Genomic DNA, 53,137 nt, shown 5'->3' with positions numbered 1-53,137 from the left:
CACCACTACCACCATACTTCACCATGCCTTACCCCCCATCACCTAACCCTACCACTGCCAAATATGGCCAAAAAAAAAAAGAGGCATGGGGTTCGTGCTTACACCCCATGTCGAGCCCTATGCCCTTCCCCCCAAACAAGCATGGCTAGAGCTCTATAAATAGAGCTCCTAGCGAAGCCAAAAGACAGAGAGAGACGGAGGGAAGGAGATGATGCCAAAAGGCCAAAAAATAAAAAATAAAAAATAAATCAAACAGTCATCCCCGTAGGGAGGAACCCAACGTTGAGCTTCTTATACGAAGAAAAAAAAGGGTTAGTTTCATAAAAAAAAAGTATCACCAAAACTTTAAAAGCAGATCTAGGAAAATAGAGACTCTTTTTGGTGAAAATGACCTCGGATCTGAACTCAAGAGGTCGAGAGAAATATTTTAGTATTTTTTTTTTATTTTTTGACCACCGGTGAACGATAGTGACGACGGTTGACCGGCAAGGCGTTCGGCTGAAGAAGAAAGGACAGAAAAAAAATAGTTTTTTTTTTTTTTAGAAGAAAGGAAAAATGATCGAAAATTTTTTTTTGAACCTTTTATATAAACGCTAAAAACCAAAACGACGTCATTTCGATAAATGCCCAAAACGACGTCATTTAGGCCAAGGAGATTCCGTGCGTTGACCCAGACCAGTCCCGGGTCCGCGCACCCGACCCAATGACCCGTTTCTCCATCAACCTCTTACCGGTCTGACTGGATCAAAATCGAACCGTCCAGACCGAACCAAATTGGTACTGAACATTTGAGCCACCCAGACCGTGCCCAGACTGAGCCGACCGTAGGACCTAACCGTCAAACTGAACCGTGCGTTGATCGGACCATTGATCGGCCCGATTCAGGTAAAAAAATTTTTTTTTTGAATTTTTCTTATTTTTATATATTATTTTATTAATATTTATGCATATTAAAATATGTCTATTTGTTAGATTAAATGATGAAATATGTGGTTAAATTTTTTTTATAATTTTGTTAATTTTTAAAATAAACTTTAAAAAAACAAAATAATATAAAAATAAATTTAATAATAATACTAAACTAATAAAAAATGTAGGAAAAAGAAATTTTTATTCGACGATGAGATTCAAAGGTATTTCGAGTAGTGTGCCTACGAAATCTCTAGGTGAAAATTTTTTTTAAAAATACTACTAGTATATTGGAGTATTTATAAAAAATTTTCAATATAGTATTTGTTACAAATCTTTGGAATGGAACAACCCAAATATCTCTCCTTTATGGGGAAAACTTACGAAAAGTAACAAAAATATTTATTAATTGGTATTGTATTAAAAATAATTAATGCAAGAATTATAATACTAATAAATAAAAATTATTTTGTAATCGTAATGTTCAATGATCTTAATTCAAAATTATAATATATATGTACATTTAGTTAATATATATGTATAATTATATTATAAAATATGTACATAAAAAAATAAAATAAGTATATTTTTTTTATATTTTTTATTAATTTAACTATAACTATTTCTTTTCAATTAATTATTTTTATTATAATATCAAATAATTATTATTTTTATTATAATATCCCTTCCTCTTTCAAAATTTCATTATTTTGTCCATATTAGTTACATTGTATGATTTATGCTTTTTTATGCTCATCATCTTAGACTCAATTAACTTCACTAGTAAACTGTGAAAAAAAAAAAAACAGAATTTGATATTCAATAAACAACAAACAGTCAAAACAAATGATAGTCAAGAATAAAGTTATCGTATCTAACGGTCAATAAATTAATTTGAACAATATTAACCCAAAGATATCTATGACAAACTTTTAATCTGTGGATTATTTTCTATATTAATTACAAACTTATTTGTTGCATATGACTATACTATAGTAATGTAGCTACTCATAGATATCAATTTTTTATAGTTAATTATAGTATTTGAATTAAAACTTCATTGTAAATGTCGTAACGGTTTTGTGTCCGTCCGACGAACTTGGAAACGAAATAAAAAAATAATGAAGTCGCCACCAATCTTTTTTGGCTAGATGCGATTGACCACCTATTAAAACATATCATTTTAATAAAGTTTTAAAATTAATTAAAATTTATTAAAAAAATAATTTTATGATCTATGAAACAGTCCGAGTTCGAAAATCGGTTACGCGTGGGGAAGGATTAGCACCCCCACAGTGTCCGTTAAAAAATGGTACCAATTAACAACGTGTTATCCTTTGATTTTGATAAAAATAGTCTAATTTTTTATGTTTGAAAAATAATTTTCTTGATTTTTATTTATTAGAAAAAAATTTATTCTCGAGAAAAATAAATTAAAACCATTTTATTGAAATAATTCTTAAAATGTTCAAGTAGGTTGGTAACATTAGAAGAACTTTTTCTCACCTAGAGATTTCTTAGACCTCGTTTCTTGGAATACTTTAGAATCTCATCCTCGGAGGCTCAAATTTACTTTTCGTAAAAAAATGTCATGCATGCAATACAAAATGTTACCATGTTGATGCACACATTTTATTTTCCTTTGCTAGAAATTTTATTAATTATTTTATTAATATTCTTATTTAAAACTAAAATTTTGAAAAAAAATAAAATTTATTATATTAAAGATTTTCTATAAATATTTCAATACACTGGTAATATTTTACAAAAAATCTTCTCACCTAAGGATTTCTTAAAGCATCTCTACTCGGAATACTTTTAGAATCCCATCATCGGATAAAATTTTTTTTCTTTCCATTTTTATTACTTATATTTTTAATTCATTAACCAATTTTTATTTATTACTTTAAAAAAAGAAAATTTTTACTGTATTGAAAATTTTTTATAAATACTCCAATTCACTGGTAGTATTTTTAAAAAAATCTTCTTACCTAGAAATTTCGTAAGCATTACTACTCGAAATACCTTTGAATCTCATCGTCGGATAAAAATTTTCTTTTCTTACATTTTTTATTAGTTTAGTATTATTATTAAATTTATTTTTATATTATTTTGTTTTTTAAAGTTTATTTTAAAAATTAACAAAATTATAAAAAAAAATTTAACCACATATTTCATAATTTAATCTAACAAATATAAATATTTTAATATGCATAAATATTAATAAAATAATATATAAAAATTCAAAAAAAAAATTTTTAACCTAAACCGGACCGGTCAACATCTGGTCAACGTGCGGTTCGGATCGATGGTTTGGTCCAGCGATTCGGCTCGGTCTAGGTGACTTAGCAGTTCGAGCATGATCCAGTTCGGTCTGGTCTGGTTCAGATGGATCGGTCAGGGGTTGAAGGAGAAACGGGTTATCGGGTCGGGTGCGCGGACCCTGGGTCGGGTCACGGGTCGACCTCACGGATCCTCAAAGGCTAAAACGACGTCGTTTTGAGCCTTTAATGAAACGACGTCGTTTGAGTTCTAACAATTGATATAAAAGGTTCAAATTTTTTTTCAGTCATTTTTCTTTCTTCTCCAAAAAATATGCCTAATTTTTTTTTCTTTCTTCTTTTTCGACCGACCTGGGTCGATGGCTGTCCGTCACGATGATCGCCGCAGTCCTTGCAGGCGGCGAACTCTGGCCATTGTCGACAGTGCCAAAAAATTCAAAAAAACTCTCATAAACTCCTTTCGATCTCCTGAACACAGATCTGATATTTTTTTCACCAAAAAGGGTCCCCACTTCCCTAGATCTGCTTTCAAAGTTTCGATGAGATTTTTTTTTGTATTCTGACCCTTTTTTTAAAAAAACTGACCATTTTTTTTCTTCGTGCAGGAAGCTCGACGCTGAATTTCTCCCTACGGGGAGGACTATGTATATATATATATATTTTTTATGTTTTTTTCCTTTCATTTTTTCAATGTCTCTCTTCTTTTTTCTCTCTCCATTTTGGTTTGGCTAGGAGCGCTATTTATAGAGCTCCGACCGTGTGCGTGCTTGAGGGAAGAGCATAGGGCTCGGTATGGGGTGTAAGCACAAGCCCCATGCTTTTTTTATTCGTTTCTGTCTTATTTGACAATTTGTCAACGGGATGAGTAATTAGAGGGGTGGAGGGTAGGGTATAGTGATCAGAATAGTGGGGTGTAGGGTCTGGTGGCAGTGGTGCCAAGGAACGCACCACTGCCATTCTCGATTTTTCTATTCTGTTTTGTTTTTTTTTATTTTGTATTTTGTATTATTTTTGGTATATTTTTTTAATTGTATTTCGTATTTTGTATTTATACTTCATATTTTATATTTCTAGACAAATTGATGTCCACAGCTGCCTTTTTTTGCACATTACTAGTAATCAGTAATAGGGTAAAGATAAAGACAACAATTTTATCCGAAATCCAAATGATTTTTTTTTTGAAAATGCTCCTTTCACTTGAGGCTCGACAACTTTTGAAATTTTAAAATTTGAAAAAGACTCCTCTCAGTAGAGGCTCAACAACTTTAAAAATTTCATCTTAAAAAACTCCTCTCAAAAGAGGCTAACAACTTTAAAAATCTCATCTTGAAAAAAGCTCCTCTTAGCAGAGGCTAACGACTTTAAAAATCATCTTGAAAAGGGCTTCTTTCAGCAAAGGCTCAACGACTTTAAAATCCATCTTGAAAAGCTCCTCTCAGCAGAGGCTCAACAACTTTAAAATCTCATAGAAAAGCTCCTCTCAGCAGAGGCTCAACAACTTTAAAAATCTCATTTGAAAAAGGGCTCCTCTTAGAAGAGGCTCAACAACTTTAAAATCTCATGAAAAGGGTTCCTCTCAGCAAAGGCTCAACAACTTTAAAAATCTCATTTGGAAAAAGGCTCATCTCAGCAGATGCTTAACAACTTTAAAAATCTCTTAAAAATGGCTATTTTCAGCAGAGGCTCAACAACTTTAAAAATTTCATCTTTTCTCAAAATTGAGTTTTTTTCTTTTAACAAGTAAATTTTTTCTTTTGAAATCTTTTGTTTGATCAGGAAATCAAAAGTCTTTGTCCTTATTAAAACTGCTTATAGATGCATATACTGAGTACTATAAATGTAATGCATGTAATGCAATTAAAATTATTCATTGTAGTAAAAAGACTCTCGAAATCTCTCACTTTTAGCTTCTTTTATCAGAATTCTTATACGACCAATCTGTTTTTAACATATGACCACAATATTTTTCTTCTTCAAAAGTCTGCAACATCAATGTCTTGTCATGCTTTTCTTATCCTTTTTCATTTGCCTTTGTCAACTTTTAAAAAGTAATGCTAAGATCTTTCATGTTTGTTTTTCTTTTCATCATTTTAAGTCCAAGACTAATAAAATACAATCACACATTTCTTCTATTCATGTGAAGGATAAAAAATGAGAATAAAGGAATGGATAGGTGTTATTTCTGAAAGAAAGATAGCATATTGGTCACAAGTGCATGGCAAAGTATTTAAGTTGAAACAAAGGTGCTCAAATGATGATCATAAGATAATCATGAACAAAATATTCTCAGATTCTTTTTCTAAAACTAAATTAGATGACTTCCTTTATCCTTCAGAGTTCACCAAAATACACTTACCCTAATATTGTGGAATGATGCTTCTTTTTCGCATCCAAGCCATTTTTTTTTTAGGTTTTTAGCTTTAGATGAGTCATTATTTTTTATTTTTTATTTTTTTTCTTTTTTTCTTTCAAGCAAAATATTTTTTCATAGCATCTGAGTTTATCGGAGTAGGTAAATCACTTTCGTCCATCTCTATCAAAATCAATGCCCCACCAAAAAAAGCATTTTTTACCACATACGAGCTTTCCCAATTTTGTGTCCATTTTTCTCGATTATCATGTTAATTTGGAAAGATCTTTTTTAGCATTAAATCTCATTTCCTAAAGCAACGAAGATGAATTTTCTTGTCATGTACTCTCATCATTCTCTTTTGATATAATTGACCATGATAAAGTGTTATAAGTCTTTTCTCGTTAGGAGGTTCAATTGCTCGTAACGATTTCAAACCCATTCTGTTTCCTCTAATTCTACCTCTATCAGGACTCTCAGGGAGGAAATTTTTACTTCGATCGGTAGCACAGCTTCTATTCCATATACCAAAGAATACGGAGTGACCTCAGTAGATGTTTGGATTGATATTCTATAAGCATGCAAAGCAAAAGGTAACTTCTCATGCCAATCTTTATAAGTATCAGTCATTTTGTTTAGGATTCTTTTGATATTCTTATTTGCAGCTTCTACTGCCTTATTCATCTTTGGATGATATGGTGTCAAATTACGGTGATGAATTTTGAACTGAGTGCAAACTTCATTCATCATCTTGCTATTCAAATTTTTGGCATTATAAAAAGTAATTGTCTCTGAAAGTCTATATCTGTATATTATCTCTTTTTTTACGAATTTGCATACCACAGATCAGGTCACACTAGCGTATGATGCGATTTTTACCCATTTTGTAAAGTAATCAATCATCATAAAGATGAATCTATGTCTATTTGAAACTTTTGAAGTGATGGGACCGATGACATCCATACCCCACATAGAGAATGGCCATGAAAGAGCCAAAACATGCAACGCTATTGGAGGAGTATGGATCTTGTTAGCATAGATATGACATTTATGGTATTTTTTGGCATAATCAATACAATCACTCTCTATTGTCAACTAATAGTATCCAACCCTCATAATTTGTCTAGCCATCATATGACCATTTGCATGTGCCCCACAAACTCCATCATGTATTTCTTCAATAATCCTTTTTGCTTCAGTTACATTCACACACCTTAAGAGTACTTGATCTCAACTCCTTTCATAAAAGACGTCTCCATCAAGAAAGAAACTTATAGCCAACCTTCTAATAGTTCTCTTATCATTCTCTGTTACATGTTTTGGGTATTGCTAGTTTTTAATGTATTGTATGATGTCATGATACCATGGCTTCCCATCAACTTCTTCTTTAATACTTGAACAATGTGCTAGTTCATCTTTCACATCCAGCTTGATGGGTTAGATTTTAGTATTTGCATTTATTTTAATCATTACAGCTAGAGTAGCCAGTGCATCAGTAATTTGATTTTTCTCTCTAGGTAAATGCTCAAATTGAACTTTTTTGAATTGTTTAATCAACTGAGAAATATACTTATGGTACCGTATCAACTTGGAATCTCTAGTTTTCCATTCTCATCGTAACTGATAGATGACTAGAGTTGAATCTCCAAACACATCTAATACTTTAATTTTTTTTGCAATTGCTGCTTGCAGACCTATAACACAGGCCTCATACTCAGTCACATTATTTATGCAATTAAAATTTAACCTGATTGTAATGGGATAATAGTGCCCATCAGGAGATATTAAAATTGCCCCAATACCATAACCCAAAGCATTAACAGCTCCATCAAAATACATCTTCCAAGACTCTTCAATAGGTTCATTTTTTTCAATGGCCATCACATCTTTATTAGGGAATTTCAAGTTCATTGGTTCATAATTTTCGATAGCACGATCAGCAAGAAACTCAGCTACGACATTTCTTTTTATAGCTTTTTGAGTCACATAAATGATATCATATTCTAAAAGCATAACTTGCCACCGCGCTATTCTTCTTGTCAATGAAGGCTTTTCGAAGATATACTTAATAAGATCCAACTTTGCTATGAGCCAAGTGGTATGATAAAGCATGATTGTTGGAGCTTTCGAGCTGTCCAAGCTAATGCATAACATATCTTTTCTAATGGTGAATACTTGGACTCATAATCAGTGAATTTTTTACTCAAGTAGTATATTGCTCATTCTTTTCTGTCAGTTTCATCTATTTGCCCCAGCACATATTCCATTAAATTTTCATGCACTGTTAAGTACAAGATCAAAGATTTTTTTGGGATTGGCGGCACCAACACAAGTGGATTTGATAAGTATTCTTTGATCTTATCAAAAGCTTCTTGGCATTCATCATTCCATTTTCATGATCATGTTTTCTAAGAAGCTTGAAAATAGGATCGCAGTTATAGGTGAGTTGAAAGATGAAATGAGCAATATAGTTCAATCTCCTTAAAAAACCTCGCACTTCTTTTGGGGTACGAGGAGAAGATAAGTTTTGAATGGCTTGTGTCTCATCTGGGTCCACTTCGATTCTTCTTTCATTGATTGTAAAGCCCAATAGTTTTTTTAACTTGACACTAAATGTACATTTAACGGGATTCAACTTCAGTTGAAATCTTTTCAAACTGTCAAACAGCTTTTTGAGATTGATTATATGATCTTCTCCTTCACGAGATTTCATAATCATATCATCCACATATGCCTCTATTTCTTTATGCATCATGTCATGAAAGAAAGCCACCATTACTCTTTGATAAGTGGCACCAACATTTTTCAACCCAAAAGACATGACTTTGTAACAAAATGTCCCCCACATGGTCACAAATGTAGTTTTCTCCATATCATCTCGAGCCATCTTGATCTGATTATAGCTTGAGATACCATCCATAAAGGAAAATATGGAATACCTAGCAGTATTATCCACTAGAGTATCGATGTGAGGTAGAAGAAAATTATCCTTAGGGTTTGTCCTATTCAAATCTCGATAATCGACACACATTCTCACTTTGTCATCATTCTTAGGAATCGAAACTATATTGGCTACCCATTCAGGATATTTTGCCACTTTTAAGAATCCAGCATCGAATTGTTTCTTCACTTTCTCTTTAATTATCAGCAGCATCTTTGGTTTCATGCGTCTTAGCTTTTGCTGCATCGACTTACATCCTAGTTTTAAAGGTAACTTGTGCTCTACAATATCAGTGCTGAGTCCTGGCATATCTTGGTAAGTCCACGTGAACACATCTACATATTCTAGGAGCAGCTCTTCTAGCTTCTGTCTTTCAGCTGGTAAAAGAGATATACCAACTTTAACCTCTTTTTTATTTTCACCATCTCCTAAATTCACTAGTTCGATAATTTTATGATGGGGTTCAATTGGCTTATCTTCATATTCTATTAATTTTAACAATCAAGAAACAATGTGTAGTTATCTGAATCTTCTTCATTATCAAGTTCATCAACATGAATTAAGTTTTCAAAATCAAATCTAAGATTATTACCATGATTATCTTTGTATTCATTGTTTGAGACCTTATAAAGGGTAAGATGAAGAGAATATTGGCACACAAAAATGGAATCATAAGAAAATGATAGAAAGTAAAATGAAGATGAAAACAATAGAAGAAATACGAATGCATCTTCTAAGTCTTTTATTAAAACGACAAACATAAACACACCATAAAAGATTTTCTAATACTTGTTGAAAGTAATTAGGGATTTAAAGTTTCACAGTACATTACTTTTCTAAAATTTTAAAGACAACAGGTAGCTTTGTAACTTTTCAATTATCCAGCTCAAAATCTGGTGGATAAGGGTACACGAACAGTTATTCACTTCGAATCTTTTTTTCTCCATCATCCACCATTTGATGGCCAGCTCTGAAAATTCTTCCACGGATCCTGCACTCAGGGCTCTCAGTAAATTTGGATAAATATATCCTCCCAAGTGAAAAGAATCATAGAGGTATGAAATGATCATAAGCTCTAACTCTGGCTCATATCCCTTAAGATTAGCTATCCTCTTATCTCTTTTCTCATTCACCATTCTTATTCTGTCCCCTCTTGTTGGCTTATATCATAAGTCAAATCTATCTCTCTTTTTATATATGGTCGATAACTTCGTGATTCCTTACAGGTTCTTTCCAAGTTCCACTTCATGTCGTCATCCCATTTTGGTAAGCTGTTTGATTACCATTTTAGTTATCGTAGATAAATGTGACAAATACAATTTAAATCCTCCAGCTATATATGTTGCATTGACAATTTTGAAGGATCTATAAGAGCATTCAAAAGCTTCATCTGTTGATTCCATATAAGGAGTATTTATCGGTTGAGTTACCAATAAATTTTCTTCTTCTGCCATACATTTTAACTTTCTTTCAATAATGAATTTAACTTTTTGATGTAATGAGAATGGAACAGCACCTGTCATATGGATCCACGATCTACCCAATAAACAATTGTATGAATGAGAGATGTTCATAACTTGAAATTTTATATTGAAAGTGCATGAGCCTATCTACAATGACACTTCTATATCTTTCAATACCTCTCTTCTGGTTTTATCAAAGGCTCTCACTATTATATGATTAGGTTTCATATAAAATCCATCAACAGAGAGTTTTGCTAGAGTAGTCACAGGTATAACGTTGATGGATGAGCCATTATCAATCAAAACTTTAGCCATTATATGACCTTTATATTTCACAGTAATGTGAAAAACCTTGGTTTTTCTTCTACCTTCAGGAGGAATCTCTTCATCACTGAAAGAGATATCGTTTGAAATCGTCAGATTGCCAACAAGCTGTTTCACATATTTAACAGAAACATTATGAGACACATATGCTTGATTTAGCACCTTCAGCAAAGCATTACGGTGTGACTTTGAACTGAGCAGTAATGACAAAAGCAAAATTTTAGCTGGCTATTAAGCTGTTCTACTATGCTATACTCACTATATTTTATTAACTTTAGAAATTCACATGCTTCACTCTCAGATACTGGCTTTTGACATTTTTTTTTTGGGGTTACGTCAAGATCACTCTGACTTTCATTTTTTTCTCCTATCTTGGCAATAAAGCTTCTGGGGTATAACACCCGCCACTTCGAGTTATGCCTCTTACACTTATTATGTTGGCAGTATCTGGATTAACTACAACATCATAATCATACTTTCAAGGTATTGCTTTATCATTCTGATATGAAAAAAGGCCAAAAATTTTAATTGTCACCACAGGTCGGGAGATAAGCTTTTCTAGCTTTGATATAGGTTTCTTATCATAATAGATAGTTACCGATCTATGCATAAACTTATTCTTTGAATCAATAGTAGACACTTTAGTTTTCACCAACTCTTCTCTCTCTTAATAAAACTCTATTCGACCCATATCCATTAACTTTTATACTTCTTGACGAAATTGATGATAATTCTCGATAAAATACCCTAGAACATCTCTGTGATAATTACAGCTTTCAGTTGAGTTAATTACTTTAGAGTAATTTTGAGGTTTTATTGGCTTCAACATGTCAGTTTTGATCAATACTTCAAACACCTTAGCCATCGAAGTCTTAACTTTATTTATTTTTTCCTTCACGTGGCTTCTTTGCCCATCAATTAAGGCATTTATTGATGATCTGGTATGATTTGGTAGAGGGTTTCCATTAAATTTGGAGTCTTTTGTTGGTTGGTATCAAAGTTTAATACCCCTTCATTGATTAACCTTTGTACTTTACGTTTCAAAGTAGTACAGTTCTCAATGGAATGACCTGAATTCCTCTAGTGATAATGACAATGTGCATTTGGGTCATACCATTCGGGAAACGGAGGTTTCAAGGGTTCAACGATAACAGGAGCAAACAGATATTTCTCAATAAGTTAAAGATACAAATCTGTGTATGTCATGGGAATAGGATCGAAGTGATTTTTTCTTGGGTATTTCTCAGAGCACTCAAACTACTATTAGGACTGGGTCTCTATTCTGGTCTGATAGGTGCAACAGGACGATTGTAAGTGAGTGTCTGAAAGGATGGTTAAAAATGGGATGGATAAGTTGGTTCTAGTAATGACTGGTATGGTTGATATGAATGAGGGATGGATGTAACATGGTTTACAGAAAGGTAATGAGTTTGGTAGACTGCTATAAGATAAGGTGTAAAACCTTTGAATTATTGCCCCATATAGTTTATTGTTTGAGCTTCATTCTCTTTCTTTTTAAGAGCTCTACCTTTTTTTGCTCCACTTATCTCTCTTGCATCGAGCTTACCATTTTTATGGCATTTTCAATGATCTCACTTGATATCACCATATCTACAAAGTTTTTAGTTGCATTGCCTATCAATCTCTCATAGTACGATATTTTTAAGGTATTCACAAATAAAACAGTTATTTCTTTCTTAGTGAGAGGAGGTTGAACCTGTGCAGCCACGTTTCTCCATCTTTGTGCATACTCCTTAAAGTTTTCAGTTATTTTTTTTTCCATACTTTATAAAGATAGACGGTCTGAAACTAGATTTGTGACATGTCGATATTGTGTAAAGAATGCCTTTGTAAGCTCTTGCCAAGAATGAATACGAGTTCTATCTAATTGAACATACCATCTAGCTGCGGAACCCATAAAATTATCTCGAAATATGTGCATTAACAACTTCTCATCACGAGTATGTGCTACCCTCTTTCGACAATACATGGTGATATGAGTCATCGGACATTTTGTGTCATCATATTTTTTAAATTCAGGGACCTTTAATTTAGGCGAAATGACTACATCTGAAACTAAACAAAGGTCAGTCGCATCTGTGGAGCCATAAAAATTCATTCCCTCTACAGCCCTAAGCCTTTCTTCCAATAACTTTATCTTTTCCCAAGCACTGGTATCTTTTATTTTTTTAGGTATTTACATCTCTAGCTTTTCTTTTTCCTTGGGATCATCCAAATCAGGAACTAAGATTGACTCAGGTGGTTTTTCCATCATAACAGGATTAACAAAATTTTTAAATTATCCTGGAGCAAGTGTGGATGTCATTCCTGGATAAAGATTGGGATATCCACTGGGAGTAAGAATTAATACTCTAGTTTCTTGTGAAGATTGTGTCAGTTGTGGCTCAAACCCCGGAGGGTAAACAAGATCTACCATATCTAGCGATTACTCTTGAAAGCTAAGATTTTCTTCCACTGTTTTTCTCTTGTCAAGTTTCTTAAGCATATTCATTATTGTACTGAGATCTCCTCTTAGTTCTTATTGAGCTTTTTCAATTCTCTCAAATCGACTGGCCTATTCTTGCTCCATGATTCTCGTCTGAGTCTTGATATTGTACGAATGACGAGTAAGTTGGGTCAAAATTTTTGAAGGGCGAGCTATTCTTAAACCTTTATTACCACAAAGTTTTTATTTTGAAAAAGAAGAAAGAAAAAAAATTAGAATGCTATGTGTTGAAAATTTTATTTTTTACTTATTTAATGAAAAATAATATACATGATGCATGAATGCAAGTGAGAGATATTTACTTTTGGATGAATTTCAACATTAGAAATTTTTATTGATCCCATACAACTTTTATTACATAAGATTTATCATCATAGAGTTATATCCATAGAAGCATTTGACTTGCTCATAATGATCTTTCGCCTCATCTAGAAAGTTCACTAGACGCTATCCATATTTCTCTATGAAATTTACTTCTCTTCTTAATGTTTTTATCTTTTCAATCATCTCTCATGCTTTCTTTATTGCCTTGCAAACTTGATTAGTCAAGTGCTCTATGTACTGTTACCTTCCTAAACTTTCTTCCTTCCATCTCATGTGAGCATCCCTTTCTGAATCACATGTGAAGATCCAATCTTTTTTCCTTCTATGCCACTCATCTATCATTCCTGAAATATGGCTCTTGTGGTCTTGTAGTTCTATCTCTAACCCTTGGATCACTTGGTGAAGTGATTCTTTTTCATTCAGTACTTCGAAGTGCTTTCTTCTCTCTTTTGTGATCATGACTTTCAACCTTTCCTTTTTGTTTTGGCATTCCACCAATCTTGCTAAGGTTGTAGAGTATAATCCCTTCCAATTTTGATATTCTTGAAAAATTCTGGTGGTCTCCTCTTACTTTTCTTAAACTTTGCTCTTTCATTGGTTCATTCTTTCTCGGAGCTCATCCATTTCACATTGTCGACTAAGGTAAGACTTGGTGACTTTTCCAGTTTTGAATTGAACTCGTAACCTCTTATTTTTCTAGTGTAGATCTTTCAAATCACTATTAGCTAGATCTCGTTCTTTTATGACTTTTTCTAATCTGCTCCATTGTATTTTTGTTTTATATTTCAATTGTCCTACTTTCTCACGAAGTCTCAAATTTTCTCTTCTTATTTCTTCTTTTTCAACTTCTAATTCTTTCTTGACAAGCTCACTTCTGATAATTACACCTATTTCGAAAAATTAATCAATTGATATGAGCTATCATCAGAAGGGAGTACTATATCTCTAGGTTATCTTATTTTTTAAATCTGGTAATCATAAGTGACTTTATCGATGAGAGGCCTTAACCTCATTCTCCATGTTCTCTTCCATGCTTGGATCAACTGCTCTGAGGTTCTCGATGGATTCAGTTCCTCATAAATGAATTCTACTTGGACCAGGCCATGAGTAGCAGGAACAAACTACTTTACACCAAATTGTTTAAGCACCATTAATGGAGCATAACTTATAAAGCCCCATAGCCCTAATAACGGCATCCATGGCTCATTTTCTCTATGATACAACAAGGGCACACGAGGCATCCAAGGTGCCATCCATTCGATTTCATTCCCAGTAAGCCTTCGCAAGAAAATGACCCATTTTTCTTTAGTCTCTAATGTTGGCCATTGACTTTTGTAAAACTTTTCTATTGGTGCCTTATTTTGAAGATATGGTTTCGAAAATGCACTCTTCCCACACTTGAAATGACTTTTAACCTATACATATAATAGAGATATACATCTTATGAACTGTCCTTTTCCATTTCGTCGACAGAAATTTAATAACCTGATGGTTTCGACTAGGACTGCTAGAGTGAGATTAATTGCTTGAATTTTAATTTACTCGAAAAAGTCTACCACAATTATCTCAATGTAACCCAAAGTTTTCGAAAAGATTACCATGCCATACAATGCTAAAGCAAACACAACCATACCTTAATCATCATTTAAATGCTCCTGAATGAAGTTTCGAAAAAAATCCCAACGAATACTGAGATGTTCACCTTTAGTCTTTGTGAAAGAATCAATGGTTTCTACTTTAACCCCCATAAGCTTGGCTAACTTTTTACGATAACCTGATTTTGGCTTTCAGGTAAATACTTTATCTGGACATTGTAGTTCTATCCCGAGTAAAATCGAATACTCTTCGATAGTTGGCACTAAATCTTTCTGATTAAAAGTGAAGCATCTATAGGATGGATCCCAAAACTGTATAGCTGCTTTAACCAGCTATTCATCGATCACTACTGAAATGAAAGATGTAATCTGCCCATACTTTTTGTAAAAGCTTTTTTTCTTTCTTTACTTAATCAACCACAGATAGCAGTTAACTCTTTTAAATCATTCTGTGTGAGATCTAAATGCACTTTCTCGAGTAATTTAGACACATAACCAGTATGTAAACAATCTTCATTCTTTTGTTGAGCTTCTTTCGACCAAATATGTATTTCATTATACGACTCACATGACACACTGATTGAGGATGAGCAAATCTATAGTTCTATGGGATCCACGTAAACTTCTTGAGAGAAATATGTCTTAGAACAAATATCTCGATGTAAAACTGTATAATATGATTAATGAAAAAAGAAAAAAAAAACAAAATTGAGTTAGTGTAAGGATATGGTTTAAGAAAAAAATATATTTTTTATTTTTTTAGTGTTTTTTTTATGTTTTGAGATTTTTTGTTTGTTTTGTTTTGTTTCGTATTATACACAACTTTTATTCTTAGGTATTTTTTACAAGAAAATGGACAAGGCTCTACATAAGGCTAGTTTTCTAGGCTTATTATAGGCTGGGTTTGGATTGACAGGGTCTAAAGGTTCTCAAATTGTTCCTCACTATCATCTATGTTAGACTAGTAAGGCACCCCGATCCTCATCCATTACAGGCTAGAACGAAAAGGGTTTAATTTGAGTGAAAGTATTTTGATTGCCATTGTGGAGGTTATCACCTCACGAGAGCATAAGTACTTTACTTCCTCTTATAAAAGACGGAGCCTGGGTATAGAGCTAATGTATGAGATGCATCATGCCATTGTGTGCAAATATATCTTAATTTATTGAGAGCAATATATATAGAAAAATGAAACATAAGAGGCATAGTAAAAGAAATGTGTGTGAATTTTTTTTTGCTTTTTATTTTTGATTTGTTTTTTTTTAATTATTTTTTACCTTTTTTACTAAAAATGAAAAATAAAAATTTGATTAAGACTGTTTAAATAAAAAATTGAGGATAACAAGTAGTTAATTTTAGCCTGACTCTCGAAAACAAAAGGCTTCCTCAGTGGAGTCGCCAAGCTGTCATAACAATTTTGTGTTTGTCCGACGAATTTGAAAACGAAATAAAAAATAACGAAGTCACCATCAATCTTTTTTGGCTAGGTGCGATTGGTCACTTACTAAAACATATCCTTTTAATAAAGTTTTAAAATTAATTAAAATTTATTAAAAAAAAAATTTTACGATCTGCGAAACAGTCTGTGTTCGGGAGTCTATTACGCGTAGGGAATGATTAGCACCCCTACAGCGCCCGTTAAAAAATGGTATCAATTAACAACATGTTATCCTTTGATTTTGATAAAAATAGTCTAATTTTCGGTGTTCGAAAAATAATTTCGTTGATTTTTATTTATTAGAAAAAAATTTATTCTCAAGAAAAATAAATTAAAACCCTTTTATTGAAATAATTCTTAAAATGTTCCAGTATGTTGGTAACATTAGAAGAACTTTTTCTCACCTAGAGATTTCTTAGGCCTCGTTTCTCAGAATACCTTAGAATCTCATCCTCGGAGGCTCAAATTTACTTTTTGTAAAAAAATGTCATGCATGTAATGCAAAATGTTACCATGTTGATGCACACATTTTATTTTCCTTTGTTAGAAATTTTATTAATATTCTTATTTAAAACTGAAATTTTGAAGAAAAATGAAATTTATTATATTGAAGATTTTCTATAAATATTCCACTACACTAGTAATATTTTACAAAAAATCTTCTTACCTAGGGATTTCTTAAAGCATCTCTACTCGAAATATTTTTAGAATCCCATTATCGGATAAATTTTCTTTTCTTCCCATTTTTATTACTTATATTTTTAATTCATTAACCAATTTTTATTTATTATTTTAAAAAAAGAAAATTTTTACTGTATTGAAAATGTTTTATAAATACTCCAATACACTGGTAGTATTTTTTTTAAAAAATTTTCACCTAAAAATTTCGTAGGCATCACTACTCGGAATACCTTTGAATCTCATCGTCAGATAAAATTTTCTTTTTCTTACATTTTTAATTAGTTTAGTATTATTATTAAATTTATTTTTATATTATTTTGTTTTTTAAAGTTTATTTTAAAAATTAACAAAATTATAAAAAAAATTTAACCACATATTTCATAATTTAATCTAACAAATGTAAATATTTTAATATGCATAAATATTAATAAAATAATATATAAAAAACAAGAAATATTCAAAAAAAAAAATTTTTACCTGAATCGGATCGGTCAACGGTCTGATCAACGCGCGATTCGATTTGACAGTTCGACTCAATTTTGGGCACGGTCTAGGTGGCTCAGCGGTTCGAGCATGGTCCGATTTGGTCTGGTCCGGTTCAAATGGATCGATCAGGGGTTGAAGGAGAAACGGGTCATCGGATCGAGTGTGAGAACCCCGGGTCGAGTGCGAGAACCCCAGGTCGAGTCACGGGTCGACGTGCGGATCCTCAGAGGCTAAAACAACGTTGTTTTGGGCCTTTAATGAAACGACGTTGTTTTGGTTCTGACGATTTATATAAAAATGTTCAATTATTTTTTCAGTCATTTTTCTTTCTTCTAAAAAAAAAATGCCTGGTTTTTTTTTCTTTCTTCTTTTTCGGTAGACTTGGGCCGGTGGCCTTTCGACGTGACAACTGCCGCAGTCCTCACCGATGGTGAACTCCAGCCACTGTCGACGGTGCTGAAAAATTTAAAAAAACACTCACAAACTCCTGTCGACCCCCTGAACGCAAATCCGACCTCTTTTTCACCAAAAAGGGTCCTTACTTCCTTAAATCTGCTTTCAAAGTTTTTGTGAGATTTTTTTTTGTATTCTAACCCTTTTTTTTTAAACTGACCTTTTTTTTTTTGTGCAGAAAGCTCAACGCTGGGTTCCTCCCTACGGGAAGGACTATGTATATATATTTTTTTTATGTTTTTTTCCTTTCGTTTTTGCAACGTCTCTCCTCTTTTTTCTCTCTCTGTTTTGGTTTGGCTAAAAGCTCTATTTATAGAGCTCTGGTCGTGTATGTGCTTGAGGAAAGGGCATGGGGGTCGGCATGGGATGTAAGCATAAGCCCCATGCCTCTTTTATTCATTTCTGTCTTATTTTATAATTTGTCAACGGGATGAGTAATTAAAGGGGTGGAGGGTAGGGTATAGTGATCAGAAGGGTGAGTGTAGGGTCTGATGGTAGTGGTACCGGGGAAGGCACCACTGTCATCCTCGATTTTTCTGTTCTGTTCTTTTTTTTTTTGTATTTTGTTTTGTATTTTATATTATTTTTGGTATATTTTTTTATTGTATTTTATATTTTATATTTATACTTCGTATTTTATATTTTTGGACAAATTAATGTCCACAGTAAACATTTATGTATTATTAAACTTATATTAATTTTCTTTTTAATATATTATATTTTTTATCTATATCCATCATTGCGAAAAAAAAAAGGAAATAATAAAAGAGCATTTGGTTCGAAAAAAATTAAATTATTCTAAAATCTTAATTTTTTGTATTTTGATTTTCATGTTTGATATACGATATTTGATTCTTTGAGATATTCTAAGATTCTCAATAATGTTCAAATAGCCCGAAATAATAAATCCATCACTCCCTATGATTTTTTAAGATTCAAAGAGGAAAATTAATTTTGTCTCATTTTTTATTTCAATAATAAAATTTTTCAATCAAATTTATCTTTGAAAATTAACATAATTATATGATAAATGAAAATCTATTATAAAACTAAAATGGACATTCATAGTCACACCTAGTAGATTACATATAATAAAAATAATATTTTTAAAAAAATAAATGTAATAGATAATTGTAAATCTAGGATTTTGAATTTTTTATTTTCAAAAACACTATATTTTTTTATATAGGACATATAGTAGATTAATTAAAATAATAACAAAATAAATTAAATATTTTTATATCAACAATATTTTTTAAATTGGAAACGTAATAATTAATATAATATTATAATATAATATTTATGATAGTTTTAATTATGTTTTTTATGTTAAAAATATAATATTTGATAAAAACAAAATGTTATGTATATTAATAATTATGTTTCTTGATATAAAAATATAATCATTGATAAATGATAATTTTTTATTTTTTTAAGTATTACACTTTTACATATAAAACGTAATTGATTATTTTAAAAAATAATAAAATAAAATATGATATTTTTAATATTAACAATATTTTTAAATATAAAAACATAATAATAAATAAAATATTTATAAAAAAATATTTTAACTATATTTTTATGTAAAAAAATATAATTTTTAATATTAATAATTTTGTTTTTTTATGTAAAAAACGTAATAAATGTGTTTGCTTTGAATATCCTAATAAATGAACATAGCAACTCGTCGTCCTCTCCTGTTTCTTCATTTATTACCTCTCACTTGACGCGGCGGGCGAAGTACTGTGGCTAAAATTAATTGGAAGTAACACTTCATTCGTGCTTTTCTTCTTTACTTTTGTCAAACAATTAGCAGAAAACACGGAAATTTATATTTTTAATTCACTCCAATTCTATATTTCAAAATGTTATATTTATATTTTTAAAATTTGCTGCCTTCTCTCTCCTCGGCATTTAAAATTCTGACGAGTTTGGTCGACTTGTTGCTGTAGACTTTATTAATTTGTACAAACTATAGTAGTAATTAATTAATTTTTGTTTTATGACGTTAGATTTACTTCTTTATTATGTCATTATGCAAAATAAATTTTTATATTTTATTAAATTTTTTATATTCGTGCTTTATGCAATTAATTTTATAATTAGATAGTATTAGAATTTATAAAATTTTATTAATAATACGATTTTATATTGTATCATTAATATTTATTTTTTAAAAATTTTGTACTTAAATTTTAAATATAAATATGAAAAATCTCAATAGTAATAATGCATTAAATTGCTCCCTTTACCCTAACAATTTGAATATAAATGTTAGTTTTATTGTTCTTTTAGTTATTTGATGAGGAAAAAATATTATTTGTATCATGAATTTAATTTATTTAAATTTTATTTTTTGATAAATGGAGTGATTTATTTATCTAAAAATATGATAATATCTTGTTACTATTATAAACAGTACAAACTATATATTAATAAATACAAATGCAAAATGAAGTGTAAAAAAATTAGTTAAAATCTAATGTACTCACATGCTATACTTTTAATCTGAGTAATAAGATGCATTATGAATTTTTATAATTTATAATTACATTAAAATCTATATTTCTTAAAATGATTTATTTTTGAGGAGTTGAATCCAAAAAAATTTAATCATGCCAATCATATTGCAATTGAATTCATTATAAAATTATTGTTGGACCAAAACTCTTTAAATTTGATTTATGTTAATTATATTCAAGTGATTTTGCTCTATCAAGATTTAAGCTAAATATTATTTATGAATCTTTTAATCAAAATATGTCATATGCATAAAAATATATATATATATATATATAAAGATAGAGAGAATAATAGGTTCTTAAGTTTTAATGTAATTACATCTTAAAATTTATTCCAAAGAAAACTTCACTACCCTTTACATAAAAATTGTACTTATGAATTACATTAATGAATTTGTAATTTTAATGCTAAAAAAGACATGTTACTAAATAATTAGTTAGAGAAATTAGATAAAATATTTTTATTTGTAATTAAAAAAGTATAAGACTCAACTTTATTAAATCCAGTAAAATATTTTAAAGTGAAAAAATAAATAGTACAAAGAGCATTTATCATTATTTGTAAATAAAAGAAACAAATAAAAATTATTGAATTTGATTATCCAATGAAAATATAAAAAATAAATGTAAAACAATATAATTCTTCCTATAACTTTATGAATTATTAGATGATAAATTTAAATACATAAAAATTTTAATTAAAACTTTGTTATCACACATTAGAACTTCTTTAATATTTTAACTTTGTATAAAAGTTCAAGTGAACTTATTCCTCGAAATTAAATTTTTAAAATTTTAAAAGACAAATAAATTATTTATACTTTTAAAAATAATATTTTTCAATTAATGAATTTGTTAATAAATATATTCGTTAATGATAGTAAAATTAATTATATAATATCTAATAAATTTTAATAATTAATTTTTTTTTTTTCAGCTTTCTTTACCTTTTTGTTTTCTTCAATTTAAAAGTAATATTTATCTATTAATTGTGTTTTCTTAACTTTATTGACTTTTTCATTTTTTTGGATTTTAAAAGTAATATGTATTAATTAATTGTGTATCTTTGGCTTTCTTTATCTTTTTGATTTCTTCAATTTTAAAAATAATATTTATCTATTAATTATGATGATTGGTTATGTCTTTTGAGTTTTATTATCCTTTAGTTTGTTACGATATTGAAGATAATATTAACTTATTTAAAATTAGATTAATTATGATCATTGATCGTATTTTTTGGTTTTATTTACCTTTTGATTTTTTTTATTTTAAGTATTAATTGTAATAATTAATTGTATTTTTTATTTTTTTATTTTCATAATTTTAAAAGAGATATACGAAATTGATTATGTATTTCTTTCTTTGTCTTTTGGCTTTATTTTTTTCGAGTTTTTCAATAATATTTATCTATTAATTGTGGTAATTTATTACTCATTTTTTGTTATTTATCTTTTCAATTTTTTTACTTTAAGAATTATATTTATCTATTAATTGTAATAACTGATTGTATTTTTTAGGCTTCTTTTGTCTTTTAGTTTTTTAAAATTTTAAATATAATGTTCACTTATTTAAAATTAGAGTAACTGTGATTATTGAATGTTTTTTTTTAACTTTATTTATCTTTTGGTTTTATTCAAATTTAATAAAAATAATGTCTGTTTATTAATTGTAATAATTTATTATTATTATTATTATTTTTACTTTTCTTACCTTTTCATTTTTTATCATTTCAAAAAAATACATATTATATTATTGTGTATTGCTTTTTTTACCTTTTGGCTTTCAACAGGATAAAAATACATAGTCATGTATGTATATATATTTTTAACCTCTCTATGATTTAATGAGATTTTTAAATAATATGCATTAATATGTATTTAATAAATTTCATAATAGGAACAAAAAATGTATAAATTTGCTAACAGGTAGAAAGATATATTTACAGTAATAGTCCTACAAATATAAATTGCATTATAATAATTTATTTAATATATGATATTTCTGGAATCTACATCATGTTTTTGAAAATGTAAGAAATCAAAGTATCTTGGTCCTTTCTTATAAGTTGATCTCGAAAGAAATTGATTAGAAAATTTCTAGTAAATCGTTGATTCATCTGGTGTTTAACTATAATGATTCATTTACAAGTTTACTAGATAGAAATTTTATGATGTTCAAAAAATTATAGATCTCATGTCACATCATCACCTATTATAGACTAGCGAGGCTCCACGATCCTCACCTATTATGGGTTATTAACGAAAATGGTTCAATCTGAGTGAAAGTGTTTTGCTAGCAAATGCGGATGTTATCACCTCACGAGAGCGTAGCTACTTCACTTCCTCCTAAAAAGGATAGAGCCCGGGTATAGAGCTCATGCATGCGAGTGAATATGTAATGTGTGTGCAAGGCAATGTATTAATCAAAATAACATGAATAAATCATAACCAAAAACAAAATCAAATGAAGTAATAACTAACACATAATTTATTTTATTTATTAACATGAATGTTTTCAAAAAATAGAATAAAAGAAATTAAATTAAATATCAAATTGAATCAATTAAATCCAACCATTGTCAATAGCGTATAATTAAAATTTTGGCCTGACTCTCAAAAGTCCCCAGTGGAGTCGTCAAGCTGTTGTAACGGTTTTAGGGCCGCCAGACGTAAGTTGAGTTTTTAAAATCGAGAAAAATAAAATAGAGTCACCACCAATCTTTGTTAAGGTGTGATTGGCCACCAAAAAGTTTATCTTTTCAATAAAACTATAAAAGCGGGTTTAAAGTTTATCGAAAAGATGAATTTTGGTCTTCGAAAATCAGGTTGGGTTCGGGAGTCGGTTACGTGTGGGGAAGGATTAGCACCCCCCACAACGCCCATAAATTGGTACCATTTAATTATGCGCTATTTTTGATGTTGGATAAAAATAGTTTTAATTTGAAATTTAACACTAATTCCCTTCATTTGGAAAAATAAAATTTTGCTGAAAATTTTTATTTAGAAATATTGAGAAAATCTTTAAGTTAAAGAATTATCTTAAAATTCTCCAACATCTGGGCAAAATTTAAAATGACTCTTTTCATTTAAGATTTAACACAATAATTCTTAAAATGAAATAACAATCTTTATAGAAAATAATTGTTAGTGACTCTCCAACATCTAGGTAGAGTACCAAAAATTATTTCTTTCAAAATGTTATTTTTATTTTGTTTTATAACATCATAAAAAAAGATTTTTTTTTAAAAAGTATTATTCTTTTTTATTGTAAAATATTTTATCACTAAGTAGTAAATAAAAATTAAAGGCAGAATAGTGCAAACATGCTAACGTATGTATGCCAACGAATGTTATATAACATGAAATGTAATTTAAAAGTTGGATTCTTAAGTATAATGAGGCCACCCCGACTCTCCAACATCTAAGCAGAGCTTAGGTGCGATTGTTTATATTTAAGATCCCAATTTTATTATATTTTTTATTTATTAATTTTATTATTAATGAATTTAGAACTCAGTGTGAAAAACTTAATGAAATGAAATTTCCTAAATACCCTATCATCTAGGCAGCATTCGGGAACAAACCATCTCATGTGAGACTTCCACAAGTGTCCTTAAAGTTTTGAAATAAATTAAGGGTAAAATTTTAGGGTTTAAGTTCAGGGTTTGGGGTTTAATTAAAACGCGAACATCTCTAAAAATCTCCATCATCTAGGCAGACTTTCAAAGCAAGTTCAAAATTTTTTTATAACTTTGGAAAACTAGTTAAAATTTTCTTATATATATATATCTTTTATGAAAATTTATTAATAATAATTCCCCAACATCTAGGCAAAATTATTTGTTTGAAGAGATATTTTTTATTCCCTCCAACATCTAGGTAGGAAAAATAAAAGGCTTATTTCATTATTATTACTATTTAAACATTTTTAAAATATACTATTTTTTTATATTGTTTTCATTTTATTATTATTAATAACAATTAAATATTTATCATAATAAATTTAAACATTTATGCATAAAAAATACTTAAAATAATAAAAATAATATTATATAAAAAAATTAGAAAATTCAAAAAAAAATTTTTTTACCTGAACCGGACCAGTCAACGGTCCGGTCAACGGCGGTTCGGCTAGATGGTTCGGTCTGGTTGGTTCAGCGGTTCAGGTCGGTCCAGAGATAGGTTCGGTTCGGTCTGATCAAATCGATCCAGAGCCGTTGAGAAGTCGGGTTAACGGGTCGGTTGCGCGGACCCTGGGTCGGGTTCGGGTCGACAGGCGGATCCTCTTTGGTTTAAACGACGTCATTTTGGGCGTTTATTGAAACAACGTCGTTTTGGCTATTGACAGTTTATATAAAAGTTAAAAAAAAATTTTCCCTTATTCCTTTCACTCTTCAGAAAAAAACTCCTTTTCTCTCTTGTTTTTTTTCTCTCTCCGACCAGACGCAGATGGTCGGCCGACCGTTCAGACGCCGTTACCACCGCTGTTTGTCTGTCACCGACCGCCGTTGACGGTGGTCGAAAAATTCTCAGAAAATACCAAAACGTTCCCCTCGACCTCCTGAGTTCAGATTTGGGGTCCTTTTCACCAAAAAGCGTCCCCACTTCCCTAGATCTGCTAGTGAAGTTTCAGTCAGATCTCTTTTTCTTTTGTATTCTGGTTTTATTTTTTTTTGAACTGATTTTGATTTTTCTTTGTGCAGGGGCTCTCGGCGTTAGGTTCCTCCCTGCGGGGAGGACTGTTTGATTTTTTTTTTGTGGTTTTCTTTCTCTTTTTTTGACAAAATCTCCCCCTCCTTCTTCTTCTCTGTTTTGGCTTCGCTAGGAGCTCTATTTATAGAGCTCCAGCCATACGCGTTTGGAGGGAAAGGCATGGGGCTCGGTCACGGGATGTAAACACGAGCCCCATGCCTTTTTATTTCTTCTGTATTTTCTGGTAGTAGGGTAAAATGAACAGGGTATGGGATGGGTGGTGGGCTTGGTGGCAGTGGTGCCGGGGATGGCACCACTGCCATCCTCGATTATTTTTTTTTGTTTTTCTGCTGTTCTTCTTTTTTTTTGTATTTTTTTGTTTTGTATTATTTTTTTGGTATTTATTTTTTTGTATTTCGTATAATATTATTATTTTTATTTTTGGGGACAAAATTGATGTCAACAGCAATAGTCCCATTCTTTTTCAAAGTTAATTGCAGCATCACAGGGTTTTCTCAAATATAAGAAAACAATTGCTATAAAGGGTTTTTATTTTCCTATCTGAATAATTTGCATTACAAGTAAGCTGGGGTTTGGTGCAAGAACAATTAAATGTCAAGCACATACATACCTGTATATGCTTACATGAATCGAGTAACATATATAGTTTAAAACATTATTTTTTATAAGAACAATTTTTATGTAAAGGGTAGTGAATTTTTCTTTTAATATAATATTATAATATAATAATTATGATACTTTTAATTACATTTTTTTATGTTAAAAAATATAGTATTTGATAAATACAAAATGTTGTGTATATTAATAATTATGTTTCTTGATATAAAAATGTAATCATTGATAAATGATAATTTTTTATTTTTTTAAATATTATATTTTTACATATGAAACGTAATTAATTGTTTAAAAAATAATAAAATAAATATAATATTTTTTAATATGAACAATATTTTTAAATATAAAAACATAATAATAAATAACATAATTATAATAAAATATTTTAACTATATTTTTATGTAAAAATATAATTTTTAATATTAATAATTATGTTTTTTTATGTAAAAAACGTAATAAATGTGTTTGCTTCAAGTAACACAACACTTTGAATATCCTAATAAATGAACATAGCGACTCACCGTCCTCTCTTGTTTCTTCATTTATTACCTCTCACTCTACGTGGCAGTTGGGCAAAATTAATTGGAAGTAACATCTTCATGCGTGCTTTTCTTCTTTACTTTTGTCAAACAATTAACAGAAAACACGGAAATTTATATTTTTAATTCACTCCAATTCTATATATCAAAATGTTATATTTATATTTTTAAATTTTGCTGCCTTCTCTCTCCTCGGCATTTAAAATTCTAATGAGTTTGTTCGACTTGTTGCTGTAGACTTTATTAATTCGTACAAACTATAGCAGTACTTAATTAATTTTTGTTTTATGACGTTGGATTTACCTCTTTATTATGTCATTATGCACAATAAATTTCTATATTTTATTCATTTTTTATATTCGTGCTTTGTGCAATTAATTTTATAATTAGATAGTATTAGAATTTATAAAATTTTATTAATAATACGAATTTATATTGTATCATTAATATTTATTTTTTTAATTTTGTACTTGAATTTTAAATATAAATATGAAAAATCTCAATAGTAAAAGTGCATTAAATTGCTCCCTTTACCTTAATAATTTAAATATAAATGCTAGTTTTATTGTTCTTTTAGTTATTTGATGATGAAAAAAATATTATTTGTATCACGATTTTAATTTATTTTAATTTTATTTTTTTGATAAATGATGTGATTTATTTATCTAAAAATATGATAATATCTTGTTATTATTATAAACAATACAAATTATATGTTGATAAATACAAAAACAAAATTAAATGTAAAAAATATTAGTGAAAATCTTATGTACTCACATATTGTACTGTTAATCTAAGTAATAAGATACATTATAAATTCTTATAATTTATAATTGCATTAAAATCTATATTTCTTAAAAAAACTTATTTTTGAGGAGTTGAATTCAAAAAAATTCAATCATGCCAATTATTACAAAAATATCATTAGACCAAAACTCTTTAAAATTGACTTATATTAATTATATTTAAGTGGTTTTGCTCTATGACATTTAAGCTAAATATTATTTATGAATCTTTTAATCAAAATATGTCATATACATAAATATATATATATATATATATATATATAAAAGACATAAAGAGAATAATAGGTTCTTAAGTTTTAATATAATTACATATTAAAATTTATTCAAAAGAAAAATTCACCACCCTTTACATAAAAATTGTTCTTATGAATTATATTAATGAATTTGTAATTTTAATGCTAAAAAAAGACATGTTACTAAATAATTAGTTAGAAAAATTAGATAAAATATTTTTATTTTTAATTAAAAAAGTATAAGACTCAACTTTATTAAATCCAGTAAAAATTTTTAAAGTGAAAAAATAAATAGTGTAGTTTATTAAAAAAGTATAAGACTCAACTTTATTAAATCCAGATTCTTTCTTTCCAATGGAAAATATGGTGTAGTTTATTTGAAGGTGGTATGTCATCTATTCCTTGTTTTATACAGTCTATTATAACCTGATTCTTTTAATTTGAATCATAACCATTCCAATAAAACTGCTAACACTGAAAGCATTACTTATGAAAATAATAACCATTCCAAGACCTTCCCGAAGATCTTGCTAATGGCCTTAGCAACAATGAAATAGCAGCTTTCTCCAAGTGCCTACGCCCATGTTATTTCTAGCAAAATATTGCAAAGATTTTGCCATCGCTGGGCCAACTTTCTAAAAGCGGGAGGCTATGGCCTTAGGAACAATGGCTTACATCTGAGAATTGTTTTGAAATGGATTTGGATGGTGGTGAAATATTTGCAACATGAAACATGTCAACAATTTCTCTCATAGTATATGCAAGCCATTGCAAATCAGGAAACAATTCAATGCTTGTACATAAGAATGAATATTGGACATTACTTTTGGCATCTGCAATTAAAAGATGGGTTGAATCCAGAATTAAGCTCTTCTCTGAAAGAGCAAGAAAACCAAAAATTAAGTCTTCATAATACATTCTCCTAAGCTCAAAAGTTTGAATATTAACGACTTGGTCTAGAGGAAGGGAAATTGAAAAGTGAAACTGGAATTTGCATACATTTTAATCCGCAGAAATGAGTAACAAAGAGAATTGGTATAGTTACATTCCAGAAAAGGTGAAAATCAGTGTCCAATGTAGAATTAGTTTGCATTCCAGACTCAAGGCACCATTGAAGCTTCGGCAATGGGAAACTCATGAGAGTGATGATCTCAATCTGTTTGTAAATGGTACCACAGCTTATTTGTATATCTGAGAATTGATCAGTCTAATTTTGTACTGAGGTTATACTACGTGTCTCCTATTCGATCATTTGTAAATAAGCGAGTGGGTTTCCTTGGTTAGGTTTTTTTGATAATCCATTGGTAGGCCTATTGCCAGGTCTCTAGGTTGTTTTCAATGGGCGCTTTAACTAAAAAATATTAAAATTTTCACCATTCATCAACTATTAAATGAATTTCATTTAGAGCTTCTGTTTTTATTTTTTATTTTTTACATAATTTAGTCTTTAAATTTTCGATCAATCTAGTGATTTTCATTTTATTTATATATAGTAAAATCATTTACATAAAAGTTAAAAATATTAAATTCTACATATATATAAAAAATTAATTATCATTTTAATATCTTTTTGACAAAGAATCTAAAAATTTTTTCAATGAAATTACAATTTTGATTGATAATGAAATTACAATTTTGATTGATGTCATGAGTCCCCTTAGTTATTTTATCAAGAATCTTAAGATGATTAACATAATCAAAAATTTGCTCATGAAAAATTTTTATCAATAATTATTAATGAATCACCGATGAATTATTAACAGAACATAATTATAAATTAATTCAATATTTGTCAACAGAATATCAAAAAAATTTATTGACGAAAATTATTTCATTAGTATTTCATTAATAAATTATTAGTGAGAAAAAAAATTTAGTGCGAGAAATACTGATAGAATAATCTATCAGTAAAGGTAATACAGACAGATTATTTCATTGATAAATTATTATGGAAAAAATTAAATTAAATCAAATTTAAAAAAAAAAAGAATTAATTTACCTATAGAACTTCTGTCGGTAAGGTGGATAAAAATGAAATCCTTAAATCCTTTCTTATTTTCTCCCCTGCATTGAAATCCCTAAACCCTCCTTTTCACCTTTCTCTGCGCGACTTATCTCTGCCATTCTCCCCTCACCGCCACGCCGTTGATCGGCTTTTCCGGTGCTGTCGATCGTCGTCAGTCGTCCGGTTGGTTCCTTTCCTCGTCCGATGATGTCGTCCGTCGTCTGGCGTTGGCTCTTACAACAGGTATAGCCCGTCGGCTTCTTTGTTTTTTTGCTTTGCTTTGCAAAATCTGTGGCTGCCGTGCATTTTGGTTTTTTTTTTTTTAATTAATAGTTAATTTTTATTAGGATTTTTAAGATTAATCGTAACTTTAAATGTTCTTTGATTTATTTGTCACTATAATTTTGTTATTGCCAGGACGGTCAAGTAGTTGAAGTTGCTGTCCTTTCTATGCAGGCTGATAATGTGGAAAATTCAGAGTCTGAACAACCAAGTTGACTACTTAAAGAAAGTTTGGAGTTTTGTGAATTAAAACTTTTGTGCCCTTCTTTTAAACTTCCTTTTCTGATATGTTGATTTAGGATTATCTTAATATATCTCTTATTACAACTACTTTATGTGTGCACTAAAAGAATCTCGTTTGCTACTGTAGTTTCTGCAACTATTCAATTCAAAGATTGCAGAATAGATTTATGTTAGAAATAGGATTTGCACCTTAATAATGAGGAAACTTGCTAACCAAATGGAACCAGTCCAGTTAGTACCCACTAACTTGTTAAAGCCTTGGTTTTATGGTCATAGTCAATGTTACAAACTCCTGCAACTATTAGCCATACTAATAATAATTTAGTTTATTTATAAAAAAAAAATGCTGCTTGCTATAATGGATTCTGCCTTTGCGTATGTAAGTTTGCCATTATGCTAAGCAAGATCCTTTTCATTATATTACTGGTTGTAGGTTTGTGCCATGTTATCTTGGTTGCAGTATCCAGCTCTATAATAGCTTATGGACTGATAAGTACCAGCCAAAAAATGCCACAGCGGTGAGATGTTATTAGCTTGTCTGTTCTAAACTGCTATTGATACTAAAAGACGGATGGGTAGAGGGATGTAATATTATACTTCATATTTTTTTTTTCTCCATTAATGCATTTTTTAGGTGTGTGGCAATACTGAATCGGTTGCATCTCTGGCGTGAGACAAGTTTTCAAGCAATCAATGTCTTCAATAACAATTGGTAAAGCAACATGCAAGAAGATGGTGATGATTTTTTTGAGGAGTGAGCTTAGATGTTTCATGGATCAAATGATGTAAATGATGTAATTGATGAAGTTCAATACTATATTATTCAAGACTTGTATTATGAATTTTATGGATTTTATGGATTTCAATACTATATTTAACGGATTTTAAATTTATAATTTGGATTGTTTTAGAATTTTTGTGGATTTAAACTTTATGATGTGAATTTGATCATTTAATGAATAATAAACAAACTTTATGATGTGGATTTGATCATTTAATGAATAATAGATAAATAATAGACTTTTAAAATAATTATACATGTTTTATTTTTAATTTAATAATTTCTTAAATAATTATAGATGAAATTAATCAAATTACAGATAAAATTTGAAGTTTACTGATGGATTTCAATGACAGAATTTTTGCTTTTAATGATGGACATAAAAAATTGTTGATAAAATATTAATGGAATATCAATGAAATATCAACGAAATACTGACAAAGTTGACAAAGAAAATCAACCTTATTGATTGATTATCAACCAAATATTGATGAATTACTTACGGAATATCGACAAATTACCACCGAATTATTAAACTGTATCTTTATTTTCATCTAAATCACTCAACTTTAATTTGTACCAACGAAATCATTAAAATTTGCTAAATGTAACAAATATAATTAATCACTTAACTTTTTAATCCCAATTATTAACAGAAAAATGATGTGACTGTTATGTCATATGCCACATAAACAGTCACATAAGCTAAGCCTAAATTATTATTTTTTTCATTTCTTTTCTCTCCCTCCCCCTCTCTCTTTTCTCCTAAAGAATTTCAACACTGGCCAGCCACCATTCAAAACTCAATTTTCGACGCTGTATCGTGGCTCTCTCTGCCATCAATCGTCATTTGTCGGCATGTGATCTTCATCAGAATTTAATTGTTTGCTAATTTCAGCCTCCTCATTCTTTTCTTGGCTCATTTCCTCCTTAAACTTTCTAAAGTATCCTAGATCTAACCTGAAAATAAGATCTACTACCATCTGTTCAGCCTTCTACCACCATTTAGACAACTATAATTCATTTTCCCATTTCCAAATCAGAAAAGGGAAAATTATTATCAAGTTAAAAAGGAGAAATCCCCCACGAACACTCATAATTCCACCCACATTCAATAAACAAATGTATACCATTAGACATTAGTCTTGAAATAAAATCTAGTAGAATTAGTGTTGTAATAATTTATGAGTAGCTAAAACAAGGGCACCTTTCTTTTCTTCTTTTTTATCATTGATAAAGTTAAAATCAAGAAATATAGCCAGCAAAGAAACAATTTTTAAAACATTCTGTTATAGAAACAATCTAAAACATTCTTTCTTCTATTTAGGGGCACCAACTGGAGACAAACAAAGGAGGAGATTTTTTTTTGGCTTTGCTGGGGTGGTTCTGCCTCTAGCCTGGTAACAGTAACTCTGCTGGGCTCAAAAGTCGACTTTAGGCTCGTTTACGAGGTGGTGGAATGTTAGTTTTGGGTGGCTGCAGATGGAGGCTGAACAATTAAACGGAGAAAGAGTGACATTTAAGGGAAGGAAAGAAAAGAAATGAAAAAAAAAAATTTAAACTTATGTGGCATAAAATGTGGAGGTCATATCACTTTTTTATTAGTAATTTGGATAAAAATAGTTAAAGTGGCCATATTTGTTACATTTAATAAGTTTTAATGATTTTGTTGATACAAATTAAAATTAAGTGATCCAAATAAAAATAAAAGCTTAATTCAGTAACCAAAGATAAAATTTACTCTTTTCTAAATGTCGATGTATTTAAAATTATCAGAAACACTTCCATATGTCCATGACCGTCACAGAAAGGATGTCGCCCAGCAATAAAGAGAACAAAAGTGAGAGACATAACGACAGAGTGATGCAATGCAACGAATAGAGTTGTGCCACGTGGAACAATAGCCAATTGGAAGGGTGATTAGATGCGTGAGAGGTGAGAATCAAGAGAAAGAGGAAGAATAAAGAGCCCTCTGGTGCTATTTGAATCGTCGTCTTTGGTTGGGCAAAGCCCTCTCTGTCTTTTCCCTAAACTCAAAACTCTTTTGTTTGTCTCTATCTATCGACGGCTGGGGCTAAGACTGAGGTTATAATTGGTCCCCGTTATTCTCTCCCGTCTAAAACCCACAAACTGAGCTTTGGGATTGCTGTTTAGGGTTTAGAAATATTGTCCATATTGTTATTTCATCCAAAAATTAATTCCATACTTTTAGAGAGAGAGAAGGATAAAGAAGCATTTCTCAGTTCTATATTTTTATGTTACTGCTCTTTGCCTCGTATAATATTTAAATTATAAGATTTAATGTGTTTATTATATAAAATTATGATAAGATATGATAAAATGATATTACAATAGAATTAGATTAAATAATATTATCTTATTTTATATTTGATGTGTGTAAAGATTAAAATAAAATAATAATTTATTTTATATTGATCAAAATTACATGTGTTATAACTCAAGATAAAGGCGTTAAAAGTTTGAAAATTAAGGTGGGCTAATACTTAATATTAAGGCAAGAAATTTCATATGGCTTGATTTGATTAGGAACTTTTATATTTGCATTGAGTTAATTACACATATGTTACTTAGAACAATAAAAAATTAATATTTAAATAAAATAATATACAATTTACATCTTAAATTTTCAAATTAAATATCTATTTAATCTTTTTTTCTTATTTTACAATTAAAATAAAAAGAATTTTTAAGTTTATAGAAGTAACTAAAAGGAAACATATGAAAATTAAAAAGAATTACTGAAAACTTAAAGTTTATTTGTTATAATTAATTTATGGTTGATTCTTCCATTTTGCTCCAAATTAGAAAGTAAAAGTAAAGATTAAAAGTAATTTCAAAGACCTAATAAAAAGCAAACCATCATTCAAATTAAGAAAATTTATGCCTAACTTAAGAAAAACCAATCAATCAATTCCATCTCCACTTTTAGTAATCCAAATGCCAACAACATCCTTAGTAGGAAAAGGAAATTGAAGATTGAAACAATCCAATCTCTCTATATTTATTGTATTCCTAACTTAAACTTAATACTTTAAGAAGATGACAATTGGACAAATTGAGTTATTTCAAATTAAAAAAAAAAAAAACTATTTTGAATTCAAAATTTTTTAAATTTGATATTGATGTTTTCTAAGTTTGGATCATCAAATTTAGGTTAATTTGGATCAAATTGTTGAGTTTTAAATTAATTATATAATTAAATAAAATTTGATTCATTATTCAAATATGAAATGCATTCTTGATTGGGAATATAACTAAAATGTTGACAACCAAACTCTCAAAGAAGTAAAATGCAATTGGTCAGTGTATAGTGGTGGATCTTGATATTTAATTTTGAGAGAGTCAATTAATATTGGCTTAAGGGTAAAAAAATCCCTCAAACAAAAAATCATTTATCAATTAAGCTTTTCATATTTTAATGCAATTAATCAAGCCCTAAATCTTTTATTTCAAACTAATTGAATCTTTAAACATTTGTTTTCACTTAGTTGAATCCTTATAGATATATTTTCACTTAATTAAGCCCTCAATTAGACAAAAAAAGTTAACCATTTTTCTCTAATAGGAGTTCAATTAATGAAAATAAATGTTTAAAGGTTTAATAGATTAAAAAAAAAGACTTAGATGATTATTGAATTTAGTTCGGAGGCTTTTTTGTCCTTTTTGTCATAAAATATTACATGAATTTTAATTTTTTTCTTCGCAAGTAACCTACCATATATATTATCAATATAAATAGAAATATACTAAACCTAACTTACAAAATTATAAATTTTATCAATTTGTATAAAGAAACATAATACATCAAATAAATCATTTTACTTAAAATTGTGAATGGTTTTAAAAAAAAAAACCAATTGCCAAAAAACTTTTTTTTTTATCAAAACAGGAAAAATAAAAATATACCATTAAAAGAATAAAATTAAAACTTTGAGATTAGAAGTAATTAAAATTTTAACCTTTTAAAAGGTTATTCAAATCTAACTTTTGTCTTAAATAAAAAAAATGCGTTATAACAAGAGAAAAAATCTAAAATAAAATTAAAAATGAAAATTACATGGAGAGAAGTTGCGGTTGATTAAAAAGAAAAAAAAGTTTGATACTTAATTATAGATTTGGAGTCTTATGAAGAAACTAGAAAGTCTATTTGACTTTTGTTGAATGAATATAATTATGATTGTAACAAGTATACACTTGCTAATTATTATAACAAAGCTTTTGATTTTAAGGGTTTGTAAGTAATAATTGATTGGTATAACAAATAAACAAAAAAAATAATATGATTTTAATCTTTCTTAAACTATTGCATAAGATAGGTTCGCACCCATAAGCATAAACATGCATAGATTTTAACTGCCCAAAAAACGTCTTTACAATATCTCTTTATTGTTCTTCCACAAATAAGCCATTCGGATTTCAAAATATTATTAGCTAATTTAACTGAGTGAACTAGATATAAAGTATTCATATGAAGAGTGGAACTTATAGATTATTTGATTCTTGGTTATTCTTAAAATTTGGGATGAGACAAAGACCCCTTTTGACTTGTATAACCATTCATCTCTGCCTCATGTTACTGGGGTTTTTTAAATTTTAAGGGTTCAAAGAGCTTTCAGGCTTGTATAACCATCTGTCTCTGCTAGTGTACTTGAAAGGCATAAACTATGTTGTTGAATTCCATGCATGTGTTGGAGAACAAAGTGAATGTCCCGCATTTAGGTCCAAAAGTCGCAAACCCAGCAAAAGATACCCCGAAATGGAAACAAAACAAAGCTAAGGTGACCTTAGGAACTCAGCTTCTTTTAGAACTTTGAAAACATAAATTGAGAGAGAAAAAAATAAAAGAAAAAACAAAAAGCTGAAAGAGAGGGTCTTGGAGACTCTAGGAATGAACAGAGGAAGTGTGGAGGAGGACTTGGTCGAGAAATGAGAGACAAATAGATTCATAGCAAAGTTAAAGATTTGCATGGTTTTGAATTTTGGAAAAAAAAAAAAATTGTACAACTTTGGTATATCATTTTTTTTTTTTGATACCTCAGACAAACAAGGCCTTTGAGAGAAAATCTGAATCCTCTCAGATACAGTGATCTTCTCTTTCCACTCTCTTTCATTATTTTGGCTGAAAACTTGGCTAGGCTCATGGGTTTGTTCTTTTGACCTCCAATATCAGCGAGATTTTGGGCATCTTCTTCTAAACTTTGTTGCTACTTCTTGTATATTTTCTCTAGATTTTCCTCTTGTTATCCTTAATTTTTTTATTCGAAAATCCTTGTTCCTTGATTTCAAAGATTTCCTCTCTCCATAACCCTCTTTTAATCAGTTTTTTCTTCTTGAAAAGAATGGAAACACACAATAAAAGTGCACATATAAATAGTGAAATGCTTGAACACCATTTCTGACAAGTTTAAAAGATTTAAGTCTAAAGCTTTTTATTCTTGGATTTTTCTTCCAATTTTTTCTTGTGAAAGCTTGTGTTTACATATATATGGAAGCTCGTGAAAACAATGGCTTAAGAACATCAAACCCAAAGGTGTAGCAATAGTAATACTAGCAGTGGTGGTGGAATTGGAAGCAATCTTGATAGATCTTCCAAGAAGCAAAGGCCTAAAAAAGTCCCAAAAAGAGGACTTGGTGTGGCACAGCTTGAGAAGATAAGAATAGAAGAACAACAAAAGAAAGATGCAACTGTAGCTGCTGCTGCTGCTACAATTTTGCCTTCCCCATAATCTGTTATTTCACCACCAATTATTCATCATAAATCATTATATCTTTCTTTGCCAATCCCAAAGTTCCATCCTTCAAATCAATCTTCTTCTTCTTCTTCTTCTGCTTCTTCAATTCCATTTCCTGCTGAACTTATGTCACCACCAAATTCAATCTCTAGAACACCTTTATTTGTTCAAAATATTGATATTGTCAGTACAAAAAACACTGTTCCATTGACCTGCAGTGGTTCTCCAGGGTGGCATCCTGGTGCAGCAGTACTTTCAGGGAATGACAGTGTCAATAATGGTCATAAAATTTTGTTCTCGTGAGTATAACATTGAAAAAGAGTGTTCTCGGTTGGACCCTGGATTGGCTTTCAGGTCAGATTTGAGTTTGCCTCATGAATCTGAATCCATTTGGCTTTGCCTAGTTTGATTCAAAGGTTACAACCATTTCAATAACCTTCTTCTTCAGTGGTAAGAAAATTGATTTTGTGTTGTAACTTGTAGTAGTTGGAATCTTTAATTTATTTTTTAAAAAATATTTTCATTTCTGGTAACGTTGATCGGTAAAAAATTAGGTGAATTAATTGAATTCTATTTTTTACATACGTATATTGTCATCAAGAACTTCATCAAAATCTGTACTGAATTGACCGACCAATTGCAATAATCTTGGCCAATTGTAAAGGTGGTGAAGTAAGAGGACATGTTGATCTCAATTTGAAACTATAAAATACTTAAAAAAAGATATCAAATCTCTTGTACTCATTTCTTTTGTATCGTTAAAATTCCCCCATATGATTGAGCATGAAAACAAACAAAAAACCAAAAATTCAAATCTTAGACTTTGAGTTATTGAATCATTGGTTCAAAAGTCATGTACTATAAAAAATAATTGAATTTCCCATTTTTTATAGTTTTCCTTATCGGTATTCTTGTAATAATCATTTTGTATATAGATTGTAGAATTTTTCATCATTAACAGTTTTGTATATACATGTCATGTATCCATGTAATTGTAAATAAAAAAAAAGGTATTACATTGACATATATAGTTAATGTAAACACCTGCATACTTCTAAACTAATTTTTTAGAGATATAAAACATCATTAATTATTAAAAATATAATCATTATTTAACACATGTAAAATTTTATATAATTATGTAAACTCAATTGCATAAATATAAAAATTTATTATCAATTTATAAAAAAATAATCCAATAAAATTATACATGATCAAAGATATTTTTATATCATCTTTAAAACACAAAAATGTCAACCAAGGTTTTATATCACTAATAAGAGAATAAAAATCTAAAACACATCTCAACCTAAATCTTGGCCAAGTTGTATAAGTTAGTTTTGGTGTTGATGTGCTAGTTGATTGATAGTTTTCTTATGGGCTTTTTGAAGGAATTCCCTTTTTTTTTTTTTTTTGCTTTCATATTTTCTTCGTTGGTTTGGGTGGTGAATGGGTCAGGTAGAAGCAGGCACTGGGAACAAACTTTTGCATATGGGATTTGTTGGGACCTGACTACGCTTTGTCCTGCCTTTGTAAGTTGGGTCCTCCAAATCAGACCCTTCATTATGTAAGTTGCAGATGTTTACGTCTAGAAGGGTCCATACTGATCATAGAGAAAAAGAAGAGTGATATTGCTGAAAACGTAAAAATCAATTTGGAAGGCTTAAGGCAGATTTCGAATTTGACCAAATTTTAGTGTCTATTTAATTGGGTGGTTAGATTAATTTCCACAATATTAAAAATGATAATGAAGGTAAAATTAGTTATAGTAGTAATAAAATTAAAATTAATGGTAAGAATATATGTTTGGATGCTAACACACTGATAATGATGAGTTGAGTTATAATGAAAGAAGAAAAGACTATTAAAGATGTTAATTTAAAATATGTCAATTATTTAATATTTATAAATTAATAAATTATTTTTATATCAATAATTTTATTAAAAAATGATTAAAAATTAATAAAAAATAATATTAATATATCAAACAATTTTTTATTTTTTATTTATTTTTGTAGATACTTGTTAATTAATAAAATAACCTCCAAAAATTTTTATATAATATTAAAATTTATTTATTTATTAATTTATTATATAATAATTTATTATTTATTAGTCTATTTATTTATTAGTTTATTATAGTAAAATTTATTTGTTATATTAAATTAAATAATAACAAAATTATTTCATAATTTTAAACAAAAAATCAAAAAAAAAAAAAAAGAGGAACCTTATAATCACAAAAGTCTTCTAATCTTTCCGAACTTACATGCTTAAATAAAAAAATTTATTTAATGAATTAGGACCAATGACCCTTATAAGCTTCTCATGGTTCAAGGGTAAAAGTGAAAAAAACCAACATTAGTTAGCCATCAGTGAATTTATCCTTCAGTGGATCACTGAGCCTTGGCACGGTGAGAATGCAACTACTGCACTGAAATCAGAACTTCCAAATGGGTGTCCAATTTAGTTGGTTTCAATTTGAGGGTTAAATTTCATGGCACTGGAGGTACGATGAAATCTAAATTAGCTCCTAATCTATATCACAAAGTCAATGATCCTTGGTTGTCAATGGAAAAAAAATTGAGTTTGCCAAATATTCAAGTAATTTTAGACGGAAAAGTTAAACAGCAATTAGCAAAACTATTTTAATTTTAATGTGTTGGTATAAATTGAATTTAAGATTTAATTAATTATTTTGACATTGTTACGTTTTTAAATATAAAAGAAGTCGCAATTTACAAATAACAAAAATGGAAGATAAATTTTAAAATTTTTTTAAACAGTAAAAGATATTTATTATTAATAGACAAAAATTAAAATCATATTACGAAATCATTTCTTCTAAAAACACCCAATTTGGCCAACAAATCTGCAAAGTGATTGGCCTCTCTGTAGATATGGACAAAAGAAACTTTTCACACTCTAGAATAGAGATTATACTACTTGTCGTGAAGATCATCGTATTCCAGAGATTAATGCTTACTTTGTTAATGCATGCTGTGACTACTTGAGAGTCGCTTTCGATGATCAATTCTAGAATAGAGTCAATGTTCGAACTTACCACTATTGAAAGAGCTTCTATTACTACCATCAGCTCTGCAAGATTAGAGTCTTTTTTAATGCCGATACTTTTTGACAACATAAGCAGAACTTCTCCTTTGCTATTACTAATTACTCCACCAAAACCTGCAGGACCTGGTTTACCAGCAGCAGATCCATCAACATTAATTTTCCAGACACCAGATGTTGGCGGTGACCAATGAATGTTCTTCCTTGGATATCTTCGGTGCAGCGGAATGGTTAAGTCTTGAATGTTGTACATGAAATTCAAGTCTGAAAAATCCAGATTAGGATATTTTGCCTCGATCCACCAACCAAGTCTAGTCCATATTAAACTGGTAATTTGATCAATTGAAACTGTTTTTTGCTGGAAGATTTTCTCATTTCGAGCCAGCCAAATCGACCATAGAATTGCATAGAACAGTGTATCCCAAATAGCTTTCTGGTTACTACTTGCAACAAGACTATTCCAAGACAGAAAAAGGGATTTGATCGAACCTGGAATAGACCTGCTAATATTCCATTGAAGACAGCATTTGAACCAGATTTAACGTGCAAAAGAGCTGAGCCGAATAGCTGATCAATAGTTTCTAGTTCCTTGTAGAATGAGCATTTGTTTATCACGTTAACCATGCATCTTCTTTTATGAAGTAGATCAATGACAGGGATACCGCCTTTTAGTGTCTTCCAGCAAAAAATTTCTACTTTGGGTGGGGCGACACCCTTCCAAATGTATTTTCGTAGGTTGAATTAGAAACTGTTGTGGAGTTCAGAACTTCTCTGAAAGATTTGGTGCTGAAAACACCATTTGCTGTGTGCTACCCTATGATCCTATCGTGAACTGTGGGGCAGAAAATCACAGAGTTTAACAGGTTCATTAGCTTGATCCATGATTCCAGTTCCCAATTCAACAGGTTCCTACGCAACTGAATTCTCCAACTCCAGTTTGAACCGATCCAATTTCCAAATTCTTTAATTGGGCCTCTTTGTTGATAGCAAGAGAATAAATTCTTTGAAATTTAATTTTTAAAATGTATTCCTCAATGCACTTGTCGTACCAGAAACGGATTCTATCTCCATTACTTGTACAAAAGAGGAAACTAGAGTTTATAAAGTTAAATTTTAAATTTTAAAATTTAAAATCTACATTTCACTTTTATTAATTATTTTGACATTATTTTATTATTTAATATAAAGGAAGTCACAATTTAAAAATAATAAAAGTGAAATGTAGATTTTAAAATTTAAATTTTTTTAAAAAATTGTATGAGTCAATTAAGTTAAATATCAAATTAAACATTATTATATTTTTATAAATTAACAACATGTTTGAATATGAAAGTAGACTTTACAGTTAAACTCTTAGTAAGTTTAATCTTTTAATATCACTTTAATTAGTAAATTATATTTAATTCGAGTATTATAATACTTGGACATAGTTTGATTGCAAATTTAATTGAATTTATTTTTCTTTTCGATATCCTATGATATAATTTTGTGCTAATTACTTACAAGAAATAAAGTTGAACTAAAACTCAATCTAACTTAAAGTAAATTTTTTTAACTTCAATTAGAACTCAAATTTTGTATCACAAACTTTTTGACTCACTTATATCTCAAGATAAACTAGTAATTAATGTATTTGGTATATACGTTGTAGCATTCATGCTAATAGAAAGTTTGATAAAAGTGATATAAGATTAATTTATCAATTATCCATCTAACTATTTCTATATCATATCGTCTAAAACACTTTGTATATTAATATTATGTTTTACATAAAAATTAGATATTACATTTTATATCAACATGAAAAATACAAAAAAATATTTTTTTAGTTTTTGTTAAACCCATATACAGTTTTATTAAAATTTTAACTCATGTTACTTTCATGACTTTTTTTTTTATTATTTTCATATTGTATTACTATATTGTGTTTTAAATTATCAAATCTATCCAATACTTTAAAAGATTTGGGTTGTAATACCTTCAATTGTTATAAGGTATATTCTTCACAATCAATTATCAATAATTGCAATTTCATATTAGATTATTTAATTTAATAATAAATATATATAAAATTACGAGATAAATTGATAGAACGTTTGACTAACTATTTGTGAATATATTCGAATTATATTTGTTTATTAATTTTAACAAACGATTATAAATAACATTTTAAGGTTTTTTAATTAAGCGAACATATCACAAATATAACAAAATTTGTTCATATTCAATTTATTTGTAAAAACTAATATAATGTTTTACGAACAATTTGTGAACATGATTGATTTGTTTTTTGTTTATTAAGTTTAACAAATGATTATGAAGAATATTTCATAGTTCATTAATTACATTATAAAAAATATGCTAATTACTGATAGAATTTTATCAACAAACTTTTTTCATCTGTAATTACAAATAGAATATCGATGAATTATCAATGAAATTGAAAAATGAAACTATTAATTTATTACCACCGAAATACCAATGAATTATCAATGGAAAATATAGACACCAATAAATTTTTGGCATGTCTATAAAATTTTAACACCGTACTTACAGATAAAAAATTATGTAGATAATAATGTAGACACATTCTATAGATGGAATATCAAATGTCGAGAAATAATTTAGGTAAAAAAATTATATGTAAAAAAAAATTAAATTAATAATAAAATTTTATATTTTTAATTTTTTAAATCGATATTTGAAAGACCGATGAAATTTTTGTCAGTATTCCGTTAGTGATTTTCATTTTGGAATAAAATCCCTATCTCTTCTCTTAAACGTTTTATCTCCCTCACTCACAGTTCCCTTTTCCCGCCCCCTCCATTAGACCCTCATCTCTTTTCTCTATCCTCAATTCCTCCTCCGATGGCCTTTGTCATCAATTGTTCAACGCTACAACATCATTCGTGATTGAGAACATCTCAAAAACCAGTAATTGAGGAAGCTTTAGGTGAAACTGAAGAATTGAAATGGGCAGTGACAAAGATAAAAGGCAAGGCACTGATATCAGTAGTATTGTGCAGTACTTGGAATGCTCATATATATTATATATGGAGAGAAAGGAATTACAGATTATTCAAGAATAAAGAAGGAATAGAAGAACAAGTGTATGAGCAGTTAACAAGATTTTGTGTGATGCTTGGACTATAAATAAAGCTATATTGCATAATAGTTAGAATATGATTTGATTGTATATATGGAGTGTATGTAGTGTAGCAATTTTATTGCTTCTTTGGATAAATAAAATACAACTTATCCCAAAAAAGAATAAAGCTTTAGATGAAACTATATATATTTTCAAATTGATCTTCTATTAATCTTTTTTAAAGCCACACAAGCATTAAAGGAGAAGAAATGAGATGCATAGGTGATCGAAGATGGGCATAATGGGTTGACAGCCATGGCTTACTTGGCTCGTGGCAGCCTGTCCGTTTCCATGCTTGAGCAATACCTGTCCATAGAAGTTTCAGGTGAAATTTTTTATTTTTTGTTTTTTTTTAAAGTTTTGTTAAGAATATGAGTTTTTGTATGGCATTTAAATTGAAAAAAGGAATAATTAAAGAGACATGTTTGAATTTGTCGAAGCTAATAGTGACGACATTTACTGATTGGCTGAACAATTTAAAGAAAAGCAAAATTTCGAGGAAAATGAAATCTCTAATTTCTTTGATACTATGTGATGAATCATGCTCTTTTTAGAATGTCCACCATGTCTCAAATTTGTATTTTATATTTACAGTCTCCTTCAATTTTCAACAAATCAGACAGCACTTTGATGTTTTTTTCTAGGTTTTGATGTAAAGGTAAAGTTGAAATTCATTTTAGCTTTTTAAATTTTCCATCAAGTATATTTTCTGTGCAATTTTAAACTTTGATTTGTGATGAACGTTTGATTTGTGATGAACAAGAGCCAGTTAGAAAGTCGATTCAATTTGTTGAAACACCAAATCATCTTATTTGAGATATAGTATGGTACAAAGGAAGTGAAAATACTCGTTTATTATAAGCCAATAAATAACGTATTTAAATTTACTATGTTCTTATTGAGGTTTGTTTTAATATGTGAGTTGAGAATCTTTTGTTTTGTTTCTAATTAAGCTCATGGCTATTTGAATTAATATATTTAACATCATTTTGTGTTAGCAACAAGCCAATATACAATTTTACGAACCATTGTCAAATGTGAGTTTTTGTTTTTCATTGTCTATGCTTTTTATTGAATTTAACTTTTATTTCTAGTACTTAACTAATTCATCTATTGGTTCTTTGTCTTCCTTTTCCTGCAATTCATCTATTAACTAATGGCTTCTAAGGGACCAAGGTCCAAGCTTGAGCATAAGACAAGAGCTATGTGTCCAAAGGTTATAGTGTCTGAGCCTCAGAGGTTTTTATAGCTCTCCTTTCTGGTGGTTTATATTGTTATTATTGTTGTTAGTGTCATCATACATGAACACACATGCACATGCTTAAATGTAAAGAAGTTTAAAGATGAAATCTTTGTGGAGACTTAATGTTTTTAAGGGTGAATTTATATTGAGTATGTGCTTAACTGTCATGAACTTTTTGTTGTACCTTAGTTTCTAAATTGCTTTTGGCTGGAAGCAATTAGTTGTTATTTTCTAATACAAGTGAGGTTTCTTTTGACTTGTGCTTTTTAGTTCCATTAACAATTAAGGTTTGGATCCATCTGCTAATTGTAAGTAAAAATCAGTTTTATAAATGTTCTTCAAAAATATCTATGTACGCATAAATGAATAAATCTTCCAAGAATGTGAAAAGAAGAATTTCATATCCTAAACACTTGGTGATGTGTAACAATTTGCTTGGCATTAGTACTAACATGGTGCTTCTCCAAGATGAATTTTAGAAAATTAGTGCAAATTCCGCTTGGCATCATTTTATTTTGTTTCCAAGGCCATCATTTATCTTGGCCTTTTGCTTGCTTAATATGGTTTTGCAATATATCTTGTACGCCAAAAATTATGATTTTTTAGTTCGTTTCATGTGATTTTAATATTATTTTAATAAAGCTTCCAAATTTATTATGGAAATAGATTACTCTAGCAATTGAGCCCAAGGATAAGGAAGCAAGTACTATGTACAAACAACTTTTGGAGGTATGACCAACGGCAAATGTCAAGTTCAATTGCTTTGGTTGGAATTTTGTGTTGATAAATTTTTTATTAGCTTGATTTAGAGTTTGTATGTTCTCTTGGTGATGCGGCTAAAAAAAGTTAATTGTTTTGTTTTCTGATAAGGAAGTTAATGATTGAATACGATGGAAGAGCCACATTTAGAAGGTAGTCCCTGAAGTGAGCAGAGTGTGGTTGCCACTCCAAAAATTGCTTCAACTCCAACAAGTCCTTCTAGTCAATTGGTTATTGCAAGTGGGAAAGCAATCATTCTATGTAAACAGAGCTAATTGGTCCCTGATGATGTTGGGTGTAATTAGGAGGTGGGCTAACACGAAGACTAAGCTGTTCTCAAGGAATCCTGGACTCATGTTTAAACGTTGGATTCATTGCATAGAAGATGAAACCTAGTCAAATTGAAAAAGCTTAAATATGAAGTTATGCTTAAGCTGTTATAAATATTACTTGTATATTGTAGAAATATAGTTTAAAGAACATGAAGAAATGTAGGATGGAATAAGCAGGTAGAGATAATATTCATTAATATTATCTATTTACTTTTCTTCATGTACTTTTATCACTAGTTCAATTTTTTATACAATTCTAGTCACTTATGAATGGAAATAGAATATTTTATCCAAAATTTTTTTCTTCTATGTCATGTTGACATTAAAATATTTATATTTTTATTCTTTAAAAAATTTCATGTACGGTAACATAAATCCAAAAGAATAGGACAATTTAGTTTTTAGTTAAAAAGATTTTAAACTCAGAAATTTTGAAAAATTTATAAACTTATTTAGAAAATTAAAGTTTGATCAACCAAATTAAAATGAAAAAAAAAAGATTTAAACTTATATTTAAATTTTTATAAGTTTAAAAATATGATTATTCAAATATATATGTTGTGGAAGCTAAACTCAAAATTGGATAAATCAAATTAAAAAAATCAAATTTGATTTAAAAATTAAATCATCAATGATAAAGGAAAATATAAGACTACATACACTTAATTAGATGTCAAAAAAATGACTTTTTATTAATCATCTTATTCTAATCCTTTCATCTAATTAATTTTCCCATTGCTTGCATTCCTCCCTAGTTTTTCAAATAAATTAAAAGAGAGCAAATTCTGATGTCAACAACACCACTAAGCATACAATACTAAAAACTATTTTTAATGTAATTAAGCAGAAGAAGCTGCTGTTAGAGCTTTGCTCAGGCTGATAATCAAGAATAAAAACTCATATAAAAATTTCAAGTTATGTTCTCTTATAAAATTAAAATAAAATTTCAAACATATACTTTGGTTTTCTAAATAAATTTAAAAGTTTGCCAAGTTTTTATAAATTCAATTTTTTTTTTACAAAAAATAAACAGTCCTATTTATCTTTTTTCCAGGTTTATATTATCCTATGTGAAATTTTTTTACAATAAAATATAAATATTTTCCATATCGACAACATAGAAAAAAAATAAATTTTGGATGAAATATTCTATTTTAATCCATAGATGATTAAAATTACATAAAGATATAATAAAGTGATAAAATTACACCAAAAAAAGTAATATATATGTATATGGGATTCTAAGTTTTGACTTCTAATATCAAGATTAATTCTCACTTAGACTGCTTATAAGCTTAACAAATATAGACATACCATTTCAGTCCAACATTTTCCATCAACTTAGTTGTTTTTATTTGTTTGTATTCCAATAAGTATTTAACTCAGTAAGATCCGCCATCTTTAAATAAAGCAACCTCTAGAACATCAACTAGGGAAACTTAGTTTTGACTAGCTGTTTTGCAAAAAAAAAAAATGCCGATTTAATTGAATGAAATTACGATGCATGAAATTCTTATAGCAATTCTTATGCCAGAAAATAATATGTGATTTGTCTAATGTCTAGAGGGAGGAAGAAATGCTACTCAACTGATATTCAGAATTGACAAATTTTCACGTGACTTACAGAAACACTAAGATAATTAAAATGTGCGCATTGCTGTTTTAAAAGATCCTTGTTTTCAGGTCTGCTAGTGGAAAGGACAACAAACTATAAACTTTTAGCTGATAAAAAAAAAAAGCATAAATAAACAGGAATGCAGTCTTATGTACCCTCATAGAAATTTGCATTCTAATATGATCGCAATAGTTGGCTGCAAGTCTGTGAAGTTGGGACAAAGGTTTGTGATATGCTGCAGCAAATTAGCAACTGCTTCATTCACAGGCATCTTCTCATACTGACATTCTTTTCTTCATCTCGGTCCTCTGAAACCATATATCACTACCAATTGGCCATGTTGTTTGTTGAGCTCTAGTAGACTCTTCCACTATATTTTCATCAATTGATCGGATTGCCTGCAAAACAAATTAAAGCATGGCATGTGAAAACCAAGAAGGATGTATAATTCAGTAAATTGAAATAATAACGCAGCAAGGACCATTGAATGAACCCAATAAGAAAGATTGCCACCGAATAGAACTGGGAATTAATATTGCCAGCCAATTACATTTTCAATTTCATTAGGAATTAAAACAAACACATGGATGACAAATTACAATTGAAATCCACAACAAGTTCCCTTGAACTGACGAGATTAATATTGCATAATCAATAAAGCTGAAAGAGGAAATAAAAGTATTAAAAAGTATACAACAGATGAACCTCTCTGTTCATAAGCTTATCCAAGTTCATCTATACAAAAGGCAGGGCAGCTTTTGATACTTTTATATTGAGAGTTGGGGAGCGTAGCGTACCTCTGTTTTGGCATGCCCAGATTGCTCTGAATCAACACTAAAGCTTGTGGTTATATTGGGACAACCTCTTATAGTTAAAATTTCCAAAGATGAGAGTACAAAATGATAACCCACAGGGCTGAAGCTCACAAGGTTCGGTAGCTTTTCAAGACGTAAGGTGCCCAATTGAGGTAGCTGTATCACTTTCTCTTTTTCCTCGCTACCATTTGCCTCATCTCCTGATTGTTCAAATACTAGTTCTAATTTGAAGACGTTCAGAACAGTTAAGGATTGCAGTTTTGGAAGGCCATGAGCAACACTCACCGGAAAGAAACTTTTCAAGTTTTTGCATGAGTCAATCCATATATGAGTCAGATTAGGGAAGCATATAGGTTGGAGATGATGATCTTGTGGTGAAGTTTGACCATCTTTTTCAATAATTTGCTCCAATTCCTCACACTCATATATCCATAAAAAGCTTAATTGTAGCAAATTCCGAACGATGGTAGGTGATAAGATATATCTTAACCTTCCGCATCTAAAGACACTCAAACCAGTGAGGTTTTGAAAGTTGACAACTTGGATGGGATCTTTCCATGTCATCCGCAATTTAGGTAGATCATGGAATCTTAGTTCCCTCAAACTTGAAAGATTATATCCACCATCAAATAACTCTTCAAAATTAGTGATAGTTAAATATTTCATATTCGGTGATTTTTGTCCCAATTCAGGAACTATCATATCGCACCACTACAAGAAAATAGAATATTAATGGCAGTTTTGTAGCGGTGTTTCACTTACAAACGCCATTAGCTTCCATGTTTTTATAAAACTTAAAGTGTTTATTATCAAAACGCCACTAAATATTCAAATAACGGCGTTGTTACTTGTAAACGCTACCCAAGACTTGATATTAGCAACATTTATTGACTAAAATGCCATGAATAATCCTATATTAAAAATTTGAGTGAATACTAGAGGCGTTTTTGGTAGAAAATTGCTTGAATAATCCCATTAAAAAAATTGATAGGGAATTACTGAAGGCATTTTTGGCAGACAACACCTTCAATAATCCCCTCATAAAAGATATATGTGATTATTGAAGATGTTTTCTACAAGAAACACCTTTAATAATTCCACGAAAAAATTCCACAGGCTTATTGAAGGCCTTTTTTTTTTTTTATCAAAACGCCTTCAAGAAATATCTAATCAAAATTTTAGGATCGCATGGATGTTAACCATAATGTGGTAGATTCGATCCCTACCTTTAGTCTTTTTTGAGTTTTTACAGAGATTTTGATTATTCTAGACATTTTCTGGGTAAAAAAACATTCACCAATTTATTTAAAAAATTTTGGAGAGAATATTGAAGGCATTTTTTTACAGAAAAACACCCTTAATAATTCATAGGAAAAGTATAGAACCAATTCTTGAAGGCATTTTTGACCAAACTTGCCTTAAACAATCCAATCAACAAATTTTTAGTTTGGATTATTAAAGACGATTCTTTTCAAAAATGTCTTATATAATCCATACACAAAAGTTGAAACGGATTCTACAAGGCATTTTTGGCTCAAACACAGCTAATATGCTAATATAGTGGCATGTTCTAGATACAAACGCCTCTAATATAGTAGCATTTTTTATAAAATGCCACTATTTTCTGTGAAGCGTGTATAGCCGGTACTCTGATTGGTTTTTTTTGCAAACATCGTAAATCTTTTAATGGCATTTATAAATGCCGCTAAACGTTAAAAAAAAAAACGTCACTAGAAACCAAAACCCCTGTAGTGTCAACAACTACTTGAATGTGTTCAAGCTCAAAATTCAACCACCCTCCATCCAATTTAATCTATTACAATTATGAATTGCCCAACCTTGAGTCATTAGCTTATTAACTGTGCTTAAACAACAAATTACACCAATCTCCATTGTCATGATGATTTGTTCTTCAATTGCTCATATATTATTTTGTTCTGTGGTAAAGGCAAGCTTTGAAGATTCGATTATCCGGTAAAGAGCTAGAGGGTTAAATATGCACCATCGACCTTAATATAGCTTCTTTCCACTAGCAATGGTGCAAATTGACTGAGCAACTGAAATAACCAGGGCTAATTTTAAAGGTGGTGAAGCACAAGGACATTTTGATCTCAATTTGAAGCTACAAAATACTAAAAAAGAGATATCAAATCTCTTGTGCCCATTTCTTTTATATCTTTAAAATTCCCTTTGTATGATTGAGCATGAAAACAAACAAAAAACAAAAAATTCACATCTTAGACTTTGAGTTATTGAATCATTGGTTCAAAAGTCATGTACTCTCAACAAGAATTGAATTTCCCATTTCTTATAGTATTCCTTATTGGCATGCTTGTAATGATCATTTTATATATAGATTATATAATTTTTCCTCATAAACTGTTTTATATATACACGCCACTAGCTTATTACCTATGCAATATACAAATTATTTTTAAATGTATTTAGATATATAAATTAATATTATTTAATCACTTAGATGTTCAATATATAATTTAATATATATATACGTAAATTACAAATAATATAATTAAAATATCAAAACATAATAAAATAAAAATTTTTAATTAAAAAATTCAAAATTCAAAACATATAATACATATGTAAATTACAAATAATATAATTAAAATATTAAACATAATAAAATAAAAAATTTTAATTCAAAAATTCAAAATTCAAAACATATAATAATATTTGAGAAAAAAATAAAATATCCAAAAGATTTATATACAAACAATATTATTTTGTTTACCAATAAAATATCGGATTGGAAACTAAAAGTTTCATCACTTCAAATTAACTTTATTCAATTTGTGCCATTTCCATCTTGTGCAATCAATTTTTATACACCTACAAGTTTATATAATTGTAAGATAAATTTTATTTATTTGAAAAAAATAATGATTTTAAATATTTAAATAATATGCGTAATCGCTTACTCAAATGTATATTCTTTGCATGAATTTTAGTAATATCTTGATCTTCAACATTTATAAGATTTAACAAATTAATTTTTATATTTGTTTTAAGCTTTACATTTGATGCAAAATTGTATTACTGTAAAAGCTAAAATAAAATAATTTTAAATTTTAAGTAATAGTATTAAATTTGAAATAATTATTTTAAAAATTTGTTATAAAAAGATTTTAATGGGAATGTGTCAATTTCCATTCATAGGATTTTATAATCAATTCCAAAGGTAAAAAAATTTCCTTTTTGCTTTTACTACTTTTGTCTCGCTTCTAGGAAAAGAACCAATAATATTATAAAAGAATTAAATTATAAAAACTTAATTTCAAATAAATAAACTTGATTTTATTTTTATATAAAACAATTATGTTAGAATTAGTATTGTATTTAGTCATTTGCCTTTATATATAATTTTTTTAAAAAATAAATAAAAGAAAAGCCAACAAAATCAATAATTAAATAAATAAAACTAACAAACAATTCTTAAACAATTAAATCAATATTTTTTACCTCAATTATTAAAATACCTTAGAAGAGTTATTAATGTGTTAAACCAATCTTCTTTCTTCACTCTAACATCAAGAATTGACAAAGAATTTCTATAAGATCCATGCATATACTCAGGAATAAACAAAATACTCAAAATTTTGATAAAAATTTCAAAAACAAAAAAAAAAACATTGATTTTAAATTTTTAACACGTGGATGTACAGATAACTAGTTAAAAACCATTTCCTTGCAAGCATATAGGTTGAAAAAAAAAGAGCAAAGAAATAGAATTAACATTGAGAGTATCATTAAAGAATAAATTATCTTTTAATGTATATGATATTTAGTCCTTTTAAATTTAAAAATAATCAAATAATAAAGGATTATTATGAAATCTCTAAAAGTAGAAATTATATTTTAAAATTTTAAGTTTAAGATGACATATATTTAAATTATTAAAAAATCTTTTTAAAATATAATTACATTTGAGATTTTTACATTTAAAAATATATATATTTATATTATTAGAAAACCTATTTTTTAAAAATAATATATCATTGTATTTGAAAATTTTAAATTGAAAAAAATATATATTTAGATTAATGCATTTTTTAAAAAATAATATATTTAAATTAGATTTTGTTACTAGCAATTTAAAATAATTGAATTAGTCTTTCACTTAAATTTTAAAGTTTTGGATAATTAAATAATCTTAAAATATATATCTTTTGATAAATTGTTTGAAAGTAGGAAATATCTTACATATCATTGTAAAGAGAAATTTTAGGGATTTTGCTTTGTGTCAAAAGAAAAAAATTCAACTAAACGTCTACATAAGCAAACTTTATCAGAATTCTATGTATGTTATAATATAATATTATATATAATATATCCATGTAATTGTAAATTAAAAAAAGTATTACATTGACATGTATAGTTAACATGAACACTCGTATACATCTAAACACGTTTTTAGAAATATAACACATCTTATATAATTATGTAAATTCAATTGCATAAATATAAAAATGTATCATCCATCTATAGAAAAATAATCCAATAAAATTATACATGATCGAAAATACTTTTATATAATCTTTAAAACATAAAAATGTCAACCAAGGTTTTATATCATTAATAAGAGAATAAAAATCTAAAACAATTTCAGCCTAAATCTTGGCCAAGTTGTATATGTTAGTTTTGGTGTTGATGTGCTAGTTGCTTGATAGTTTGCTTATGGACTTTTGAAGGAATTCCTTCTTTTTTTTTTCTTCATTTATTTGTTGGTTTGGGTGGTGAATGGGTCAGGTAGAGGCAGGCACTGGCAACAAACTTCTGCATGTGTGATTTGTGGGGATCTGATTATGCTTCCTCCTGTCTTTGTAAGATGGGTCCCCAAAATCTGACCCTTCATTATGTAAGTTGCAGACGGTGACGTCTAGAAGGGTCCACACTGGATTATAGAGAAAAAGAAGAGAATAAAATATTGCTCAAAATGTAAGAATCAATTTGAAAGGCCTAAGGCAGATTTTGAAATGGACCCAATTTTGTTTTATATCCCAAAGTCAATTATCCTTGGGTGTCAATGGCCAAAAAAAAAAAAAGTTTGCCAGATATTCAAGTAATTTTGGAGGAAAAGTTAAGCAACAATTACCCAAACTATGTTAATTCTAATGTGTCAATGTAAATTCAAACTAAGAGTTAGTTAATTATTTTGACATTGTAAGGAAGGTTTTAATTTGAGAATAATAAAAGTGGAATGCAAGTGTTGAAAATTAAATTTAAAATTTTTTTAAAAGATTATTTGTTAAAAAAGTTCATGAATTAATTGAATTAAATATCAAATTAAACATTATTATATTTTTACAAATTAACAACATGTTTGAATATGAAAGTAAATTTTATAATTAAACTATTATTAGGTTTAATTTATTAATATCACTTCAATTAGTAAATTATATTTAATTTGAGTATTATAATGCTTAGACAAAATTTGATTGCAAATTTAATTGAATTTATTTTTTCCATATCCTATATTTGTATGATATACTTATAATTTTTTACTAATTACTTATAAGAAATAAAGTTGAAGTAAAACTCAAACTAACTTAAAAGTAATTTTTTTTTTTTTTTACTTCAAGTTGAACTCAAATTTCATATTACAAACTCTTTGACTCAATTATTTCTCAATTTGAATTAATAATTAATGTATTTGATACGTATTTTATAATGTTCATCTAATTGAAAGTTTTATAAAAGTGATATAAGATTAATTTATCAATTATCCAACTTGATCTGATAATCCGTATATTTATATCATCTAAAACATTTTGTGTATTAATGTCATGTTTTATAAAAAAATTAAGTATTACATTTTATATCAACAAGAAAAAAATGAAAAATATTTTTTAGTTTTTGTTAAACCCATATATGATTTTTATTAAAATT

At 28.8% G+C, this 53,137-nt stretch overlaps 1 protein-coding gene and 1 long non-coding RNA gene across 2 annotated transcripts; one reads left to right on the top strand and one right to left on the bottom strand.

Moving 5' to 3' along the window:
* Positions 1-29,054: 29,054 nt before the first annotated feature.
* On the top strand, positions 29,055-30,539 carry LOC149514616 (uncharacterized). The gene is made up of 3 exons (XR_016328145.1): positions 29,055-29,430; positions 30,146-30,230; positions 30,347-30,539. It is a non-coding gene; the product is annotated as an uncharacterized LOC149514616 (long non-coding RNA).
* A 15,856-nt stretch (positions 30,540-46,395) lies between these two features.
* Positions 46,396-47,823, bottom strand: LOC149514615 (disease resistance protein RPS2-like). Its single transcript, XM_089744506.1, has 2 exons — positions 47,213-47,823; positions 46,396-46,813 (listed from the first exon to the last, which is right to left on the bottom strand). Exons 1-2 carry the CDS (start codon positions 47,792-47,794, stop codon positions 46,691-46,693), a joined length of 705 nt encoding a protein of 234 aa, XP_089600632.1. The 5' UTR covers positions 47,795-47,823; the 3' UTR covers positions 46,396-46,690.
* Between the last annotated feature and the right edge of the window lie 5,314 nt (positions 47,824-53,137).

Source organism: Durio zibethinus, chromosome 15, assembly GCF_047325235.1.
Source record: "Durio zibethinus cultivar Kanyao isolate XHJ-2024 chromosome 15, ASM4732523v1, whole genome shotgun sequence".
NCBI lineage: Eukaryota > Viridiplantae > Streptophyta > Magnoliopsida > Malvales > Malvaceae > Durio > Durio zibethinus.
The sequence above is the reverse complement of the archived record's forward strand: the minus strand, read 5'-3'. Positions and strand labels throughout refer to the sequence as shown.

What these genes read in the sequence shown, in the direction of transcription:
- LOC149514615 (XM_089744506.1), bottom strand. Translation starts at nt 47,794, where the DNA reads ATGACATGGAAAGATCCCATCCAAGTTGTCAACTTTCAAAACCTCACT. An exon ending in CTGGGCATGCCAAAACAGAG is followed by an intron (nt 46,814 to 47,212) that starts GTACGCTACGCT and finishes TTTGTTTTGCAG; the next exon opens with GCAATCCGATCAATTGATGA.